Raw genomic sequence first — 72,089 nt, 5'->3', positions numbered from 1 at the left:
CTGAATTACTGAAATATTGTATTCGGATTACCATATTTTTACAGAATTTCTATAAATTAAAAAAGAATAGAAAAAATGGTAATTAGCTCTTTACACTATATGATTTAGGAAAGTTATACATAAATAAATTACTGATTTGACAAAATGGCAGCTTAAACAGAGTAAAGCTGAGAAGGAAAGGGATTCGGCATTATGTGGGCCGAGATGGAGTTAAAATTTTAAATTTATAAGTTTTGAATTCTAGAAAATATAATTTAATAAATTTTTATAAATTTTTTATATATATTAAATTAACTTTTAAATATAAATCTAAAATTAAAATCAAAATTACTTAATTTAGCAGAATTAAGTAATCATGCCATAAGAAGCTAGAGTTTGGCCTCAAAATTTTCAAATATTCTTGACAAGTTATTTTTGGATGAAGTTTTGGTGAAACTTCACCATGTGTTCGACCACAATTTTTTTCAAGAATATTTGACCGTTTCAAAAATATTATTTTATACACGTAAGTTCTAAAAATTATTAAAAATAAAACCCCATAAGTTTGTGTTATCATTTTATAATGAACATGTTCCCGTTAAAAAAAAACCTTATAGCATGATTGATAACAATCAACAACAACAAAATAAAAACATAGGTAAGAGCAATACAAATTAATCGAATTTAAAAAAAAAATTGTTTTTTTCCCAATCTTATCACTCAAACTATTCTTTTCCGGAGGAGATAATAATAAACTATTATTTTATAAAATCTTCTCACATTCTAAGAACAATCACTTCCCGACAACTGCAATGGCGGATCCAGGACTTTCATTTAGAGGGTTCAAAAAGAAAATATGGTGCTTAATGTTTGAATTTGGAACCTCAAGGTAAGTTTTAAATGTATTAACCACTAAACCAACCTCTGATCTTATCATGAGCGGATCTATTAATGCCCGTAGGGGTGCCACGCCATCCACAAACTTCAACGGAAATTCTATGTTATACAACATTCGTATAAAGAATAATTGGTGCACCTAGTGAACCAATTGAATCTCTGGTGCCAGCGGCAAAGAGATCAATTTTTCGCGAGGTTACTGGGTCGAATCCCGCTCATTTTTAAAAAACAAAAAAAAACAAAATTGACTGCAACACAGCACAATAGTCAACACTAGCAAGTAGCAAAGCCGTTCTTTTCTTCTTTTGGGGTTTGTTTCTATTGTTATTGATATTGACTTTTATTAATAAGCAATTATTTTTGACTACTTTTATTTATTATCTTTGACGTCTTTTTTAAAATTTCTTATTAGTTAATATTTATTTAAAGATAAAAGTTTTAAAAAAGTTTTGTTCTCATTGTACTAAAAATGATCTTTAGCGACATTTATTAATAGTAATAGCTTAATTGTCGCTAACTATATATATTTTTTAAAGGCAATTATTAATAACAATTATATTTTAGCATTTTGTAAATGCCCCTAAAGCCTATAGTGATATTGAATTCAATAACAATTAAATAATATCGGTAAAAGTTTTAGCACTCTTTGTGAATGTGCATATTTATTGCCGCTAAAAGTTGATTTTGTTGTAATGTCTCTTTGAAGAGAAAACTTTGTCTGCCTTCTTCTCCAACTTGCAAGGAATTTGTGATTCGGCAAAGACATTGGTTTACAAATCTTTGGAGACTTATTTCCTTGTGAAGTTGACTCTAATTTTAAATGTTGCTGCGACAACTATGGAGAGAGCATTCTCATTCACGAAGCACATAAAGAATGAAGTGCGGAATAACATTAGTGATCAATATTTAAATAATTGTTTAGTGTGTTACATAGAGCGTGATGTATTTGCAAATATAACTAATGATCTCATCATTAACCGTTTTCATAATAAGAAAACTCGAGGACAATTGTAAATGAATGATGGATATTTACGATATTAGTAATATAATTAAAAGTTTTAACTTTATTTACTTCATGATCTCAGTCAAATGTGAAGTGTGAATTTATAGTGTATATATATTGTAAACAATAAATTTTCGAGCCGAGAAAAATAAATAATCAAGACCAAAAAATTAGAGTAACAAAGAGTAATATTTGATTTCAAAATATAGTGCGTGTTACAATCTCTATGATAATCCTCTAATTCTTCAAATAATATGGAATATGTTGAACTTGAATTTGATTTAGAGTTAAGGCTTGAATAGCTTGATCTTGAATCTTCGTCTTCAAATTTGGATTTGAATTATTCATCGCAAACAATTGTATGGTTATGACGAATAATAATTATGAACAAGTAAATTAATCTTGAACTTCTTGATATTTTCCTTCATTCTTGATCTTGAACTTGAGCTTGAATTTGATTACTTAAACTTTGTAACTTTGTAAAAAATTTATGGCATTTGATCCACGAGCTCTCTTCTTGCTTCTTGTTCTTTTAAAAAAAAATGAGAATAATGAGGACCCCTATTTATAGTTGTAAGGAGTGGTATTAGGGTGTGATTTGATTGGTTGGTTTGATCTAACCAATCAAATTTCTTTGGTGAAGAGCTTTAATTTGATTGGTCAGAACATGTCACATATACACGTGACATTATTCTAGTGGCTTATTTAATTTGACTTAGATTGTCACATAACTTTGACATGTGGCATGATTTTAGTGGCTTATTTAATTTGACTTGGATTGTCACATAATTTTGGCACATGGCATGATTCTAATGGCTCATTTAATTTGACTTGGATTGCCACATCGTTTGAATTATTTTCTTGAATTTAATATAGTCTAAATTAATTTACGAATTTAAATCCAATATAATTTTAATGTTTACAAATGCCACCTACTTCAAGTCTTGTCAAAATATTTTATTTTTTTGAAGATTGGGCTTGAAGTATTAACTTAACATTTTAATTGAGATCAATATTAAATTATACATGTAAATCTCGCACGCTATAATCAGATAAAGACCAAAAATTGAAGGACCTTATATAAGCATGATGATCAGATTTATAATAATAATTATTATTATATTCTTTAAGCTTGAAATCATAATCCACTTAGAGGGATAGTTAATGTCGGTCAATGACTACAATTAGTAGTCTAATAATTCAAGTCATTTTAGGAGTATAATTATTTTAAGTGTTTCACATGGAAACAAATACTTCCACAGCAACCTTAGGGATCTCTATAAATAGAGATATGCTCTTTTTGTATTTTGCATCAATTGCAGTGTTGCAAGCCACAACGAGGGAGCACAATATAAGGTAATTTTTTCTTTTTTTTCTTTCTTTTTGGGTCGTAGGTCCTTTTTTAAAAAATAATAATAATAATAATAATAATAATAATAATAATAATAATAATAATAATAATCCAATTAGAATTCAGAAAGGACACACTCCTTTTAGAATACGGATAGCCCAAATTTTCACAATTTTACAACCAATTAGGATTTGGAGAGAATAAATTTGTACCATTCTACTAGAGTCATAACTCAAAAAGTAATTATAGTTACTTTGGGAGAAGGACTCCCTCACCATCACTATTTATCTATAAATAAACTTTCTCCTTTTATTTATTTTTTATCATTGGCATTGAAAATTTTGATGCTACTTTTTTCATACACTCTTGAGTTCATTAAGATACGAGTTATTTTGTTTAGGATATTTTTTTTTGTTTAGGCTATTTTTTTTAAATAATAATAATAATCACCCAATTAGAATTTAAAAAGGATACACTCCTTTTAGAATACAGATAACCCAAATTTTCACAATTTCACAATCAATTTGGATTTGGAGAGAATAAATTTGTATTATTCCACTAGAGTCTTAATCCAAAAAGTAATTATAGTTACTTTGGGAGAAGAAATCCCTCACCATCATTATTTATCTATAAATAGATTCTCTCCTTTTATTTATTTTTTATCATTGGCATTGACAATTTTGATGCTTCTTTTTGCATACACTCTTGAGTTCATCAAGATACGAGGTACTTTTTTTTAATTTTGCAAGTAAAAATATTACTTCATATACAATGAACTTTTATTCTATTGGAGTCAAAGGTGTTGCATTGTTTGAGCCAATAATTTTACATTATCTTTGACGAAGACTTTACACCGATTGAATCAAATGCATCACATAGTCTAAGCCAAAGAATTTACACCATCTGAGAAAAAGACTTTACATGATTTATGGCAAAGACTTCACACCGTCTGAGTCAAAGACATCACATAGTCCAAGCCAAAGACTTTACACCATTTGAGGCAAATACTTTACATGATTTATGGCAAAGACTTTACACCGTCTGGGTCAAAGGCATCACATAGTTCAAGTTAAATACTTTACACCATCTGAGGCAAAGACTTTATATGATTTATGGTAAAGACTTTATATGATTTGTGGCAAAGTCTTTATCACATAGTCCAAGCCAAAGACTTTACATCATCTGAGACAAAGACTTTATGTGATTTGTGTCAAAGACTTTACACCGTATGAGTCAAAGACATCACATAGTTCAAGCCAAAGACTTTACACCGTCTGAGGCAAAGACTTTATATGATTTGTGGCAAAGACTTTACACCGTCTGAGTCAAAGGCATCCCATAGTCCAAGCCAAAGATTTTACACCGTCTAAGGCAAATACTTTACATGCTTTAAGTTGAAGGTATCATATCGTCCAAGCTAAAGACTTTACACCGTCTAAAGCAAGACTTTATATGATCGATAAAGACTTTACACCATTTAGATTAGGCATAGTTCATGCTCAAAGAATATAATCGTTCATTATTGAGATTCATGACCTTGATTATTGAATTACTAATTTAAGTGCTAATAAAACATTTTTTTTACAGATTGAATCATGGTTTACTTTAGAGATTTGAGTTCCTCTTCTTCAGAGTTGCGATACCTTGTGATATCATATCATAAGGACAGTGAGGTGGAGACCAAATTGCTTGTAGGTACGCCATTAGCTGGCCAATATGCTGCTCCGTGGCCATCTTTGGGGGAACTTCTTAGTTTAGATGATTGAACTCTTCAATATAACAGTCGTCCTCCCAAGACGGGGGTATTTTGCACACCTAATCATCATACCAAAAATATTGCAACTTTTTTACCCTATTTGGGGTGACGAATCATAGATAGAGAGACTCGATAGGATGACACTTTCACACTTGATGGAGAGTTTCACTACATTTTAGGCTATTGAGAGTGGGCTGAAGATATACTTAGTAGGAATCGCCAAACTTTGAAGGATGCAAAAATATATGATGTTGTGTATGGTTCACTTTTTACTTATGATCGTAACACTAACATCTTGCAAGCCTTCTGCGAAGCTTGGTGTCCTGTTATAAATACTTCGCTTACCTCAGTTGGAGAACTATCTATATCACTTTGAGATTTACACGTGACTGGTGGTCTACCCATAATAGGAAGTCTTTACGAAAAAGTCGTGCCAAATATTGCAGAACTTTTAGGTACATTTGATAAGGGAAAAAGGTTTCTCCCTCACTCTTGTGAGCATTTATTTTATGCCTTTCATCGGATCCGAGTAGAGAATAATCATGACCTAGATGTTTCTTTGGAAAGATGGGTAGAGTTTTGGTGTAAGAAAGATACAAAATATGGACAACCCCCACCAAGAAGAGAAAAGAAGTTTGCCCGTCTCAAGTCATCGCATAACCCAACTGGCATATTTGGTGAGTCTGTTAATTGATCTTCTGCTGAAGAAGCTATGTTTCACAAGTTAGAAGTTAAGAGTCACAAGAAAAATGAAACATAATTGACAGCCTTTTTATCTTGCTGGTTGTGCGTATTTGTGCTTCCTACGAAGGAGGATGGCTTTATTCGTCCGGGTGTCTTCAGAATCGCCTGTCATTTAGCATGTGGACGAAGAGTTAGCCTTGCAATTCCAGTCTTAGCCAGCATTTACAGAGGTCTAAACACAATTTCAAGATGCTCACGACTTGATCTCATCCAAACTTGTTTTCAAATTCATTATGTGTATGGTTGGTTGACCTATTACTTTAAAATTCATTACCCATTAGCAGGTGGACCGGTTGATCCTCTTATGGCTTTTTTTCTGGAGAAGGTGCTGCCAAGAAAGAAGTCGAAGATGTCGAATTTAAAGTCTTAGCAGCTAAACAAGAGTACAACAAATGTGCTGATGTTTCCCTAGCTACTGTGAATGCCTTGAATGATGTGGAAGAGAAGAAAAGAGTTTTAAAGATTTCTCTTCAATACTTAGCTAATTATAAGCTACTTTTAGACTAGCTTATTATGAACTTTTTTTTACATTCTGATTGATTAGTTGTCACTCATTTAGAAATCCTTTTAAGTATTTCTTTTGCGTTTCAGCTTCAAGAGTCATTTACTCATATTGATGCATTGACGTAATCGCATTAAGTTTGGACTTTCTCCTAAACATCATTGTTTATCACCTTGTGTGTTTCGATAGTACAAGAGATATATCATTGTATAAGAGCATCAAAGCTAGGAGAGACATAATTTATCAGAAACTAAACTTCTTAATCTAAAACATATCCAAAATTTATAACTCAAGTCCCTCAGGATCGTTCTAAACAAACTTCAATAATGAACTTCACATGCAGGAAAGCTGACAGATTCATATTCGCATGATCTTATTTAAAATACTCATATCTCAGTGTAGAGAAGCCGAAAAGAAGATTCATAAAACTACATTGTGTACAATAATCACAGTTAATAGCTTTACGGATTTGTACGAATATTTCTTTGAAATCAATTCAAATTCTATCTTGATTGGCCTTCTCTAATTCACACATTATATATGAAAATCTATAAGAATATTGTGATGCTCAAATAATAGTGTGACCCATTTCTTTTGAACTTATGAGACTAAACCTAGGATGTAACTCTAAGCACCATGGACCTCGGCGAAGAGGGTCAAGAGAGATTATGTGTTTTTTGGATACTCATGCGACTAAACTCAGAATATAATTCCAAGCGCCTACGTACCTCAGCGAAGAGGATCAAGTCATAACGTAGTTCTGAAAGAGTGATTTTTTTGTGTACTAACTTTTGCCTGGGCAGCCTCTTTCGAGATTTTCAACCTAGCGGACATTTTTTTTGATGATATCGTGCACAGTTTATACTCTTGCGGGCTAGGAGTAACATGCAATTTATGCTCATACCTTAAGGAATATGTTTCTTTTCTTCAAGGATAGTATCTCTTTATGAACTTTCCATTAATGGGGATAATGTGCAATCCTTCTGAGTCAACCAGTTTGTAAGCGCCACTCGAGTATACTTCTTGTACAATATATGGTCCATCCCATTTAGCGGAGAATTTGTTTCCAGACCGACGATAAGTAATAATAGGCCTTCTTACAACAAGAACTTGATCACCTACTTGGAAGCATCTCAGACGAACCTTCTTATTGAAAGATCGAGCTAGATGAGCTTGATAACATTCTAGACTTTGTTGGGCCTCTAGTCTTTTTTCATCAAGAGCCTCCAATTATTCAAGGCGTAACCGAGCTTTTTATTCATTAGTGAGTCCTTCTTGAATGGCAAGGTGCAATGATGGGATTTGACGCTCAAGTGGAAGGACTGCTTTAACTCCATAAACAAGATAATAGGGAGTCGCTTGTGTTGGCGTGCGATACGTAGTCCTATATGCCCAAAGAGCATCTTCCATTCTTTCATGCCAATCTCTTTTAGACTTGGAAACAACTTTCTTCAACAAGTTGCAGAGTGTCTTATTAAATGCTTCAGCGAGACCATTAGCAGCCGCATAATACATAGAGGAATTCCATTGCTTGAAGCCAAAAAGATCACATATCTTCGTCATTAACTTGTTATCAAATGACTTGCCATTATATGTCAATATGTATCGAGGAATACCAAATCGATAGATAATATTGACTCGAATAAAGTTAGCGACATTCTCTTTCTTCACTTCTCTAAGAGAAACAGCTTCTGGCCATTTTGAGAAGTAGTCAGTTGTAGCCAGGATGTACAAATGTCCACCAGAGGACTTAGGCAATGGTCTAACAACATCCAAACCCCAAGCTTCAAATGGCCATGAGGCAATAGTTGGGTGCAATACTTCTAGGGGTTGATGTATAAAATTCGCATGGAATTAGCAAGATTTACATCTTCGGACGTAATCCAGACAATCTTTCACCATGGTTTTCCAGTAATATCCCATCCTTTTTATGTGAAAATGAAGTTTTGGCCCAGATTGATGCGCTCCATATACTCCAGAATGTGCTTTTTACATAGCTTGAGTAGATTCATCTGCCCCCAAACATCGTAAAAGGACTCCATCAAATGACCGCCTATAAAGTGTATTTTTATAGTAAAGAAAATGAGGGGCTCATCGTCGGATTTCTATCCTTCTTCGAAGATTTTCTGGCAATATTCCATAACACAAGTAATCTATTATTGATTGTCGCCAATCTTCAATTTCAGCCTTCGAAGTGACGATAACTTGACGAAATTCTTCTTCATGCTCATCTGGAGACGGAGTTATCCATATTTGGCAAACCACAACTTGCATTTCATCTGGCAATACTAATACAGAAGCTAAAGCTGCCAACGTATCAACCTTCTTATTTTCCTTTCTAGGGACATGTTGAATAGTCACCTCTCCAAGCCATCCTATTATCTTTTGAGCATAATTGTAGTATGGGAGTAACTCAGGCTTCTTTACTTCATAATTACCCAAGACTTGATTGATCACCAACTTGGAATCCCCAAAAACTTGTAGTTGCAATTATTTCATATCAACGGCCATTTCAAGCCCAAGTAAGAGTGCTTGATATTCAGCAACATTATTGGAACAGTGTTGTGTTAGAGTGAAGGAGTATGACAAAACTTCTCCATGGGAAGTGACAAATACTACTCCAGCACCGACTCCTTCACGATGTGTAGCACCGTCAAAATATATCTTCCTAGGTGGCTGAATTTCCACTAGCATTGCGTCTTCGTCTGGCAATTCATCAGATAACTCCCAATCATTCAGAATTATATTATAGGCTAAGAAATCTGCTAGCACTTGTCCTTTTATTGCCTTCTGAGATATATACACAATTTCAAATTGTTGAAATTGGAGGTACCACCTTGCTAGTCGATCACTTAAGACAGGCTTGGACATGACAAACTAGATAGGATTCGCTTTAGAGACAAGTTGTACAATATGAGCTTAGAAGTAATGCTTCATCTCCTGAATCAAGAATACGAGTGCCAGACATAACTTCTCAATAGGTGAATATTTGATCTCTTTTTGTTCATCATCCTACTCAAGTAATATAGGGCATTTTCTTTCCCTTCATTATTTTCTTGTGCGAGAAGTGCTCCTACTGACCTTTCTTGTGCTGCAAGGTATAAAATCAATGGTTTTCTAGGTATAGGAGCTACAAGTACTGGAGGCTTCATCAAATAAGATTTTATATTCTCGAAAGCATTGGTACAAGCTTGGTCCAATTCAAAAGAAAAATCTTTCTTCATAAGGCGACCGAACGGTTGACATCTCCCAGCCAGATTTGAGATAAACCTCCTAAGATATACTAATTTTCCCTGTAAGCTTTTTAACTCAGGAGTATTTTTTGGCTCAGGCATCTTCAAAATAGCATCTATCTTATCTTGTTCAATCTCGATTCCTCGATGTCGAATAATAAAATTGAGAAACTTTCCTGAAGTAACTCCAAAGGTACATTTTAAAGGGTTCATTTTGAGTTGGTATCTTCGAAGTCGTTTGAACACCATTCTCAAATCTTGCAAGTGGTCATCACTCTTTCTTGATTTCACCACTAATTCATCAACATAGCACTCAATGGTTTTATGAAGCATGTCATCAAAAATATTCTGCATGGCTCATTGATAAGTAGCCCCAACATTTTTTAAACCAAAAGGCATTACTTTGTAGCAATATATACCTTTAGGAGTGTGAAATGCAGTAAGTTTTTTATCCCTTGGTGCCATACGAATTTGATTATATCCAGATGAACCATCCATGAAAGACATTGTCTCTTATCCAGTTGTGGCATCAATCATAAGCTCAGGGATTGGAAGAGAAAATTCATCCTTAGGGCATGCATTATTAAGATCTCTAAAGTCAACACAAACTCGTATTTGGCCATTCTTCTTTCTTACAGGTACAATGCTTAAAATCCATGTAGGATATTTGACTTCACGAATGAAACCTGCTTCAATGAGCTTGTTAACTTCAGTTTCGATCAAAGGAATCAGTTCAGGTCTAAAGCGACGTTGAGCTTGTTTAACAGGATGGGTGCCTCGTTTCACAGCAAGATGATGAACTACAACTTTAGGGTCTAATCCTGGCATCTCTTTGTAACTCCAAGCAAATACATCCCTAAATTTCATAAGTAGCTTAATATATTTCTTCTCTTCATTATCATCCAGTGAAGCACTTACATATGTAGGCCTTATATCATCATCAACCCCAAGATTTACTTCCTTCAATGCATCAATAGTATTTTTTATCCCTTCCTCGAGTTCAGGTGGAGCATCTTCAGCATCCTCATCTTCTTGAGGATCACCATCATTAAAAGATATGTGATGGTATGCATGAATATCAACAAACCCATCCTCAATTTTTGCATATAGTGAAGTACTTTCCTCATCACAAATTGTGATGTGGTTTGATGATCCCACACTTTATTCATCTTTATCTCGCTCACTAGTGTGAACTATGGTATGAGTTTTTGCTCTCAGGACATCTCCATATGAAACTATAAGTTTTGTTTCTCACCTCATTCTAGAAGGAATCAAACTGGGGCAATTCTTGGGTGAATTATGCTCTCGAGCATGTACCCGTTCTTTTATTATTTTATAATTTCCTTGGCGTTTGTATTTCTTATTCATTGGTCCCAACTGATAAATTACTAAAATTTTTGGAGTTGATTCGATTAGACAATCAAATGCAGAAACGTTAGGAGTCATGACACTAAGTCGATCAAACACAGAAAACTTCTTGTTGAACATCATAGGTTCTTCCACAGGGGTAATGTAGTTGATGCTCATCCTTTTTATAGAGATTCGAACTGGCGACAGTTGTTTGTAACCCAAGCCTTCGCGCGATTGCTTGACAACATACCCTCTCTCTATCATCATCCTTTGAGTTGGATTTAGGCCATGATTTGCCTTTTCAATAACTTCATTTGGAAGCTTCCCTACTTTAAAAGCTTCATTGGGATTGTATCCTGCTTTCACCAACAACTTATATGAATTTGGGTCAAAACCCTCATTTGTACGCTTTTTAGGAAGTGATTCATATGAATCATGATTTGATGGTCTGATAAATTCTTCTATCATTTTTGAAGGTGATTTGATTGCATCAATTTGCTTGATAGGAAATGTCAACTTGCTACTCTGCAACTCAGAGGGTGGGATCTTGACCTTGTTTGTCTTTGGGACATAGTGAGAAATAGGAATCATTCTCTTACTTGAAGATGCCTCACTTGTCTTAGGTACTTTACTCATATCTGAAAGCATTTTATTCTTTTCAATCATGACCCTCGCATTATCAGGTGCTACATTAACCTTTTTTATGACATCAGCAGGTATCGCGTTATCAACTTTGACTTCTTTTGAAACATGATTCGTTAAGTAGAATTTTACATTAGCAAAGTACTCTTCTGTCTCGGTGAAAGGTTCATCATCAGCAACTACTTTCTTTTGAACCCCTTCTTTAAAGTATTTGAAACATTGATGGTAGGTGGACGGTACCACTTTGTTCTCATATATCCATGTTCTTCCTAACAAGATATTATACGAGGTCTTTGAGTCAATAACATGCATCCATGCACTCGAACACATATCTCCCATTATTATATCTAATTTGACAGCATCAATGGCTCTTTACCCCCTTGGTTAAATCCTTGAATCATTAGACAACTTTCAGACAGTTCATTTATTGGGATTCCAAGTTCCTTCATAGTATGAATAGGGAGAATATTGACCCCAGATCCATCATCCATCATGATCCTATTTACTTTATGTCCATGCACAAAACCTACCATATATAAAGGACGATTATGCAATACTTCACCCAATAAAAGATCATCATTAGTAAATGTAAACTTCGCATCATAAGTGTTCACTTCTTCAGAGTGAGACTTGATAGGGCCTTCATGTGATGGAAGTAATGATGGCGATGAGCCTTCTCTCATTGTCTCTTCTTTATCAATGTTACAATGAGGCCTTGGTGTCCCAATTAGAAATCTTTTCACTGAACCAACTTGCCAAGAATTTCTCTAATGTCACAGGAGAACGTTGCTTTTGATAGTAATTCCCCCCAACTCTTGACTTCTTCACATTCTTCTTTATCCTTTGAGTTTTAGGTAGCTTCTTCATCTTTGCTCTTGTCACTTACTTATTTGGCTCTCTTTGCAAGCTCGTTTTACAACGCCTTCATCATGAAACTAAAATCCATCCTTCATCATCAGTATAAGCATCGTAAGATTGTTTTTTTCCTCTAGAGGCTTATCTTCCCTTATTACTTCATTCATCCAAGGAACGAGCGATAATGCGTTAACATCTATCGATTTGAAGTCACCAAATTTAATCATTTAGGGTGGTGATGTGGCTAGGACATCACCACATTATGTAGTTCAACAAAGTTGCAAAGAACTATGGGGTCGAGTGAACCAAAAGTGACAGAGACATGATTTGAACTCTCCTTCTCGTCTTCAAGTAATATCTTTCCTTCACGGGCCAAGTCCATGTACTTTTTCTTAAAGATAAAACACTTTTCAATAGGATGGCCATCAAACGATGATATTTGCAGTAATTTAGATTATTAGTCCTTCTAGTCTCATCTGGATGCTTCATTTCAGGTAGCTCAAAGAGTTTTAATGCCAGAAGCTCTTCAAAAATTGCTAGGACATCTGAGTCCAAGAAAGGATACTCTTTTGCCAGCATTTCCTTCAAAGTTAGCTTTCTACCAGCGTTATTCTAAAAAGTCGTGGTCTTCACCCTTTGATTCTTGCTTAGATTTGTAGCCACTTTCAAAGGCACGGCATTAACATTCATCGACTCTTTTTTTCCAAACTTAGGTGCCGATTTTCCTCTTTTCTTTACCTCCATTTTGTCTTTTCCCTTGCGAGACTCATAAATAAGTGGTCCTTCAATTCCGCTTGTAGACATGCTCAACTCCATATCATGAGCACGTGTGGCTAGTTCCTCAAAATATTTGGGTTTAATACTCTGTAGTATATAATGAAGTCCCCAACACATTCCTTGAATACACATTTTTATTCTGGAAGTTTCACTAAGCCTATCCTTAAAATTAAGGCTTGCATTTCTCCATCGGTTGATAAACTCGATGACATGTTCATCTTCATATTGACGTGTCTTTGTGATTTCAACCATGCTCACAGTACACCTTGTGCTCTAGAAACGATTGAGAAATTCATGCTCAAGTTATTTTCAACTATCAATAGAGCTAGCCTTAAGATCCGTATATCAGTCAAAGGTATTTCCTTGTAAGGAGCGCACAAATTGTTTGACCAGACAATCTCCACATGTTCCAGCATTATTGCAAGTTTCAACAAAATGGACAATGTGTTGCTTTGGATTTCCATTTCCATCAAATTGTTAAAATTTTGGAGGTTGATAACATGCAGGCATCTTCAAAACATCGATTTTTGAAGTGTATGGCTTTGCATACGTAAATGATGACTTTGAAGACATGTCATACTTATCTCTGATAGTTCCCATAATAAAGTACTTCAGTTGATGAATGGGAATTCCTCCTTCAGCGGATACTTGCAGCTCATCACCCACATTTATTTGCTTTGTAACTGAATCTCCTTTTTCTTGTATCATGGGACATTTTCCAGGTGCATGACTTGAGTCCCCTTCCATAATATTTTTAACTCTGTATGTCAATTTGACAATTCAATTATCCTGATCTTGCACATATTTTGTTAGACCTTCAATTGCCTTTGTCAAACTCGCTAATTGGTCTTCAGTAGTTGAGGCATTAGTCATCATCGCTTGGATAGCCGTTATGGAAGATGGAATAAAGCACAGATTTTCCCTCAAATTGAAATTTATTTGAAACAAGTTACATGGAGTGATTGGGGCAGATCTAGTGATCAAGACATCATCTTCATCTTGAATAGTGTAATTCCTTGTGTTAAAAGGACTAAGTCGAGCCAACGCCTTTTCAACAATATCAGCTATATTCTCTCCTTCTTCCAATTCATTCGAAAAGAATCTTTCCCCCTTTGAAGATGGAAGATCAAAAATAGCAACTGATGCGGATGGCACTTGAAGTGCTTGTTGTCCTAGCAAGTTTTCTCTGTTCCTAGTGATGGATCCCAAACTTCCCATAGTAGCATCCAGTATGTTCTCCACCTCAGAGGAAAATTTGGAATCAGTAGCCTTAGCAACAATAATCCTGGAGTCAAACTTCTTAGATGCCATTTAAGAATTCTTGAGGTTTGATGATCGATGTAAAGAGATGAGAGGTAGAGATTGTCCCAATGGGCGTGCCAAAATTTGTAAACAACAAATTTTCGAGCCGAGAAAAATAAATAATCAAGACCGAAAAATTAGAGTAACAAAGAGTAATATTTGATTTCAAAATGTAGTGCGTGTTACAATCTCTATGATAATTCTCTGATTCTTCAAATAATATGGAATATGTTGAACTTGAATTTGATTTAGAGTCAAGAGCTTGAATAGCTTGATCTTGAATCTCCGTCTTCAAATTTGGATTTGAATTATTCGTCATGAACACTTGTATGGTTATGACGAATAATAAATATGAACAAGTAAATTAATCTTGAACTTCTTGATATTTTCCTTCATTCTTGATCTTGAACTTGAGCTTGAATTTGATTACTTAAACTTTGTAACTTTGTAAAAAATTTGTGACATTTGATCCACGAGCTCTCTTCTTGCTTCTTGTTCTTTTTTAAAAAAATCTGAGAATAATGAGAACCCCTATTTATAGTTGTAGGGAGTGGTATGAGGGTGTGATTTGATTTGTTGGTTTGAACTGACCAATCATATTTCTTTGGTGAAGAGCTTTAAATTGATTGGTCAGAATATGTCACATATACACAGTCATTATTCTAGTGGTTCATTTAATTTGACTTAGATTGTCACATAACTTTGACACGTGACATGATTTTAGTGGCTTATTTAATTTGACTTGGATTGCCACATAATTTTGGCACATGACATGATTCTAATGGCTCATTTAATTTGACTTGGATTGCCATATAACTTTGACATGTGGTATAATTTTAGTGGCTCATTTAATTTGACTTGGATTGCCACATCGTTTGGATTATTTTCTTGAATTTAATATAGTCTAAATTAATTTACAGATTTAAATTCAATATAATTTTAATGTTTACATAAATATATAATACATAAATTGTCATTTTATTACTTTTCATATTTTATTGATTGATTTGTCATATAGATCGAAAAGACGAATAATTCGATCCTAAGCTTAAAATTGATTTAATCGAGGAGTTTACTTGGCTCCCAGAGACTCCAAATCCTGAATCTTCCTCTGAATCTTATATTCCGAAGGTTCAAAAATAACATATACACATAAAAAAAAAATTAAAAATATCTTATATATACAATGTAATTTTTTGCCTCGATTACCTCTAAGTTCGCTCTTGCCAACAAGCTTTCATTTTTATTAATAGATAGAAATGTTATTTAATGATGTTAGTTGACCATGTTAATAGAGTAAGTTGGTAGATAAATATTAGTTGAAATTAATAAATGATGAGTGTTTTTATAAAATATAAAAGTTTGGAGTAATTTTTAAATATTTAAAACTTCCTAAATATTAGAACTTGAAAATTTGGGATGTAAGGAAGCGAGGTAGTGAGTTTAGCGTCGACAAGGAAAGTAGTGGCACATGAACTACCCATAGTCGTCTATTTACGGGCTTGCACTCAATAGTCAATCAATTCATGTAAATTAGCTTCATTTTGTTCTCCTAGAAAACTCCTTGAAGCAAGGAAGGGAAGGAGGAGGAGAAGCATAGATAATTAGGGAAGTGGAGTAATTGTGAAGACTTACCGGCCAAGCATCAACAGAGTAGCCTACGGATTGGTGCCCGGTGACACGTGTCTCTAGATAGGCCCCCCACTAGTCTGGCTAGCTAGTGAGCGATTCTTTCGGGCAGGAAGCAGGCCGGACCTGCCTGCAAAAAAAGTTATGAGATTGGTTTTGTGTGCGTTAGCGATCATCAGAAAAGTTTGGATTAAAGTTTGGATCGGTTAATAACATGGTAATTCCAGTACCGGAAAATGAAAAAACCCTTTATCGGATTGGAAGAGATGACTTAAGCCTTTTTCTTCTTCTTATAGGGCGTTTAAAGAGCATGACTCTTTAATTTAATTAAGTTCCAAATAAACTATATGGCCCAATACTAATTCTCAAGTTTTTGTTAATGTTTTCTAAAAACTGGCACCGAAATGTGTGTATAAATAACTTGTGGAGTTGGTATTGACTTTGAACAAGTTCTCTTTTTTTTTTCCTCTCTTTTCTAATATATAAAATATCTTACTTAATAATTTAGCATCGGATCCATTTTTAAATAGTATAAATCTTGGTATAAACTGTCTTTCATAGATAGTTTGAACCAGAAAAGTTAACACTACATTAATGTTTTGCTGCAATAGTCTTGACGCAATTTTAGTTTATGAGGGAATATTTCTAAAGATATATAAAACGTTATTTGTGTCGTTTTATTATTTGCGTTATGCGTTATTTGCTTTTCCATATCTTTTTGAACTTTTTAGCCTTATCTGACCTCTTTTTATACTTCTTTTGAGCCGAGGGTCTCCCGGAAACAACCGTCCTACCTTGGTAGGAGTAAGGTCTGCGTACACTTTACCCTCCCCACGTTGTGGGATTTCACTTGATTGTTGTTGTTGTTGTTGTATATATAAAACGTTTTAATATATTTTCTCTTATTTATTTTGACAAGGGAAAAAGTCTGAATATAGAATGGAACAACAAGAGGAAACTGACAGCCATTAATTAAGGTGAATTTCACCATGAATGTATACTTAATTAATTGAAAAATAAGTTGATTTTTTAATTTATTTTTAATATAATGACAAGTAAGTAAGAAAATATTATCTCAAAAATATTTATACGTGCTTTGACAAACCATAATAGGGTGGAGTGGGGAGTGGCAGGGGTGGAGGTTGGATTCGTGGAGCGGGTGGAAAGGAGACAATGAATTTGAAATGTCACTTGTAAAAAAAAATTCACTACTTCCATTAGTGAAGTTATTTTTCTCATTTTTGAAAGATTTATTTTTCTAGAAAATATATTTTGACCTAACAAATATGAAAAAAGTTAGAAAAATATTTTCCTACATACCAAATACACCCTTATTGGAAATCCTCTTTTGCATTCGGAATTGAAACTTACTCCAAGGTGTGTTTGATACAGAGGAACATATTTTCCAGAATTATTTTGCAACGTTTGATTGATAAAAAAAAAATTGAAGAATGTTTTTTTTTGAAAATAAGTTCTCTACTTTACCCTTATAGTGCTTGCCTAAGTTTTATATAAATATTTTGGAGATAATATTTTCTACTTTTCTATCCAAATGTAGAGGAAAAAAATCACTTATTTGAGGGGGAAAAAATTTCATATCAAGCAAACTCTAGATTTTTTTAGTTTTTTTTTCTTATTTGTTATTAGAGGCACATTCTTGTACTTGAGGGGTCTAAAAAAAAGGCAGCCCGGTGCACTAAAGCTCCCGCTATGCGCAGGGTTCGGAGAAGGGCCCGACCATAAGGGTCTATTGTACGCAGCCTTACCTTGCATTTCTGTCAGAGACTGTTTTCAAGACTTGCACCCGTGACCTCCTGGTCACATGGCAGCAACTTTACCAGTTACTCCAAGACTCCCCTTCAAAGGAGGGATGCAACACGAGGACTTCCCAGGGAGTCACCCATCCTAGTACTACTTTTGCCCAAGCACGCTAACTTCGAAGTTCTGATGAGATTCGGTGCGTTAGTGCTGGTATGAGCCTTTTTTAAAAAATAAAAAAAAATTGCATTTAATTTATTTATTGTAAAGGGTGAGTTTTAAGTTCAACGTTTAAGAGTTGTGATTTTGCACGACTGAGACCATATCTTAAAGTAACTCTTAATAAGAGTCCACATGACATGATTCTCACGAGAAGATTAAGGAGCAAAACAAGAAAATACAAAATTATTATTTGCCAATTATTTTAACATTTGTATTTATATATTGGTTTTGATTGCTTGATATGAAATTCAGCACATTGAATACGGTGTTGGATTATTATTTTACAATTTCAGATAATTAAAACACGTATAAATTCAGCACACTCTTGCCAATCTCTTGCTTAATCACATGATTAAATTATTTAGGCTTCTTGATATATGTATAGTGGTTAGGTTAGTTAAAGAGTCATATTCCTATAAGAACTACTATTTTTTTTCCTTTTTGGGGACAAATATTACCATTAATTAGTTGTTGTAGACTAGAGAACCCCTCTATAGAAGCTAATCTCACAGCCATCCTTGTGGACATTTTGATTCGTGGATAATAAACATAACTACTTTTGGACTACATTGCCTAGCAAAACAAAATTTGAACAAATACTAGCTACCCAACTCTCTCTTTTCACTAAACATAATTTCTAAGAATATTTTTTTGGTATAATTATTTGGAAATCGAAACCTAATATAATTATTCTATGTTTGAAATTTACTTATCAAAATTAATTTGAATTTTGCATCATTTAAGATTTATACGAAAAAAAAGTGTTTTCATGTAATTTTTTCATTTTCAAACTCGACTCAAGATTTTGTTGAATGGTGGAGTAATTTATCTTAATATCATATGTTAGAAAAAATAGAAAAATTGAATTGAAGAAGAAATTAATTTTGAGGTAATATCACTATCTTTAAAGAAATACTATTCGTATATTCTTTAGGAGATTACAAGTAATTTCCTAAGATTCAATATAACACATCCTTCAAATAATCGCTATTTTAAAAGAGTAAGCAATATTTTGATCGCTATTTTAAAAGAATCTTTATATTCATAGAACGTGTGTAATGACTTTGCATAGTATTGGTAGAGAGGGTTTTTTATTAATTTGTTCTAAGACTAAAAGTTATTTTTTCTCTATCTAAACATATTTATAGGCTTTTTGCTTCTAGAAATTTTGTTGAAATAAACTAAATTATTTTTTTCTCTATCTAAAAATATTTATAGGCTTTTTGCTTCTAGAAATTTTGTTGAAATAAACTTTGACTAACAGTCGAACATACGTCTTCGTAATTTCCATATATTAATAGACTTTTCAAATAGATATATTTCCCTAGCTCCCTGTTATCATTAATCATAATTTTTATATTTTTTTAAGACTTTAAACACTGCAACTAATATTACTTCCCTTTTCTATATTAGAAATTTTTGACATATAGTGCTTATTGTGTAATTTCCTAACATCTAAATTTTATTATAAAACACAAACTAATACAATCAAATTATTTTTAAAAAGTTTGTCGAAATGAGCTTCATAAATAAAAAATACCAAATAAATTAGAACAACGAAAAAAGTAGTTATTATTACATTTAATTTATATTATCTGTCTTTTAAAAAAAATCTCCTTAAAAATTATTTATACTTCTAATCTTAAGAGTACTTGTCTGCGATATCATTTATCTCTTTTTTTAAGTGTTTCACTTGATTAAACAATAATAGAGTTGTCAAAATAAATTTGGCCCGTGAGGTCGACCCAATCTAATCTTTGAATTAAGTAGAGTTGGCTAAAAAAAAATTAAGTACATTTAGGAACGAAACTTTTTAGCCCAACCTCATTTGGCCCGCCAGCCTCATAGCACCCGCGAACCTCAGAGGCTAGTCCGTGAATCTTGAATTTTAAAAATATTTATTATATATATTATAAGTAGTGTTTTATTTTATCAAATCTTCAAGCAACTAGACAAATTGAAGTTACTATAACTATTAATACATCTTTTACTTTTGTGTTTATACCTAATTCTTTGTTTCTCCTTTCTTGTCTAGTTTATGAAAAAAATGATCATGTAATGTATATTATTCTGGTGAATCCTATAAATATTGTTGTATCTTGTTTATTCTGTTGTTTTGTAAGTATTCCACTAAAGTGTGTGCAACTTATGAACATGTGAAGTTTTGACGTATTGGTGTTGTGTTCATCAATGTTTGATAGTCTTTCTAAGAGGCCAGTGTTGTCCATCTTTTTGATTGAAGGGCCAACTCATCCCAAATCCGTAACCCGCTTAGAAATATCAATGGTGTGTTTGATATTAAAGAAAATATTTTCACAAGAAATGTTTTCCTAGAAAATAAGTGATTTTCTTCTTTATTTTTCGGTGTTCCGTTAGGCTAGAAAAAACATTGTCCTAATAGCATTTAGGAATAATATAGACAAATACTTGACCCCGACCTGAAACACGACCCTAATTTCGTTCCCAACGTCGACCCAGACTTGAGACACGATACTCAATATCAAGATCGAGATCAAGATCCCAACTCCAACACCCAAGATCCAGCCCCAAAATCTAAACCCGACCCTAACCTCGAGATCAACCTTGACTGCCGACCTCGAGACTCGACCGTAACCTTGACCTTAAGACTATAAGACCTAACTCGAGACTCAACCCCGATACCGACCTATAACTTGATCGAGTCTGAGATTGGGGTAAGGGGTTTGGTCTTGCTTCGATTTGGGATCGAGTCTCAGGTCAGGTAGTGGGTTGGGTCACAATTCAAGGTCGGAGTTAGATTCTAGGTCGAAGAGAGTCTCGAGTTGGGTGTCAATCATTAGATCCCAAGCTAGGGTCGGGAAGGGTCTCTGATCGAGCTATCTTAGGTCGAGTCTCGAGTCAGTCGAGGGCAAGGTGGTTCAAGGTGATAAGTTGAAAAAAATACATGTATTTAAAAAATATTTAAATCAACCGACAATAAAATCATCGTATCTATTATTAATTGCTCATTATTTTGACTTGAAAGGCAACTCAGACATTTACGTCGTGGGTGGGTGGACGGCTAATGCACAGTGTGCTGAGCTCTTGAGCTAAAACAATTCAATGGTCAAACAAGAGGGCCCCAAATCTGAAACTCTTGCTTTAGATTCTCTTTCAATTCAATTGTGGAAACAGGCCCTATTTCTATCAGTCCCTATTCCTATCGGTTGAGTAGCCCAAGCTCCTTAAAGCTTATTGTCCCCTCTCCCGTGAAAGAAAGAGGTTGATGCACCCAGCTTTTTTTTTCTTTTTTTTTTCCTTGTGTGTGTTTGGCAGCTCAGTAGAAGCTTCAATAGAATCAATACTTTACTGACACTCTTAATTATTTTAATCAATATAATGATGGTTTTGTTCTTATAATAACAAAGTATTTCTCTATATATTCATTTTTCGGCATTTGTCATGTTCTTCACACCTCCAATATTGACCAATCTTTTCAAAATCAACTCTTAATTCTACCCCCACCTTTTTTCATGGAGTTATCCCATTTTCCCACCGGCATCTTCACCGGAAAACAGCCCCTTTATCTCATTCTTCTACTCAACTTCATACCCATTTTCGTAACTTCACAATCTCCGGCTACCAATGAACGTGACACTCTACTGAAGATAAAGCGTCAATGGGGAAACCCATTAGCACTCAGCTCATGGAACTCTACTTCTTCTCCTTGTAGCTGGCCGGAGATTGAGTGCGATGACGGAAAAGTCAACGGAATAACACTTCAAGAAAAAGACATTACTGTTGAAATTCCAACTTCTATTTGTGACCTCAAAAATCTTACTTTTCTCAATCTTCGGTTGAATTATCTTCCTGGGAAATTCCCAACTTTTCTGTACAAATGTTCCAATCTGCAGCACTTGGATCTTTCTCAGAATTATTTTGTGGGTCCCATCCCGAAGGATATTCACCGGCTTCGGAAACTCAAGTATCTTAATCTAAGTGGCAACAATTTCACCGGAGATATTCCGCCGTCGATCGGGAATTTGACGGAGCTGCAGACCTTGTGCATGCATATGAACTTGTTCGATGGGAGTTTTCCGGCAGAAATCGGGAACTTAGCCAATCTTGAAAATCTGGGTTTGGAATTTAATGAGTTTTCTCCGATGAGAATACCACCGGAGTTTGGGAAGCTGAAGAACATGAAGAATATTTGGATGAGAGATACGAAATTGATCGGTGAAATCCCTGAAAGTTTCGGGGATTTTCAAAATCTTGAGCTTATTGATTTTGCTTACAACAATCTGGAAGGAGAAATTCCCTCTGGGCTGTTTTTGTTGAAGAATTTGAGGATGATGTACTTGTACGGTAATCGGCTTTCGAGTCGAATCCCTGAAACTTTTGAATCATCAAACTTGATTGAACTTGATGTTTCCAACAACAATTTGACTGGAACAATCCCAGAAAGTTTTGGAGAATTTAAACACTTGGAAATTCTGAATCTGTTTGGTAACCAATTGTATGGAGCAATTCCACAAAGCATAGCTAAGATTCCAAGTTTGAAGGAATTCAAAGTGTTCAGGAATAAACTGAATGGGAGCTTACCATCTGAAATGGGACTTCATTCAAAGCTTGAAGTTTTTGAAGTTTCACAGAATTCCTTCACTGGAAACTTGCCAGAGCATTTGTGTGCTGGAGGAACTCTCTTTGGTGCTGTAGCTTATGTTAACAATTTATCTGGTGAAATACCAAAATCACTCGGAGCATGTTCTAGTTTACGTACGATCCAGCTCTACAAGAATCAGTTTTCAGGTGAGATTCCATATGGGGTTTGGACTTTGGTTAACATGACAAGTTTGATGTTGAGTGATAATTCATTTTCCGGGGAGTTACCGAGCAAAGTTGCATTCAATTTTATGCGGTTAGAGATCAGTAACAACAAGTTTTCTGGTGAAATTCCTGTGGGGATATCTTCTTGGGCTAGTTTAGCGGTACTGCTGGCAAGTAACAATTCATTTTCAGGTCAGATTCCAGTGGAATTGACTAGTCTTTCTAAGATAACTCAGCTAGAGCTCGATGGTAATTCGTTGTCTGGAGAACTTCCAGTCGATATAATATCGTGGAAGTCTCTGTCAATTTTGGATCTTTCCAGGAACAAACTCTCTGGCAAGATTCCAGCAGCTATAGGTTTAATCCCTGATCTTGTTGCTCTAGATTTGTCTCAGAACCAACTTTCAGGTCCAATTCCACCTCAATTAGGTGTAAGAAGGATCACGAGCCTTAACGTATCTTCCAATCAACTTACCGGGAAAATCCCTGTTGCATTTGCTAACCTAGCCTTTGATAACAGTTTCTTGAACAATCCCAGCCTTTGTGCCACCAACTCTCTTCCGTATCTTCCAAGTTGTAATAATGCCAAAGTCGGCAATTCCAAAAGATTGTCCCATAGAGTCCTAGCCCTGATTCTAGTCCTTGCATTTGCTGTTTTCCTATTCAGTGTTGTATCGACCTTGTTCATGGTTAGAGACTACAGGAGGAAGAAGCATAAGCGCGATGTTGCAAGCTGGAAGTTGACTTCATTCCAGAGGTTGGATTTCACAGAGGCAAACATTTTGTCTAGTTTGACAGAAAATAACATGATTGGAAGTGGTGGATCAGGTAAGGTGTACAAAATTTCCGTTGGCAGACCAAATGAGTATATTGCTGTGAAGAGGATTTGGAGTGATAGGAAAGTAGACAACATTCTGGAGAGAGAATTCTTGGCCGAGGTTCAGATATTGGGATCAATTAGACATTCCAATATAGTGAAGTTATTGTGTTGTATATCAAGCGAGGATTCAAAGTTGCTCGTTTACGAGTACATGGTAAATCACAGTCTTGATGGATGGCTTCATGGGAAGAAGAGAATTTCCTTAAGTAATAAAGTCATGGATTGGCCAAAAAGATTGGAGGTTGCCATTGGAGCTGCTCAAGGACTTTGTTATATGCACCATGACTGCACTCCACAAATCATTCATCGCGATGTAAAATCAAGCAATATCTTGTTGGATTCTGATTTCACAGCCAAAATAGCTGATTTTGGCTTAGCCAAGATTTTAGAGAAGAAAGGAGAGCTTAACACCATGTCTGCTGTTGCGGGTTCCTTCGGTTACATAGCTCCAGGTAAAAGCAAAATCCAAGCTTGAACTTCATATTACCTCAATTTCTTTCAAAAGTATGACTAACGAAGAATTTACTGTTTGATTTACAGAGTATGCTTATACAACGAAAGTGAACGAGAAGATTGATATCTATAGCTTTGGGGTGGTGCTATTGGAGCTAGTGACAGGAAGACTACCAAATTTTGGGGAAGAGCATACAAGCCTGGCAGAATGGGCATGGAAGCAGCACGGAGAAGGGAACAATGCCATCGATAATATGTTAGATACAGATATCAAGGAAGCATGTTACTTGGAAGAAATGAAGACTGTGTTCAGACTCGGGCTTATCTGCACGAGCAACTTACCTGCAAGCAGGCCGTCCATGAAAGAGATTCTGCAGATACTTCATCGATGCAAGTCCTTTAGGTGTACTGAAGGAAAATCACCAGATACAGAGTATGATGTTGCTCCCCTCCTTAGAGGCAACAACAGCGAAAAATACATTGCAAGTTACAAACGTATTAATTCCAATAAGGTAATAGATGATAGTAGTGATGATGGTCTAATAATTTCCAGTGTGTAATATTAAAGATGTCAGAGTAAACCGAGTTGTTGTAAAATGATCTTAGAATATAAGTCCATTAGAATAGTGCCACTAAGTAAAGTACAAGTTTGAGCATGTTGTAAGAATAGAAAACCCCTATAAGAATGTTGTTTTTCTAGTGTACTGTTCAATTTTAACAGCCGTATTTGTACACTGCTTGTAGGTTGAGTGAAATGCATCAATAAACTTTTGCTTGTTCTGTAGATTGTAAGGAAGTGGAAAATTAGAAAATGAAAATGCCAATTTAATCAAAGAGTAAAATGTCAGTAAAGCATGTCTACAGAATAGTCCATAAAGTAAACTACCCTAATAAGTTAGCATGTTGTAACTATTAACTCCTTTTGAAACCCCATCATCCTCTCCTTATGATCGGGATGGGCAGATGCCTCCCACCAGGGGGACGGATATCAGATCAAATCAACTCTACATAGACTGCTTCACAGTTTCATTTGTTGAGATAGTCATTTTTCATAACAAGACTTTTAGATAGTGTCTTTCTATAATCGAACACTTCCATCTTGTTGTAAGCAAACAATTCCAAAGAGATGATATGACGAGTATTAGTTCCCTTTAAAATTATACTACTACTCCTTATGGCTGATTGACCTATTGGAAAAGGAAAACAAATCCTATTTCACTAAACACAAGGAAAAATATTTGTGTTACGCGTAGTTATTCCAGGTTAAGACGTAGTTCATTGCAGAAAATAGCTTTAAATTCAATCAAAAAATGATTGAACTTCCAACTACTGAAGTTTAGCTTTGTCAAGCCTAACTTCATAGGCTGCACATGTGTAAAGTTGTTCGCGAGTGGATAGACTTATTTTTCCCACATTATGGGTATGACTTGAATAATGATCCAAAATGCACTTGGGGCGCAAGTTCTAGATAATCATCATTTGGAAATCGAGAGAAAAGCCTGGGGAGACATTTAGGTCTGGGAATATACCCTAGTGTCTCCATCTATCTGAATGGAGTAGAGACCTTAACCCCAGAAAATGTCTGAAGAGAAATTTCCCATCACCGACAGAGGAATATGACATGCATAGAGGATAGTAACTACAAATATATCAGATATTTACTACAGAAAGTGCAGACAAAATAGTACCATCTCAGAACAATAAAGTTTGCTACATCACAATACAAGGCAAGTCTTTTCTAGACATTCGAAAGAGAAAAGTAGACACTACCCTGTTTTACGCTTCTTTTTTAAACAAACATCCACATGCTATTTGTTTTCCACATCATCTACCAAGATTCTTAACAAATGAAGCAGATTAGACCCCACGAGTGTATTCAAAGTTTCATCTCGACGCTGGCTCTTGACTGCAACAATAAACAAGACATTGGTTTAACTTCCAACTTAAGGCACAACTCCTTTCTTCTTCATTTTTATCATTTTAATTTTTTATTTTTTATTTTGCTTTTTTTTGGTTTGGAGGGGGGGGGGGGGGGGGGAGGTAGAAAGGCACGGATTCTCATCTCTAAAACTCCATCCAACTCCAAATTGGGGTCTTGAAGACAAATCCACACACCATAATCTGCAACCTCATCTCACTTTAAAACGTGAGTTTGGAGACTAATCCAAACACCTCAACTATACCATCTTTGAACAGGCACAACCGCACATGCTTTGAAACACGCTAATCTTTGGAATGTCCACCCAAATTCAAGCTGTTGATTCCAGACTCAACCTGCTAGGGAGAAACCATGACAGGAACAAAGCAAGAAAGCATAAAGATAACATAACCTATCAAATCATAAAACACAGGTCCTCGGAAACACATGCCTTATTGCAGCCTCCTGCACAGCCTCTGAGCTTGTCCCATCCTGGGGTTCCATTGCCCTTACGAGAGAGAGGTTTGGCTAGAAAAAGGAAAATGATAATCAGTGAGTAAGTTCTCCATCCTGAAAATACCAAATATAAAGCCAGATGCAGAAGGTGGCTTAGCAAAACGTGTATAACACCCATGTTCATAGATAATTAAGAAAGTAGAAAGCTAGTTGTAACCACCACCATGTACTGGTCAGAGACTTGCTGTGTAAACCAATCAAATTTAAATAGAAATGATTTTAAAAAAGAAAAAGAAAAAGGGAATGAAAAACATGAGCCGAGTAATGTCCAATTATAATCCAAGATCATGACATACTGCCCGACTCTTGTTTTTCAAGATTGGCAGGAGTCTTGACACGCTTACAATCAAAGAAACCAGCTTCATGAATTTTCCAACACACAACTGATGATATGCCCAGCTCTTCAATGGTCACAATAAGCCAACAAAAAGAAATGAGACTGAACACCGGAAATTAGGCATGTGATCAGTAATAATGGGAACTCTTTTCTTTGAAAAAAGAATAATGGAAACTCATATATGATGTATAGCTTTGATGAGAAATTGGTAAAAATGAACAGAAACTTTTGCACTCCACCTGTGACATCTCGGCAAAGCCATTACCCAATATTCCATTCCCACTAAGACATCCATCCCCTAGTTTTGAAATCCGATCGGCCAAGCTTACATCACCCTGAAAGGACTCTTAGCTCTCACTATCTTCAACATTTCCATAAATCACTGTCATCAGCTACAATTCAAGAGCCGAAACACGCAAACAGAGAGACTCACCTCGCAAGTGAGGTTCTGAATGTTGGAATTTGATACAGGCAGTCTTTCGAGACTTTCTGCGCAACCAGTCCGAATGCATGGTTCATTGAGCTGCCCAACATTATCCTGATGAATTGATCCCAAAATCTCCCCCTTCTCATCATTCTGCAAGACTTGAAAAGTCTGGACGTCTCTAGTGCATATGTCTTCACATGGACTGAGCACCTCCTTGCTTGGGAAGGATTTTGTGTTAGAACTCTCTAAATCAACTTCTCTGGAAACTCCTAATAAAGTGGAACCCCTTGACATTGTATAGTTTAAACTATCAGGTGTACAAATGGAACTGTCACTCGGAGAGGCATCATTTCTGCTGCGCAATAGCCTATGTAATGATCTATCATCAGAACTGTCCATTAGGCAAGAACTCTCAAGCTCCCTGTGTGACTCATCAGAAATGATTATCTGTGATGATCCATCAGACCTACAAGAACTACCTAGAGGAGAAACAGATCCGATCCTCTGTGGACTGATAGAAGCACGTTTCCCTGCTTTGCCCATATTTACATGAGCTGTTTCAGTCTCCTGTTTCCTCTTTGGATGCCTTTCTTCAGGAGACATGCAGCCTTTAGCAACTTTCTCAGGAGTACTATGACTTGTATTCCTAGGTTGCCTTGGTCTCTTATACCCATCTGGAAAGACAAATGGAGGAATTTGCTTCCTCCGAACATGAGATACATAGATATCCATGCCTGGTCTCCAATAAGCGTACATGCTTACGTCTTGCTTAAACTCATCGACTGTGCCACGAATATCAAACTGTTGTCCTTCTTGCACTTTGACACCCTGTTTCCTCTGCAAGCCCATAAAAAAAGCACAATGTGGACATGGCTTAGATAAGTCTACAAATTCATTAGGATACGGATGGCACTGCAACATCCCGTTCGTGTCCCGCTCTATCTGAAATGCATCAAAGGATGAGCATGAGTTCCGGCAATAGAATTGACAACTGAATTAGATTTTTCTCTAGCAGAATTCTTTCTTTTCCCCTTAGTACTTACAATTCTCATCGACATATTAAAATAAAAAAAATAAAAAAAAATATCATTATCATGACAACTGAATCAAATTTTTCCCTCCCACAATTCTTTTCTTTTCCATAAGTGCTTTTTTTATATATAGATATATATATATAGGGGAGAGGGGGAAGGCGGAAATGGGGAAGGAATTATGCAAGACCCCGGAAATTTGAAAAAGTCCTCAAACGAGGAACAAAGAATGAAAGTACAGAGAAATGCAGAAAACTGACACCAGGTGTCAACCAGGGAAGGCCATCACGGGCAATGGTACGCACCACACCTCGTGGTGAGCCACCGTGGTGGTGATTCAGAGACTCAAATATGCAGGGAAGGGACCACGGGCCGTGAAGCCCTCCGTGGTGACTCCTCCCCTAAGGCCCTAGGAAACTTCCCAAGGCAAGGGCCACGGACGACCACCACGAACCGTGAAGGCCTTCACGGACCGTGGTGGTCACTCTGTAGGTCTCCTGCAGGACCTGCACCACGACCACGGTTCATGGACCGTGATACCCTCCATAGACCGTGAAGGTCTCCGTGGAGGAAGTTCAGAGACCTACCCTGCAGACTTCCAAAAATATTTCCCCAAGTCATTCATCACGGGACTCCACCACGGGCCGTGGTGAGCACCACGGACCGTGTAGGGTCTTCGAGAAGCCAGTCCGGCCAGATTTTCAAAGGGGACATTTTGGTCTTTTTCTGTGCTTTAACACAAAGTGAGGTCGTTTTGAGGGTAGAGTTCATCTATCTAAACGACCCAAAGCCTGTATAGACTCATTCACTCTCACTCAAAGTTCTAAGACTCAAACCCTAACCTCTCAAGTTCTCTCAAGTCTTCCTCTTCATCAAGAAAGCTAGGGTTCCTTCCAAGAAGATCAAGTCTCCATTTCTTTGAAGCTTGCATTAAGGAGTATTACCTCAAGCAATGTGGGTCTCATCCATGGGTTCTTCCACCCATGGAGCCCAAATGTTTTCTCAACTTAATAGTTAAATTTCAAATGGTGAAATCTTATGGGTTTCTATATTATGATTTCAAATGCATGGATTGTTGTTTATCTAAAGTTTATTTATCGATCTTAGTTTATATTGACTCTTGATTTCAATAAAGTGATGATTTTATTTAAGGTCCTTATATGAAGGCATGAAAGGATTTCAAGGTGTTTTGGTGGGTTGTTTAAGATGTTTTAATTGATGCATTTCCATTGCTCTCATGCATGCTAGCATTGTTTTATGTATTTGAAGGTTGAATGAAATGAACCCACCTAGTTTCATTATGTTGAAATGAAGTTGAATTGAAAATTTTGACTCCAAAATGGAAGTTTATGAAAAGCAAATGTTTATGATTAAAGGGAGTCTTATGAAATGAAAGAATGATTGAATGATGATGAAAGGGCTTTTTAGCCAAAGAATGGATTCCATTGGTTAAAGGCCAATTCTCACTTGTGTGAATCAAAGAAAAGGTTTTAATGAGCTAATCTACCGAATGATGTTTTGATGATCTAAAGCTATGTAAATATTTATATTCTTATTGTATGAACTATTCTGTGGGAATGACTTAGCACCGAATGGGGCATTAAGGTGGGATTCGGTAAGGGAATCCTAGTAGCAACCCCTTGTCTCATTAACTATGCGCCAACATAGGATCCCTTGTAGGCTTAGGCTAGTGGATCCACGAATAGCCCTTAAAGTTAAAGTTAAAGAAATGATTAAAGTTGACGGAGCTCTACCCGGCAAGTAGATTCCCTGTGCCAACGTAGGGAGTTATGTTGGATTACATGTAATAGCTCGCATGGTCTTAAAAATGTCGGTTATGGTCATCTCCCCACAAATGAAGGTTTCAAATGTTATGTACAAGATTGATTATGCATGCATTGCACTATGCTTCATACTATACAAATGTTCTAATGTTTCTTCAATGTTCATGCATGCCTACATACTTAGTACATTCAAAATACTAACACATACTCTTTTGCCTACATGATATCCCCATGTAGGGACCTGCGTTACCCCACTCTCCTACATGTGGCTATTTTGATCGTTGAAGGCTACATAGTTGGTGAGTTCCCATGTTTCAGGGACACCATCCCATTTCCTTTTCTTGCTATGACATGTATAGACTTATGGTCATCTTTTGGTACTTTGACACTTCATTTGAGGGTGAGCTAGGGACATATCTTAGCCCCCGCCAAGTCTTTTAGTAGAGGTATGATTGGACATAAATGTATGATGTTTAAGTTTGACTTTTGACTCCTATTCTATGTTGATTCCCTTAGTCCCATTATCCCCTTATTTCCGCTTATTGATATTGAATGTCATTACCTATGAAAAGCTACATGAATGCTAAGAGGTACCTCCAGGTGTCTCATTCGTCGTGTCACGTCTAGGCCCTAGGATTGGGTCGTGACAAATTACAAGATGGGGAATCGAACTTTCACCTAGTTCAAGTAACCAACCAACAAACTAGACTACTAAGATTCCCCTAATAAGCCAAGTTAGCATTCTTTCTTCCATTAGTTCTTACAATTCTCACCTTTAGTGTTAGTTGCCTAAGCCGGGATTCCACCCAGCCTTTCCAAGCAAGCAAATCATCATTATCTGCTGCTACAATATCAACCTGCAGATAGTTTTTGTAGACCTCAAAGAAAAGATAATGCTTAAAAAGCGCGGCCCACTGTGCTTTATTCAACTCTATCTCCTGGATGCAGAACCAAGTGAAAACAGCAAAACTACCAATCAAAATGTGTCAGTAGAGTGAAAAAGGAAGAAACAGCACTGAACTTTTATGTTATACCTCACAAATCTTGTTACCAAACTGAAATTGGTCCATCATTACTCGAAGAGTACTTGGCGAGACATTGTAGCTAGAGTTCATGCAAGGGTAAGCAGGAGTAATAATTGGCATATGATGGGTTCGGTCTTTTGGATTCTTGCGAGGATCCCAAACAAGAAAACCAAGTTCATCCTCTTCTATTGGACATAGCATCACTGGATTTGGCCAACGCCATTGTGTATAAACTCTGAAGAACCTAGAAACAAGCATACTGGGGAGTGCATTAGGATAAAATTGGCAAATGCGAGCAACCAAAAGAGCCCAATTCACGCCACCAAGGAATCCGGTAACCTGGATAAAAAAAGAGTGCAGAAGGGGAAAGTAGCAAATCATGCTCACAAACTGACCAGGTTATGAATAATATAGACAAAGCAGTGAGGACGTAGAGGGAATAAGAACTCACATTGGAATAAACGCCACGCCTTTTTGCCCAAAACTTTAGACATCTAAGAGTAGTGCGAAAGTGCTGCAAAATTTTGAGAAATTCAACATGGAAATTCAATTGTCATTTATAGACACACCATAACACAAGGGGAAAATACGTTTACCTCAGCATTAGGAACTAGTTTCAATATTTGATCAGCAACCCGGCACCCATTGAGACTTCGAACAGTTGGTTCATCCACATTGTAGAGTACAGATTGATCTGAGATATCTAAATCCTGTTAACATACGAATTACAAGACCGAATTAAATGCTATTCATCACACAACTCTCATTTAATAATAATTCAACTAATACATGAACAGCTCTTCAGTTTGGACGGACATGAAATAAGGCAGACAAAGTACACATTTAAACAAGACTGTAATGAAGAAGCTGTTATCTATCCACATTGATCAGATGAAACTAAAATGACTGATTCTTGATGAATTAGTTATAACAGTAGAGAATTTAAAATTCTACAGTTTTTCAAACATAGGGATAACCTGATAAGTTAAGGATATAATCTAAAAGAAGAATGTTCCAACTTACTTCAGGGACAACTAAGAGAGAAATACTTGCATAAAGGAGATCAACAGATATTCCTTGAAATTTGAATTTCATAACTGGGACATGAGCATCAGGAACTGGCTGGAGTTCACTAACTTCTTCCTTTTCAGCCAAAATATCATGCAGAATGATAAAAAAATCTTCCTGCAGAGAAAACAAGAGAACAAATTTCATAAAATGATTATGATTAATCATAAGACTGTGCAAAGTTTTGAACAGTAAATGGAAGGGACTCACATCACGATTGACATAAGAGGGACCAACACACAATGTATCTATGTCAGCTCCAGGTCCATGAACCTGCATAAGCATACGAGGTTGTGACCATCAACAACGAAATAGTGACCATAGGCCATTCAGATTTATAAAAACAATAAATATAGAACTTCGAAATACTTTTGGAATAAATCACAGAATCTGATTGTATTTCTTTAGATACGCGAATCTATCTGTAGCTTAATAACTTAACAAGATGCCAACCATGTGATTTCTACTGCTCATATTGAAAAACTTGGAATTGAAACCAAAGAAAGACATATTAGCTGCAACTTTAGCATCTAGTACCTAGATATGTTTAGCTTTATTTACAATCATCTAATCACCCAATTATCTCAACCTCAAGAATCATTGGCTTCTCAGGTTACGTTCATATAGTTTATGAATGATGCATAAATAAGCAAATATCTTATGTTACTTCACAAAGAACAACATACTGAAAAAATCAAGCGAAGTGCTGAAATGTTACTTACTCCTAACCGATAAGAACCAAAAGTGAATATCATAGCATTTGCATCCTCCACCATCTGATCAGTGTAGCCTCTCTGGCGAGTCAATTGTTTCACCCATGACTTTACAATCTACACCACAATTTACCAGTCATTACAACTTCTTCACAATCAAACTGCATCTGACCAATAGAACCATCGAGCACTTCAGTTGATTTCATCTAATGCCAAGACAGCTCACATTACTTTTTCTACATGATGCCAAAACAACTCGACCTTTTTTTTAGAAAGACAGCTCAAAATTAATATTTCCACATGATGTCAAGACAACTCAATATTAATTGGTCATTCAATCCAAATACAATAGCAAGTGGTGGCCCTAGAACAATTGTGCATATCCAATTTATGCCAAAGAAGGAAATCCACACTGTTCTCTAGCATACATCAATTAATCCCCAAATATTGAAGAGAAAATGACAAATCTGACTAGTGAATTTACATAGGGGAATCAGATGGTTCACATTTTCCCAATCCTCTTTACATAGAGCGCATCATCTGTAGCATAGAATTATGCCTCTATTGAAGATTATTCAGATGGCATTTTCTGTATGCGATGATCCATGAAAAACATTAGACTTTTCCCGACTGGATTCATGTAATTGGAGAGAGATTTCCTATTTTTTAGCAAGAAAGTTATGTGGCTATTAAAAGGAATAAAGTGGAAAAGAACTCACTAGGTAGTACTAACTACAAAAAATACTAGGTAATTTCCTCCCATCTACCTAGACCTTGGTGAGTAGTGTTACCCAATACCTATGCTAGACCTTTGATAGCGGAAGGTAGCAAGTACCTGGTGGAATAGTTGAGGTGCATGCAAGCTCAGCCAAAATACCAACTTTATCAAAAAAAAAAGGAAAAGAATTGGCTAGGTAGTGAAGTCATGGAAACAGCTCCTTCCATATTTGGAACTCAGGTCCACAGAAGAATATGTTACTACAAACGTGGAAGATCCAAAAACTTGATCAATTATTACTATCAACAAAAGAGTTCCCTATTATTTATGCATTTCATTCAATATTTGAGGTACTTCAAACATAATGACAAGAAAAAAGGTCTAGCCAATAGTAAAGCTCTTTTCAAAGGGGAGAGCCCTTCTCCTAATGTGGTACAGTCGGAAGGTTGCCCCAGCTTGGCAAATTGCATAGCAACACAACAAAATTCTTGGCTTGTGCTTCTTACTTTCTCTGCATACAAGCTCATAAATTAGTGAGAGAACCCCCATTATACTTCCGATACAACTTAATTCCATTTATCGGCTAGTATAAGCAATTTTTGCTTATCAATTCAACTAGTATAAGCAAGTGATACTAATTCAGTAGACAAAACAATAATGGTTTATGTGTATGATGCTTCAGAGTTATAAAGCCTTTTGGTACTCTTTTTTATCAGACTTACCAAAATATGAAGAGGGGTTGGGGAACGGGGGAGAAGATGCAAGCAAACTGATTAGAGCACAGAGTTCTCCACCTATATCTACATGCTGATGGAAGCTGGATCTCAATGAGTAGGACTTTTGAACTTAATTTAGTGGAAATATAAATGGAATACTTTCCAAAAAGAAGAGCAAGCAATGCAGCCAAACCAGAGATTCTTAAGATGTGATGTCGCTAAATTATGGAAGATCCATCCGACATGCTCTATACAAAAGTGGAAACAGAAAGGAGAACTTCTGCATGGCCATTGGAGACACAAACAGAACATACTTAAATGTTGAATGGAAAAATCAGAACGATAGCAGGCTTTAGTTTTACCCTCTTATACATTGGTCATGACAATGATTTGAAACAAATCCTTTTGGCAACTGATAACTGTGAGAAAGATGGTGGGGTTCTTTCGGAAATGCAAGGATTTCACTAGGTATGTTGTTGTTGTTGCAATCCAAAGCCATACAAATCCTTTGCCATTGACCTCAGGTCTCATCATCTTTTTCTTGTCCTTCTCAGGCTTTTTGGATTTGATCAAAATGATACCACACATGATAACGAGCTAGATATACGAGACAAACTAGCACCAACTAAAAACTTTGTACTAGCATGCACTTATTATATCAGTAAGCAAAAACTTTTTTAGTGCTGAATATGTACAACATAGTAGAATTTAAAGCAAAATAAAGCTTCTTACAATGTAAATTTTAGTTATGACCAAATATAAACTGGAAATACTCCAGTTTAATTATACGATTTTCATGTCAAATTTAGTCAATATTGAAAGTGAAACTCAGACCACTTGACTCATTCTTTACTTAAACTCAAAATCAGAAATTACATAAAAATATTAGACTATGCATACTTTTCTTTCTACAGATGCTTGAGAAACTTTCACCAAAGATAAATATTTCATGGGCCAACTTTTTCCAACACGTAGATAATACTCTGCCGATTCTCACCACGTATCATGCCAAAAACACAACCGAAAACAACTCCAACCCAGTGTCCTCTTGGAGATTAAGTTAATAATCACCCTCCACCCAGATGAGGTAAACATTTTTATCACATAAAGAAAGACATGGTAGAATGAGTATATGATTTAGCAAACTTAGAGGACTGTGATTGTACAACCCACATCTAGCTGGCGCAGAAAAATTTTGTGCTACAAAAGCTTCAACAACAACAAACCCAATGAAATCTCACAAATGGGGTCTGAGAAGGGAAGAATGTATGCAGAACTTACCCCTACCTACGGAAGGTAGGGAGGCTGTTTCCGAAGACCCTCAGATCAAGGACAAATGAAAAAGAAGTAATAACAACGAGAAGAAACAACAGCCAGATAAAAGGATAACCAAAGTGAAAGAACAACAGGTGGTAATAGAGATAAGAGTAAGAAAATACAAGAATAATACTAATACTCCTAGAATAGAAAAGAAAAATGATACCACACATGATAACGATCAACTTGTAGATCAAAAATACTAAACGCTGGGGGATATAGATCAAATTGTAAATTTAATAGGTAGTCCGTAAGTTTTGGTCTAGTCATGTCCACAATAAGCTGAAGTTGCACCATGTCCTGCCTAATCACCTCCCTAGATACTTTTCGGCTTACTTCTACCTCTCCTCAAGCCCATCATGGCCTATTTCCAACACCAGTGAGTATGAAGCACAAACAACGAATTACAGGCTACAGAATGTAGGTAGAGGTGTATCCAGGATTAAGAGGTGCATTTTAATATCGTTTGATTTGATTCCATAATTTTTTTCATGAGAACAACTTGATGAGCAAACTATAATTAATAATATTATCACAAAAAAAACATTATTTGATCTACAACTGTTCTTAACAAGTTTTACATATTTTAAAAGTGATCAATAATAGCATGATTATCTGAAGAAAGTTCACTTTAAAAATTCAAAATAACTAAAGAAAAAAAAGAGAAATTGATAAGAAACTAGTTAAAAGTTGCCATTATTCGTAAAAGTGTTGCTAAAAATTCATGCACAGAGAGATCCGGAGGAAATAGAAAATTTATTTTTTTAGGAATTTAGAAACTTGAAGAATGAAGCAAACAAGAAAAGAAACAAATGACAAAAAGAAAGAAATGGAAAATAAGAAACATAAAAGAAAGAAAAGACGAAAAAGAATATACTACAGGGACTGAAGAGGAAGAGAAAGGATTTTGAAACTTCAAGAATGAACTAAAAGAGCAAAGAAAGAAAAGACAAAAAAGAAACACAAAGAATATATAAAGACACAAAAACGAGAAACAACAAAGGAACCAACAAGGGAAAAGAAAGAAAAGGAAGAAAAAACGAAACAGAAAAGGGACTTCCAAAACGATAAGGGAAGGGGGGTCGATCCCAAGCCTTAGTGTACAAAAGATGCACACTGCTACCAATGCGCTAACGTGCTCTCTTGTACATGGGTTCCCATGTATATATTTAGGTATACTTTAGCCCAAAAAAAATGTGAATCCGGAGCCTATAGGGCTACTTTTTCTTTCAAAAATTCCAAAGGGGCAACTAAAAATACAGACAAACCAAAAGAGCAAAGGCATGTACTGCCCCACGCCTTGCTACAAACATTAACGGGGCCGTTGATTGTCATTGCTATGGAGTGAAGGCGGTACCAGCCCCACACCTTAGCTGTATAATTTATTCTCCTGCTTACATTTGTTTCCAAGGCAAGGGAATAAATTACCTTGCATTCACGAGACGTTGACTGTGACTGACAAGACGCACAGTTTGTCACACCTCGTGAGGCGCGGGCACACTCGCGCCTTGTGAGGCGGTGGTCAAAGCACGACTCATGAGGCGGTTACTCTATATAAACCCTCATCCTATTTTTTGAACTTACACAGTTCAAAATTACAGAAAACATTCACACCTTGAGCATTCTTTATCACTTTTAACTATTACACCGTGTCAACAAGGTAATTTTACACTTCATTTTTATTTCAAAATTATGTTATTGAACTGTGAATCTTTATCACTCTTGAAAATATGAAAATTAAGGACCAAATAAATTTAATTTATTATATTTAGGTCCTTGTAAAAGACATACTCATTTTTTATGGTTATGATGGTTGATGCTATTTTAATTTTGTTTGTGTATAGATATAGAATATTCACAATTTGTGCATCCCGGTCCAATAGAATAAGATGTGTTATGTCTATAGTCTAAACATCGGTCAGAGGCAATTTGGAATGGAGAGTTAGCGGGAGAGAATGCATGTTTACCTGTGTGTCGTGGGGATTGTGAATTTTGGCAACACATAAAGAATCATCCATTCCATCCCCATCTCCTAGGATATTTTAGTCATTGTGGATTTAGAGGGGTCATAGAGGTAGGGTGCGTGCCTTGCAATTATGGGCTAATTTTTGCATTAGTTGAAAGGTGGCAGCTAGAAACGCATACCTTTTACATGAGAACGGGTGAAACGACTATAACATTACAGGACATGGAAATTATGTTTGGCATGGTTGTAAATGGGACCCTCGTTTTTCAACAACGCGCTAGTGAGTTACGACTTGCTACAAGACAACAAATATTTTATAATTTGACAGGATGCTTACCTCCATAGAATTATTTTCAAGATAACAAAATGTATGCATCTAGATTAATTACATATATCAATAATTTAGATGATATTATTGATTATTCGACAGAACTAAACAAAGAGTTAGGTTGTACCTATTTTGGTTGTGCGGGAGAATAATATTTCCCAACAAATCTGGGAGTAAATTTAATTCAGACTATTTGATTGACATGCGTGACTTAGACACAATGTCAGCACAAGCTTGAGAAGCAGTTGCGCTATCGTACTTGTTCTATTGTCTATGTCATGCAGCGATAGTCTCTTCAAGTGATTTTCTATCTTTAGTTCAGGTATGTGAATTTATATTTTTTTGTACTAAAATTCTTGTAACTATTTTTTGTAGATATGAGCATGGGAGCGTATTATTCCATTATGGTTTCAAAAGTTCTAAATCAACCATTTCAATAGATGAGACTTATCTTTATGGCATGTATGATATGAAACTATTAATTGTCGTTGCAATTGATGTGAATGGCAATATATTTCCACTTGCACATGCTAATAGTTGTCCGGGAGAGCTTTGAATCTTGGTCATGGTTTTTGAAGTTATTATGGAGGCATGTTGTTGGTGAGCAAAGAGGAATTGACCTTAAATCTGACCGCCATCAAAGAATCTTGCAGTGTGTTCAATATTTCGATTAGTTGCAACCACGTTTGTTTGGCTTTATTAATGGCATGTAGGCTACGTTTGTTGTCATAGCCTCCCATCTACGAACACCATCCGTGTACATTGTCTATTTTTCCAAAGGATGACTAGTTAACCACATATACGCTTCAGGGGACAATCCTTCAATTGTGGCATCTATTGTAAGAACTTCTTCTAGTGCTCTAAGGGGTAACCACATTAGATTTTCGAGTTCGCTATTTAAATTTTATAATTAAAATTGGGTTTCAGGTGTCGAACACAAAACTTATGATATGCGATTTGTGGTTGCAACCACTCAAAAGATTGAACACACTGCAAGATCCCTTGATGGCGGTTAGAAATAAAGCCAATTCCTCTTTGCTCACCAACAATATGCTTCCATAATAACTTCAGAAACCATGACCAAAATTCAAAGCTCTCACGCGCAACTTTAGCGATGCAAGTGGAAAAATATTTTTGTTCGCATCAAATGCAATGGAAATTAATAGTTTCACATTATACATGTCATAAAGATGAGTCTCGACTATTGAAATGACAGGCCTACAACTTTTGAAACCATAATGAGATAATACGCTCCCATGCCCATACGTACAAAAAAACTCAATCAATAATTTTTATTATCATAATAAAACTTAGTACATAGTAGAAAAACACAAAAAATATAAAATTCACATATATGCACTAAAGAAAGAAAACCACAAATATCACTTGAAGAGGCAATCGATGCACAAAGTAAACAATAGTACAAGTATGATAGGGCAGTTGCTCCTCAAGCTTGTGTTGACATTGCGTCAAAGTCACGCATATCAATCAAATAGTCTGAACTAAATTTACACCTAGACTTGTCGGGAAATATTGTTTCCCCTCACAACCAAAATAGGTACAACCTAACTCTTTGTTGCACCTCTAGTTCCATCGAATTATCAGTAATATCATCTAAATTATTGATATATGTAATTAATCTAGATGCATATATTTTGTTATCTTGAAAATAATTTTATGGAGGTAAGCATCCTGTCAAATTATAAAACATTTGTTATTTTGTAGCAAGTCCCAACTCACTAGCGCCTTGTTGAAAAATGAGGATCCCACAAATTGGGACTTTTCGTCACTACCTAATGATGGATTTAACCAGTCCCATCGTCGTTACCTAATGATAGATTTAAACATACGATATAATAAAATGTAAGTAACAATCAAAACAAACATTTTATTTAAACTAACAATACAATACAATCCAATGGGTAACAACCATCCATACAAGGTGTTATTGCGTTGTATGAAATGTATCATCTAAAAGCTCTTCTTTTTTCAAGCTCATCTTTAAGCTCCTCAGCTTTATAAAGCCTCAATAACTTTGATAGTGAGTTGAGTAGCTTCTACCTCTTGGCAAACGGCCTATACGCCCCTTCAACTATATTTATCTTTATTTTAATAGTTTTGTATTGCCTTTTGCTTTACATGAAATTGCTTTATCTAGTAATTGCATAGCTTCAATGTTGTATTTCCATGCAAATAGGGGGCAAGAAAATGCTATGGAAAGAGGATGGTTTAATTTGATGTTGCTTAAGGAGTTCAAACGCAGGTATGGGCTAAGTAAATGAATAGACAGTCTTGGTCCTATTGGAAATACCAGTGGAAAAAAATGACCTTAAGAGAAGATTAAGAACCCAATTTCATATGAAAGATTTAGGAGAATCGAAGTTTCTTTTAATGATGAGCCCACAAAGAGTTTTGGATACACAATAAGCATTTTGGGGGGGTGATAATTAAACATATCACTAATTACCAAAGAGTATAAAGGGGATATGGCACACCTTCAACTTATTGAGGACACGACCCCAGATAAAGAGGTATGGAGGTCAAAGATTAGGATAGATGGGTATAGGTAGCTAGGTGTTGTAGTACTTTTGTGCAGGGGGGTGGGGGGGTCAAGGGGCTAATTTCCTCGTCTCATCTTCTCCTTAATTAGTAATCTTATCAAGTATTCCCACCATTCATCTAATATTCCAAAAATAGATTTCACTTTAACTTGTCACTTTTAACATATCAAGAAAAAACAATATTTTTTTTCATGTTTTACCCTCAACAGTAATTACATAATCTCAAAATTATGTTTCAAGACCTTATACTAAGCATCAATTAATATGGGCATTATGGTAAAATCTTATCAATCATTGTTTCTTAAGGAGCATGCAAAGTCCAAAGTGGACAAGCAAAATGAACGAAGGAAGTATATACAAGTATCTTATTCTTTGTTTTTACTACTACCTTGTTACTTTATTTGCTTTGCTTATCTTGCTATTTTTGCGGTCATTATTTCCTTTCTATTCTGCTTTGATTACACTTCTTTTAGACAAGGGTCTATAGGAAACAACATTACTACCCCACAAAGGTAGATGTAAGATATGAGTACATCTTACCCTTCCATGCCCCACTTGTGGGAATAATGTCGTCGCTATATATTTACAAATCATAGGATGGTCCTGTGGAATGAATAATACGACACTTCGTGTCTTTCCCATCAAATCTTCAGTTCCCAGCCAGAGCCGAGGAAGCGCTCTTCGGGCTGAGGTAGCAGGCCACAACTTAACTATTCACAAAACAAGAAAGTCACTATGTCCTATATCATGGATTCTTTTACACACTGTTTGGATGGTTGTTAAATATTGTTTCATAATGGATCGTATTGTAATGTGTTGAACTGTGTTGTATTGCATTGTATCGTATTGTATTGTTTTAATGAATACAATGTTTGGATATATTGTATCGTTCTCTGTCGTTACATAATGTCACACATTAACAATTTTAATGAGAAACTTATAAGAAAAGTAGGTACGAGGTAGAACTACTATAAAAAAGTAGGATAAAGGATAAAATATGACTATTAAATAATAAGTAAAGGTAAAATGAGAAGAAAATATTAAGGCAACAATGTGATCACACCAAATTGATCGTTACATAAAATGGGACTTTTCGTCATTAATTAACGGGTGGATTTAAATGATGCGATATAATACAATTTAAGTAACAATCAAAACAAACATTGTATTTAAACTAATGATGCAATACAATACAATGGACAACAACCATCAAAACAAAGTGTTAGTTATGTATTATGTATGCCTTCTAACAAAAAAAAGACTTGTATGCATCAGGTTCATCGGGGTAGACTCATTCAAAAGGGGAAAGAAATTAGCGGCTCATATTTCAAATAAAAATCACTGCATGGAAATCTCAATTTTTGGGGGGAGGTGGGGGCAGCACGAGACTTTCTCCCTCTTGTAACTAGCAGAACCACTTCTTATTTCCAATGTGGCACACAACTCTTTCCCACAATCATTCCAACAGCATGTTCCTCTATTCAGTGATCCTTCCAGTGATGCATCAGTTTTGTAATAACCATCTTTGCAACACCATGCCTCTTTTCCAATAAGAATACTGACAAAACCACCTTTTTCTTTTATAAATTAAATATGTTTCATTAATGTTTGGGCCAAAACACACCCACATACAAGAAGTATACCAGAAAAGAAACATACCCACAAAAAAACATGATTTTCTACAAAAGACACCCACCCAATCCTCTATACACCAAGGAACTCCACGAGTGTACTAAAAGAAAATAAGTGATAGGAGGCTATCGTCAAATTAACAAATTCTTCTCTACCCCTTCAAAAGTTCTCATGTTTCTTCCTCTCCAGATAACCCACATAAGTTCTAGTGGGAAAATATATAAAAGCTCCACACGAAATTCCGGATACAATAACTTTTTCAGCTACTGTGCCAAATTCTTCCACAACTATTTATTTATGTGATTTTTTTAAGTACACAAACTACTTATTGATTAATCCACTTTAAGTTTGATGGAACATATAAGAAAGTAAAGTATTACCGCTAAAATGGTAGAACAGAGCATTAACAGAGTTAGGTTCTCAAGTTAAATATTTTTTTGATCAGTGGTTCTCAAGTTAAATATTGTCACAATATCATAGGCCTATGTATTATCTATTACACTTTTAAAAAGGTGCATCTTTTATCAGAAAATCATTTGATAAGATCCTTTAAATTACTGATAAGATTTTCTTTTCTTTTCTTCTTTTTCCTTCTCACACAAATTCTATGGTACAACATCAAATAAATTTGAACGTAAAAGACTTTGTTCTTTGACTTCTTGACAAGAGCTATAGTCTTCCAGCATTCATGTTTTCCTTTTGTTGTATTCTGCCAGCACCATCTAAAGTACAAACAACATTATGAGTTGAATTCAATCCCAACCAATAAACCTCTAAATGTTATGCCAAGGGATCCTATTTTCTTTCCCGCACTTCCTTCGATACTTCTTCCTACAAGCCCTAAAACATTCAATACTTCTTCCTACTAACCAAAGTGCTAGCATATGAATAACCCAAAACACAATAAAACCTCAAGTGATCTAATTCTTACATACCCTTTAGGATGAAGACTGACCAACAAATATGGACATCATCAGGATTATCAGCAATGCCCTCAAGAAAAAGTTGTTAAATTGCAGTGCTCAACAAGAAAGCCTTCACTTATTCAATTCCACCTAAGGCAAAAGCTGTAATTGAAGGCTAATAATCAACAACCCAACCCAAAAGGAAAAGATATTTAAGTGTTTTCGTCTTCTCAATTCCCAATATATCACAGACACTGAACTTATAATACAATATAAAGCTGCAAACCAACACACATACTAACAACTCATGCAAAAGCTAAAGCTTGTACCCACAAAATTAATGTAAAAATAAAGCAAAATAACTACAGCTGATTAAGCTAATACTACTAAGCTTCAAAACTTACCTGATCAATCTGATGCAGCACCACTTCTCTCCTTGATGTCTCTTCCTCGCTCTCATACAACTCTGATTCCTTCAAAAACTACAACAAAAAAAACTCAAATTCAGTACAAATTCATAGGCAAAATTGAGTTCAAATCACACCTAGAAAAAAAAAAAGTTTCCACTTTTTCTAATGCTGCATTTCTTTGAAGATCTGCCTCGGTGGGCCCAGCAAGAGACAAAGGCTTCGTGACTCCATACTTGTTCGGCGGTGGCTCGGCCTCTGCCGGCGGCGGCGGCGGCGGCGGCGTTAAGCTCTCGGAACCCACCATCAATTACCAAGAAAATGAACGAATTACGAAATAAGGAAAAAACCCAAAATCAAAACTTTACAGATCAAGGCAAGACAGTGCGCAAACGAGAAATTAAGTGGAAAAAAGTGGTGAATTTCATATCTGATTCGACTGGGAAAAAAAAAACAAATCAAAATTTGAATCAAGTAAAGTGGGGACAGGAGGGGGGAGGGGGAGAGATCTGGGGAGAAAGAAAAGGGTAGAAGGAAGTGTGGAAAGATTAAAGGGGTCAATGAAAGTGGTTTCTGGAGTTTCCCGGGGGTGGTTGAGCCACAGGTAAAAAAGAGGGATTTTTGTATTGGTGGTCAAATTGGTCAATTGATTACATATTTGTTTTCTTATCTTCCTAAACCACTTGCTTTGGGGGAAAGATAATTAAGAATGACAAAAAAAAAAAAAAAGTTATAAAAGCCTTATTTGTTTTCATTAAAACTATGATATATAAATCTAAATGTACATCTAAATAATTAATGATTAAAATGTTATTTCTAGGTCTGAATACTGAATTATTAAGACTGTTTGTTTTTCAACATCTCAATATGCATAATTTATTTATATTTAAATCTCATAAATATATAATTTAAATAAGAAAGTAGTTAACCATCAATCTTTTCTCAAAGCATATTTAAAAAGAGGAGGCTACTAGCTTTTGTTAGCTACACGATTCAGAATGAAGAGTACCTGTCAATGGTAAAATATCTACTTTGAATGCTCTTCTATCTATTTATTTTCTTACCGAATTTTAGGTGCTTTATTTCCTTTTTGTTTGGCTTATGTGGTAGACATCTTGGTCTCCTTAAACACCACGATTGAAAACTAGCATTAAAAATAATAATAAAGATGGAAAATTGGATTTGAGAATACCCGGAAGGCATTTGATAATTTATTGGTTCAAGAGAAAAATATTAGGTTGATTGATTAATAGTTGAAAGAGATGAGGAAGAAGAAAGTTGTTTTGAGAAAGGAAAAAAATAGAGCGTGAGTTTGAGAGAAAGAAATAAAAACGTGAGTTTTAAAGTATGAATGGTATTAACACTGTGAGGTCTCGAAAGTTGAAAAATTGAAATTTTGAGTTAAAAGGAAAACTGTGAAAAATGGGAGTCTGATGCCCACCAAAAGGCCTTGGCGACTCGCCAACAGGTTGAGTGCTCGCCAAAAGTTTCTGGAAACTTGCTTAGACTCAAGGGATGATTAGAGAGTAAGGACGGGTGGTTGGCGACTCATCGTCATGCCTTGGCGAGAGGATTCACATCGTCTAAATATTCAGAGAACACTACTAAAAAAAAGTCAAAAAACGATGGACTGTGTCACTTTTTTTGTCAAAATCGACAGAAAAGTGACGCAGTCGCTTCCGTCACTTTTCATCTCGATGCTTTTCAAGAAGCGACGGACTGCGTCGCTTGGTCTTCAGCATGATGAACATAATGATACAATTCATCGCAATTTTGAAAATTTAATTTTACAGAATTGCAACGGACAGCGTCGCTATGTATGTCGCTTTGTTCTTCATTGTTCTTAATTACGAAGAACAAAGTGACAGACTAGGCGACGCAGTCTGTCGCAATTTCTGCATTTTTTTAACAGACAATAAGGCCCTGTCCGTCACTTTTTCTGCAATCTTTTTAACAGCAGAACCCTGCAATTTCTTCTTCTCAACCTGCTCAATCAATTCAAATCAATAATAGCCCAAACAACACAATCAACAATAAGCTCAAACAACACAATCAATTCTAAATATCTTCCACAATTTTAAAAAATATTCAAAGATGAAAAATTAATAGACTAAACACTTGCAAAAAGTCTTCCAAAATTAGTCAAATATCCAAACTTAACAAAAATATTCAAAAAACAATGGGAGTAGTGTAGCTAAGGAGGAGTGGAGGCTATGTATTCTTCATTCTCTGATGAATCATCGCCAGAAGTGGACGCTCTTGAAGAACGAAATGGCCTACGAGCGAGGTTGAGCACTTGTTATTTAATTTACTCGACGGTTAGATCCATTCTTTTTTGTTCAGCAAGCCTTCTTTCCTCAGACGCTGCCAATGCACATGTAAGGTTTGAGATTTCCTCGACATCTCAGCTATCTGAACACCGTCAAGTGCCTCGGCTTGTCGTGATGATCTAATACCTTGTAGACTTGATTGGAGTCGTCAAACGTCATTTTGAGATCCATCCCGTATTTCCTGCCCTTATGCGTCCTCTTACCACTTTTTCAGTCCAAATTCTAGTGGACTCTTCTAGCATGAGCTGCACCAAATCTGCTCCGGCGCAGATGAAACAAAGCCTGGTATATCCTCAGCCTCTATAGGTCTCCTAGACTTCTTTTTCCTACTCGAACTAGGCTGGGTCATCCCAAGATGATATTGAGATCTATCACCATCACCAGACATCTGTATGCAAATTATATTACAATATATAAAATGATTAAATAAAATTAATATTAGAGAAATAAATTAACTTACATACTTGCTACAAGCTATCATTTTACCACTCTTCCTCCTTGCTTGTTTCATTTTCATCAATATTCTCCCATTCTCCCTACTCAGTTATTTCATTTTCATCATCCTATTCTTCCTCCTCGAATGATTCATCGCATTCTTCATCTTATTTATTTCTTCCTCGACATTTATCATTATCTCATCATCAGAAACTTCTTCAAATATGTATTGAGGATGTTCTAGTGTGGTTTTTAATTCAACATCCAACTTGTTGTTGAACAAGTGCGACATCATTTTTGTATGCCACATCTAACACATTTTCAATTTCAATTCTTCCCACATGCTTTGTCTTTATTATAATCCACAATCAACCTTGTCTCTACGCAATGAATATGGAGCGTAATAAACTTACTTTGCATTTTGTGCAATGATAAAAGGATCATAACTTCTGTATTGTTTGGTGTGTTTAACTTCAATAATGTTATGTTGTTGATCCACCCTTGTGCCTCTATGTGATGGGTTAAATCACTTACACCAAAACTTACACCGAAACAATACAATTTTTTTTTTGCCAGCGTGAATACCTTACTTCAATAATCTCATGAATAACACCAAACTAGTCAATAGTTTGGCCAGAACCATCAGCATCACCTTGTATATAGACACTGCTATTATTAATTTTCTTAAGCCTAGAAACTTGTTCAATTTAAAACTTAAAATCATTCACACAATACTTATTCATTGTTTGAATTTGAGATTCAGGTCCAAGTGCAATTTCTCTTACTAATTGCAAATATTCGACATTTGAACATTCATCATAAATCTGCATAAATCATAAATCTTACATATTTTTTAGCCATTTGAAAAAGGCGGAACCCATCGGTGGCCCCTCAAAGTTGGCACCAACTTTCACTTAGACACTTCAACTAAGATTTGTTCTTTTTAGACACTTCAAGTAAGGTTTCAATGTGTCATTTTGACACTTTTTTTTACAATCACCCAAATATTTAAAGTGTGTGTAATACACTTGCCGCTGATGTGTCAAAGTACCAATTAAATGAAGTTAATGACCACTTTTTTCTAATCAAAAGTCATTATTTTAAAATTATTTTTGATATATGGGTGATTGTAAAAAAAGTGTCAAAATGACACATCGGAACCTTACTTGAGGTGTCTAAAATGAACAAATCTTAGTTGAAGTGTCTAAGTGAAAGTTGGTGCCAACTTTGAGGGGCCACCGATGGGTTAGGCCTTTGAAAAACCTCGTATATATGGCTTCATTACCCCATGTATTTATGAACAAGCTGATAATTATACATTCAGATTTTTCGTTAGTTAATAAACAATTAGTATGTAATTTGATAACATACTTTATCACTTACTCGAGATGTGGTTGAATCTCTGGACAATTAAATAAAATATGTGTCACAGCTGATTACATTTTCATACTAGTGAAGCCTTGTTTTTCACGCTTTTTCGATCCCCGACTATTTTGATTAAAAATTGATATCAAGGAAAACAAAGGATCGGTATCACCTTCATCATTGCGATTGGGCCTAGTTCTCCTACATGGCACTTTATTTTCAAAGTAGTAAGAATAAAAATCACCAGTTTCTCTCGCAATATGACCTTGAACAACTGATCATTCGATCTTTCCCCTTTGCTTAATTGTTTGTTTGCAACTGCCAATTTTTTTGTATGGATATAATTGCTATAGTTAGCTACTAATTATAGTATATATATGAAAAATAACTTAATGAATATAAATTAAGAATAATATTACCTCTCAAATTGATACATCCATCTTGTTTGAACTGCGCCTGCGAGGCAGGTCTCTTGTACAAGGTGAATTGAAAGATGTTCCATCACAATAAAGAAACCACAAAGAAAGATCTTCTCCAACTTAGCAGTAATAACAAAAATATTTTCTTCCATCCTGTCTAAACTACTATGCAATAGCTTTCCTGAACGCAAATCTTTAACGAAAAGACTGATCTCTCTGATTAGTTTTCATATCCGATCAGGTAGATGGATAAAAGCGATAGGAATTAAAGTTTTCATGAATACATGACAATTATGACTTTTCATACCTATCAACTTTCCTTCATTCATATCTGTCCGCTTTCCTAAATTGGAAGCATAGCCCTCCGACATCCTCAAATTTTTAACCCACTCACAAATTTGACGTTTCTCATCCAATGTGAATGAAAAATTGGCTTTAGGCTTAACTATTTTACCATTTTGTAATTCTTGCAGCCACAACTTCTTTCTCCTACAATATTCCTTTATGTCCATTCTAGCTTTTATAGTCTTTTGTTTTACCCTTAACATCCATCACTGTGTTAAATAAATTGTCAAAATAATTTTTTTCAATGTGCATCACATCAAGATTATGTCGTAGGAGATTATCTTTCCAATACGGTAACTCCCAAAATATGCTCTGTTTGGTCCAATTATGTTCAACACCATATCTAGAAATCCTAGAAGGTGAAGCTTCTGTAACTTTAGAAAGTTTTCCAACAGTTATCCAACTAGACAACATTCCGTATGGAGGAAAATCATTAATGGTCCACATTAAGGAAGCACGCATGACAAAATTTTTCTTAGTTGATATATCATAAGTCAGTAGCTTTCAAACCACAATTATTTTAGCTCATCTATCAATGGTTGCAGATAGACATCAATCACAATTTTAGGATTACGAGGATCCAGAATAACACAGCTTAGAAATATGTACGAACTTGTCATGCACATTTTGAGAAAAAGGTTGTACGGGGTAAGAAATACAGGCCAGCAAAAATAAGGTGATGCAGCATTAGAGAATGGTGTGAAGCTATCTGCACACAACCCCAATCTTACATTTCCTGGTTCACTAACAAAATCAGAATATATGTTATCAAAATATTTCTATGCTTCTCCATCAGATGGATGAGATAAGATACCCAACGACCTTCTATATTCACGATGCCATCTTATATGTGGGGCAGACCTCATCGATGCATGCAACCTCTTTAATCTAGGAATAAAAGGTAAATAATGCATCGCCTTAATTGAGACCATCTTTCTAGTAGGAGTTCTCTTATAACGAGTTTGTCCACAAAACTTACAATTTTCTAATTCACTATTTTTCTTGTAGAACAACATGTAACCATTAACACAACAATGAATTCTATCATATGATAATTCTAACTTGGAAACTAATCTCTTTGCCTGATAGAAGTTCTTAGGCATGTTAAACTCAAGATTAACCAACTCGCCCAAAAGATCAACTATTGAGTCCATAGCCGCCCGAGGAACACTCTAATCTGATTTAATATTCCTTAACCTAACTACAACCGACAAAGCAGAATGCGGACTCCCTTCACATAGTGGATGACTAGCCGCTTCTAATTGTTCATAGAAACGCGCTTCTTCATTAGGAGTTTCATCAAAATATTATTTGGGTTTCATCTCACCTTGAACCCCGAAAGCATCATTGACCATTTCATGTACTTTATCATGTTGAACTCTATCATGTAGAATCCTATCACGTTTAAGCCTAATTTGACCATGTGGTACAAGCATATTATATTCTTCCACGGGCAGCAAATTATAAAATATATTATTCAATCCATCTATTTCTCCATGATCAACCCATACAAAATATCTATGTTTAAATCCATTACCATACAAATGAACCATAACTATATCTGAATTAAAAAATTTGAAGCACCTACATTCACGACAAGAACACCTAATCAATCTATTTTTCTTAAAAATATCAAGTATCATTGCATGATCGATAAAACTTCTTACACCGTCAATAAATTTAGTATTCAAACTGTTATGTCGAAAAATAGATGAGAGTTTTAAAATTAATTTCATCTTTTTAGAAAAAATCAATTTTAATAAAAGAGGAGTCGCCACTTAATTTTTTAAAGAAATTAAGAAAACTTAATTTAAAAGACCCTAACAGATTTAAGTCTTAAAAAATTTAGAGAAAAGGGTACGAAATTCATATTACTATTTTAAGAAGGTTTTAGCATTTAAAATAGTCGCTAACATGCGATTGTCCGATGATTTGAAAATTATTTGACTAACTTTGAAAAAATGTATTTCAACAGTAATCAAAGTATTAAACAATTTGAGAAAAATATAAATTTTAAAATATTCAAGATGATTTATAAGAAAAATAGACTTAGTATACAAATGATTAAATAAAAGATGAATGATTTAGATAAATCGTTTAAATAAAACAATCGATCATAAAAAATGGCTTCACTTTGAGGGATTTAATTAGGTTAAACTAAACAATTAATATTAGAACTAATACATGATAAATAAATATTTAAATAAAAGTAAAGACGATAGAAATTAGTAATACCTAAAAGGAAACATTTTAGTTTTTAACATCAAACTACCCAAAATATATACCAAGCAAAAATATATAGGCAAAATAAAATATTTATATATTCACATTCTTCGGATTAGCGCCGGCTTATTAATTGAAAGACAAAAAATATAATATTTTGTTATTTTCTTTTCTGGTCGATTTTCATCATTTCCGAAGGGCTTATCTACCACTACCCCTCCTAAATTTGTTTGTTAGCATAATCCTAAAGCGATCTAAAAGAAATATTAAAAACTAACGTCTTAAAATGTGTCTGACGTCCCAACTTAGTATCCAAGAGGCATTGGATTCACTAGTTGAATGGGTTCTAGACTAAAAGGAATGTAGGCTTCTTAATTAGACACAACGTCAAACAAAACAAATAAGACAACATTTAACACGTAAAATCTCAAGTAAGCCTCTACATAAATTAATTAGCATGCTCAAAAACACAGATAAATTGTGAAAGTCAAAGTAAATATTAAGTGTGTGAATGCTAAGTCAAAATGATGTAGAAGCAAAGTTTAATTAATTAGGCATATAAGAGCAATCTTAATTGTTAGCCTACTTGTGATAAAAGAAAGACATTATTGACAAACTTTAATTTAAACTAAAAAACCTTCAAGAGATTGTATGAATAAGATTTATACTTTGTGACATGATGGAAATTCATAAAAAAAATAATACTATAGGCATGGTTCATAAATTAAATGATATGCTGAAAATTTATTTAAGATGTTACAAGCATGATTTCAGTAATATGAGAAATAATTATTAAAATCTTATAGAAATGATTTCTACTTGTAAGTTTAACATGCTGAAAATCATTATATAAATACTATATACATGGTTTCTATGTAACATAAATTGCAGAAAATTAATTAAAGTTACAGGCATGGTTTCAAACTAAATCAACATGATAAACATTTATTGAAATCCTATGGACATGATTTCTATATATAATATTATGCTAAAATATTTATAGCGGCATGGAGACATGATTTCTTTGTAAACTAGCATGATAATAACTATTTTTTTATCCTATAGACATGATTTCTATATGAATTTGTATGCTGAAAATCAACTAGTAAAGCCTATAGGCATGATATCTAAAAGACAAATTATAATGCAAAATTGATCCTTGAATCAGTATTTTATAACATTTGACAGTTTAACTTTACCAAAACAAAAGTGATTTGTTAAATCTATATTACATGGATGTTCAAAGAAGTCGAAATTAAATACTTACAAATATATTACAATGATTATTTTAAGCAAAATCCAGATTCAAATATTTTTGAACACATATTGATGGTTAGTTAATTAGTTTAACATACTTAAGGTGATATAGATAGACAACTATGTTAACAACAAATCTAACAAGTAAATATGAATAATAAGACATGTAACACACAAGTCCCTCCCCCCTCTTAAGTAGCTCCCTAGCTTATTTTATTATTATGGAGAGTTTACATAAATGATTTGTTACATAGCCAAAATGATTAAGAAGAAATAATAAATACATGAAAATAATAAAGCCAGAACTAAAACTATCTGAATCTTGTTCCAAACGAAATCTTCGTGTCTTGAACTTTGAAGTCCAAACCCTGCTAAATCATGAAAAAAAAACTACAAGCAGCATACAAATAATATAGAGATATGACATGTTTATATATTTTATTTCAAACAAGCGCAGTCAAACAAAAAGGAGAACACATTTAAACTAATAGACCCGCGTATATAAAAAAAATAAATTACTAACCTGAATGCTTCAGTTAGGAAGAATAGATAAATAATTCTAACTTATCATCTTGAGAACAAACAAGTTGATGTTAAAACATATAAGACAACTCTTCTTATTTTTTTTATTTTTTTTCAGAGATGTAAGAAATGTAGAATATTTTCCTTCTTTCTTAACTCTCTTAGCTTTTTTTTTTTCCTTTTTGTTTTTTCTATCCTCCTCTTTCTGTTTTTTTTTTCCTTCTCCTATTCTTTAGTGAATACTCAAGTATATATCCCAAAAAAATAAGAAATGGGGAGATGATTAGAATAATGTGGAGCGGACAAATTAATAAATTAATACGGAATGGGCAGGTGGTTAAAATAATGTGGAATGGGCATGCTGTTAACTAATTAGTATATATACGTATGGGAAAATGGGGAGGGAACAAGCATGCTATATATGTATATATATATTCTAAAAGGGGGACAAGCATGGGAGTTTTATTATATAATAGTATGGGGCGCTACTCTCTCTCTCTATATATTCTGAAAAAAGGTACAAGCATGGGAGTTTTATTATATAGTAGTATGGGTACTAACTTTATTTCAAATTCAAATTTCAGAGTGCAAGATTAAAAATAAAATAATAAAATAAAAAAAATGATTACAAAATATTAGCAATTTAAGAAAATATTAATCTATAAAGATTTCAATCAAAAGTCAAATAATATTCATGATTATGTTAGACAATTTCCTATGGTCATTTTTAGAGAAGTAAACAGGATATGAGTGTAGATCAGATCCTTTAGTCTCAACATGAGTCAAGGATTCACCACAAACACTCATTCTTACGCAATCAAAGGAGATATTATGAATCAAACTCAAACGGAAAAGAAACAGATTAACATGAATATGAAAGTACCAAAATTATCACTCTCAAGGATACTACATGAGTATTTTCATAGCTATATCTTATTCAAAGAGAAAGCAATTAACCCAACTCAATTAAAATTTCACAGTTGATCTAAACAAAACACAATCTCCATACGGTCTTTTTCCCAAAAATCAGAAATCAGTAAATGGGTTGAAATATATCCTAATTAATCAAACATGTAAAGTCGTTGCACAGAAAGCAATATAGCAAAATATCTCAACTTACAGGAAACAACAATGAGTTAAGCTAAATTATAATTGGATCATATTAGTACTCATTTCGAATCTAAAACTCGTTGCACAGAAAGCAACATGTTGAATAGCTTTTATAAAATAAGTGGGTGTTATAAGAACTCACCCGGGACGGATCTTGTAGATCCGTCTTTGAACCGTCGGCGGCTATGCGTGGCGGCATTACTGAGGAGCTGCCGTCGCTGCAGCTGCGCGTCGTCGACGTCGCTGGTTACTGCCGATGTGTTGTTCGTATGGTTGCTGCTCACTGGACAGCAACTCGGAGGAGAAAGAGCGATGGTGGTGGCTGCTATAGTTTGTCGTGGTGACGTGAGAGGAGAGGTGCTTGTCGGAGGCTGCCGCTGGAGGAGCTGCTGGTGGCGTCGATGGTGGATGTTGCTCGGAGCTGCGGGCTGCTGCAGTTGTCTTCGGCGAAGAGAAGACGACGACGTGGAGTGGTGGTGGAGGCGGTGAAGAGGGGGATAAGAGAAAGGAGAAGAGGGAGGTGGCGCTAGGGGTCTCCTTCTCTCTTCTTGGAGAAGATGACCCCCCAAAAAATGACCCCATTAGTTTAGGTTTTAGGGTATTTTGTAATTAGAAAATAGGAAATGCGATTTTAGCCGTTGATTAGTTTTGATGAACGGTTGGAATTTGATTTTGTCATTTAATAAAGATGAGATGGATGGGTGTGATTAAAAGATGAATTTAAGATTTGAATTTGGATCATATTGAATTTAAATTAGGCCAAAAATTAAAATGAATTGAATAAAAAAAGGACTATGCTTACAATAAAAATGGAGAAAAATTGAATAAATTGCTATCTAATTAATAACCATAATATATCATAAATTTTATTTAAGTAGTAGAATTTTTATAAATGAAGTAACTCCTTATGTATATGCTACATGCATATATGTGTGTGTATATATATATATCGTACGTATGTACATACCAAAATAGATGCGTAATTAATATAATTCACTAAATATATAATAAACTTTACTAAATAATAACTTTAATGCACGTGTATAAAACGTATTAAAATAGACATGCAATATGAATAAGTAAATTATAAAACAGACTTAATTAAGAAATATTTTTTATATATAGGAAATACACACGTATATAATATATGCTAAATAGACACGTAAAAAAATATTTGAACAATATGAGGCTCGTTATTTGAAAAATAAAAAATAGTAAAGATAATAGTTATACTACTAATAAATAGCAAAAATATTATGGCTTGCGAACGTAAAAATATACATTTTGTTGGGTAAAACTAAATATAAATTATTTATTCAATAAAAAAATAATTTTGAAAAATACATATTTATTAAGATAGCAATCCGAAAATAGTTAAGGGTTGGTCAAAATTGGGTGTCAACACAAACCACCACCAACTTAATAATGCATGTTATACATCCATAAACGATGATCCATCTACAAAATTATATATATTCAAGCTTAATTAATCAGTTCATAAAGACTACAATTCATCAAGACTACAAGTGTCATTAATTCAAGTTATAATTAATTAATTCATATAATAATTAAGTTTAAGTTATAATTAATTCAAGTTATAATTAATTAATTCATATAATAATTAAGTTTAAGTTATAATTAAGTTCAAGTTATAATTAATTCACGTTATAATTAAGTTTAAGTTATTATTAAGTTCAAGTCCTAATTAATTCAAGTTATAATTAATTTCATGTTCTAATTAATTCAAGTTATAATTAATTTCATGTTCTAATTAATTCAAGTTATAATTAATTTCATATTATAATTAATTCAAGTAAAAATTAAGTTCAAAGTTCATGACATTCAAGTTGAAATTCTAAATTCAAATATCCTAAAATTCAAGTATCTAAGTTATTCAAATTAGTTCTAAAGTCTAAAGAGTTCAAAATTTATATAAACCTAAAAAAAATTCTAAGTTTATTTTCAAAAGTTCTAAAGTTTAAATTAATGACTTTGAATATCTAACTCTACTTAGCTTAATTAGTCCTAAAGTCTAAAGATTTCAAAAATTATACAATCCTAAAGTTCAAAATTAGTATCTAAGTTATTATAATTATAAGTTCTAAATTAAAGTCCTATAATTCAAGTATCCAATTTCCAATATTTTTCGAAGTTCAAGTATCCAATTTCCAATATTTTTCTAAGTTCAAGTATCCAATTTCCAATATTTTTCTAAGTTTCAAGCTTTAAAACTTCTTATATTCAAGTATCTAAGTTATTCTAATTAGTTCTAAAGTCTAAAGAGTTCAAAAGTTATACAAACCTAAATTAAAGTTCAAAATTAGTATTTAAGTTTAACTTCAAAATTCCTAAAGTTCAACATTAGCTTAATTAGTTCAAAAGGAAGTTTAACTTCAACAAGATTTCTAAAGTTAACAAAAAATTCAACTTCAAAGTTCTAATTAAGTTCAAGTTCTAAATTTAAGTATCCTAAAATTCAAGTATCTAAATTATTCTAATTATAAGTTCTAAAGTCCTAAAACTCAAGCCTCTAAGTTCCAATATTTTTCTCTAAGTTTCAAACATCAAAACTTCCTAAGTTACAATCCAATATACAAACAAACTACAACAAACTAAATGGAATAAACTAATTAACTAACTAATAAATCACAAATTACTATCCAATTTACAATCTAATTCAAAAATCCCAAATCTAACTTAAAGCTTAAAATCAAAACTATAACTAGATTCACTAATTTTATAATCCAATATACAAATAAACTACAACAAACTAAATGACATAAACTAATTAACTAACTAACATTATAAATTACTAAAAAATTTACAATCTAATTCAACAACCAAATCTAACTTAAGCCCTAAAATCAAAACTATAACTGCATTCACTAATTTCACAATCCAATGTACAAATGAACTACAACAAACTAAATATAACCAACTAATTAACTAACTAACTAACAAATGACAAATTAAAAAATTAAATTTTTTTATAAAGTTTAAGCTCTAACCTCTTAAAGATGAATAAACAATCCTAAATCACCACTGGACGGCGGCGGCGCAGCGGCGAAAGTGGGGGACTAGTAGGGGAAGGCAACGGGAGTGGGGGGATGGCGGTGAGACGAGGGGTGGCAGATTTGTAGAGAGAAGGGAGAGAGAAGAGAGAGGCAAAAAAGAATAAAATTTGATCTGCCTCCCAAATATTTTAATAAAAGTGATGGACTGCGTCACTAAGTACGTCAATTTTTAAAAAATATTTGACCGCCATTTTCACCAAAAAGTGGTGTAGTCCATCGCTGTTTTAAATTGATTGACCAAATCTTTTGACCAATAGCGACGGATTTAGCAACTTTGTCCATCGCTCTTTTAAAAAAAATTAATAAATAAAAATTAAATACTTACGACGGATGGCGTTGTAATATTTATTTTATAAATAATTATTTTTTGTCAAAATATATAAAATAATTATAAATAAATAATATTTATTTTTGGCGCAAAAAACCTCCAAAATAAGCGACGGACTAAGCGTATCTGTCCGTCATTTTTAATTAAAAAAAATAAAAACGACGAATAATGTAGTTTTTTTTGTCAATTTTTGTAGTGACGCTGTCCATCGCTTTTGGTTCAGTCACTTTTTGGCCTCTTTTTAGTATTGAAAGTTGGCAGGAAAAAGGAAAATTGAGCGAGCGAAGTGACCTGATCGGCGACATGTCGAGTGTCCTAGGTGACTCGCCAAATAGTTCAAGAACTCACCTAATGTGTTGAAAAACTTAGCTAAAAAGGCGAAAGGTAGGTTGGTGAGGACAAGAAGGAAAGGCGATTCGCCGAATTGGTTGGCGAGCTAGTCTATCTCGCCAAAATGTTTTGAGGATTTCTGAGCAGTTATTTAGGGTGATTAGGCGAGAAAGCTAGAGGTCGGCGACTCGCCGACTATGAAGGCAAGCTCGACCGACCTCGCCAAAAAGGACCCCGACGGTTTTAAATGAGGATATTTTTGTCCTTTCCGACTTATTTAATCCCTAAGTTACGTCATTTTAAGAATATTCCCAAAGACTATAACTACCCAAACCCTTCAAATTTCCCCCATAATTAATAGTCTTAATATTTCTCTCACTAAATTCTTTTCCAATGACCAATTTCAAAGACAAGGCTAGGGATCCAAGGTTTAAAGCCTCTTTTTCCCAGATTTTTGAGCTTTGTTTAATCAAGGTATGTGAGAATTCATCCATGGATCCTTCCATCCATGGAGTCCCAAGATTTTCTTCAATTTTCCTTTATGAATTGTATTGGGTCAATTAAATTATAGTTTATTTCATTATTACTGATTTAATTATGCATGATTCACGTTAAATTGCATGATTTCAAGCTGATTTCCATAGACCCATGCATTACACTCTTTTTCAAGTATGAAATTATGAAGTTATGATTATGAATTGATGAAGTATTTATGAAAAGCAATGATGATGATGAATTATGATCTCAATGATTTTTTATGAAAGCTTTCATGGTTGTGAAAGGTAATTCTCACACATTCATGTTAAAGAGATGAAATATTTTCGCATCTAATGACGGATTTATAAGGATTGAAATATTTTCTCATTCTGGTATGAATCAATCATGTTAATGAGCTACTCTTATGACTATTTTATGATTATTGGGTTGGTATTTATTATAACATTTTCTAATGATGTTAATGACTATGTTTTAATAAATTCAGTTTGAATAATGACTAATCACTGAGATGACTTTAAGGTGGGGTTCGATCCAGAAGCTCAAGTTACGACCCAAGGGAATTCTAGTAGCAACCTTTAGTCCCTAACTACATTGCCCGCGTAGGTTTGCCAATATGGCCTAGACAGTGGATCCACAAATCGCTCAAGTTAAGATGTTCTCATAGAGTCTACCTTGACAAGTAGCCTCTCTCTTCTTGATGTGGAAGTTACATCAGATTCCATGTTATAGCTCGCATGGCTTTAAGTGTCGGTAATGTCCTATCCTATATATGGAATTGTATAAGAATTCTCATGATAATTATTATGCATTGACCACATGATTATGATTATGGTTTTCTAATGTTTTCAAGTTTTACTTATGTTTCAAGATGTTGGTCATGCATCTCATGTTCATACTGCTTATCACATACTTAGTGCATTCCATGTATTAACGCATATTTGTGCCAATATTATATCATAATATAGGGTCCGATGATCACATTCCTCCCACTCGTGGATAGAGTCATATATTGCTATCATCGCTTGCTTGGTGAGTCCTCATGTCTCTATAATGACCCTAAAGGTTACTTTTGATATTTTTGATAGAATTACCATTTTACCCCTCTTATTAGCTTTCCCGAGTCACTTTTAGTTGGGTCTAACACTTGGTTTTTGGGAATCTTGTGAAGAGTTGAGATTTTGCTAAAGAAATAAATTTTAAAGGCTTAAGTTGTCAAATTTTGAGCTTCGGAGTCAATTGGAATTTTGAGTCTCGAAATGGAATTTCTTCAATTCCATCAGTTCCAAAATGTGGACATTGGTCTAGGAGAATTGTCAGAATCATATTTGAAGTTGAAACGTGGATTTTAGATCCGAAGTTGGAAATTGAGTTAAAGTTTGATCCAAATTTGACTTTAGTCAACATTTGGGGTTTGGGTGCTTGAATTGGATTTCTGATGATTCAATGATTTCGGAGGGTGATTCTAACACTAGAAATGACTTTGTTGTAATTTTTAGAGGTCCCAAAGATATTTTGGGTATTTCAAGTACTGAAACTAGTTTAGTTGCGACTTATCGAATTTAGGGTCAAAGAAACCTCGAATTCGAATTATGATGATTCCATTGAATACAAAATATCAAATTTAGTAGTGTTGCATATATGGTTTGTTTGTACGGGATTCCGAACAAATCCCGAGGGCCCGATCAGAGGTTTGAGTTTTTACCTTATTTAGTTTTCTGGTGCTGGTGCAGGGTCCGCTTAAGAGAACCTTTGCTTTAGCGAGTCCTATCGCTTAAGTGAAGGGGCTTACTTAAGAGGGGTTTGCGAAAGTCAACCTCCACTTTAGCGACCCTATGTCGCTTTTTCGACACCTGAGAAGCCCAAAAACAGATTTTGGGTCATTTCTTCCATTTTTGAGTTCTTAAGCTCTGATTAGGCAATTTCTTCGAGGTTTCTTGCGACAAAACTCTTGGGTTAATATATTTCTAACACTTTTCTTCAATCCCCACTGAATATTTTCAAATTTTGGGTTTCAAATTGGAGATTTTGGAGTTTTCTTGAACATGGTTTTTATGAAAGAAAAATTGGTATTGTGAACTCATTTTAGCCCCATTTTCGAATTGGTTCACCATTATATTCCTAATTACTTGAGGAAAATTTTTATCCAAGAATTTTCAAATTTTAACCACAATTTTCGGTGTCCAACTTTTGGACCATTTTTCCCTTTTCACCCTGAATTAATTGATTTTAGTGTCATTGGCTTTGAAATATGATTGTAAGTGTATATTTGATTAGATTATAGTGATTTGGAGTATCACCAGAGAGGGAAAGCTTTGGATTTGAGTTGACCATGACCTTGACTAAGGCAAGCGAATTTCTAAACCCGTTCTTAAGCTTGTAGGATCATGTATTCGTTTGTGTCTTATGTGTTGAGGATTGATAGAAAATGGTTTTACAAACTACTGATATTCAAATGAACTTGATGATAAAGAGTGGGGTAATAAATAGAAAATTGAGATGAGATAACATGTTGTGTTCGATATAATAGAACTATGGGCTTGTTGTGGATATTTGGATATATTTATATGTTATTGTTATGATATTGACTAATTGGATGATTGTGGACTATATAACATTATATGTGAATATTCATTCTGTATTCACTTATTACTTGTGCATATATTTATCTGTGATGACTGAGAAAAGTGATATGAGCGAGATGTTGGATATTGGGGCCAAGATTTCTACCGATCGAGGTGATTTATCGAGGCCTTTTCTGACGGTCGAGGTATCTTCCAGCGGATATTATAGCCAAGGTCTTTTCCGGTGGCCGAATTTTTTTTCCGATGGATATTATAGCCGAGGTCTCTTTCGGCGGATACATGATTCATGTGAGGCCCCCATGAGTTCCTGTCTGAGGTGATCAAGAATCTGGACTGGAATCTCTTCATAACTCAAACTCTCTTTCACCCCAATTCTCTTAGTTAGGACAACAAGTGGAGGATCTCCCAAACACTTCTTAAGCATAGAGATGTGAAACACGGGAGGAATAGCTATTAATTCTGGGGGCAACTCCAATTCATAGGCTACGTTACCAACCCTCTTCACAATCTGATAAGGACCAATGTAGCGGGGACTAAGCTTCCCTTTCTTTCCAAATCTCATCACACCCTTCATGGGTGAAACTTTCAAGTATACCCAATCATACACTTCGAGCTCTAAATCTCTTCTCCTAACATTAGTGTAGGATTTCTGGCAACACTGAGAAGTCCTCAATCTCTCTTGGATGGTTTTTACCTTCTACATAACTTGGTGAACCAAGTCTGGTCCAATCAACTCAGCTTTACCACTTCGAACCAACCAATTGGTGATCTACATCTCCTCTCATACAGAGCTTCATAAGGAGCCATTTGAATACTCGAATGGAAGCTATTATTGTATACAAACTCAATAAGAGGTAAATGATCATCCCAATTACCTTTGAAGTAGATGACATAGGCTTTCAACATATCCTCTAAAGTCTATATCGTATGCTCTTCCTGGCCGTCTGTCTGTGGATAAAAAGCAGTATTAAGGTTCACTCTTGAACCCAAACCCTTCTGAAATAATTTTCAAAACTGAGCAGTGAATTGAGATCCCCTATCTGAGATGATAAACAAAGGAACTCCATGCAGTCTAATAATCTCTCTAAGATATAATTTGGCATAATTCTCTGCGGTGTCCATAGTCTTAACCGACAAGAAATGAGCTGATTTGGTCATATTGTCCACAATCACCCAAATAGAGTCATACTATTTGCAGGTTCGCGATAAACTGGTAATGAAGTCCATGTTGATCATCTCCCACTTCTATTCCAGGATCTCTATATTTTGAGCAACTCCACAAGGCCTTTAGTGCTCAACTTTAACTTGTTGGCAGTACGGGAACTTGGACACAAACTCTGCTATATCTCTCTTCATTCCACTCCATCAGTATACTTCTCTCAAGTCGTGGTACATCTTTGTCGAACCTGGATGGATGGAATACATGGAATTATGGGTTTCTGCCATGAGTCTCTCTCGAATGCCATCAACACTTGGAACACATAATCTCTCTTGATATCTAAACACTCCATCTACCCCTTTGGCAAAAGACATTACCTTCTGCTTGTGAACCTCATCTTTCAGTTGAAGGAGAATGGGGTCTTAATCTTGCTTTCCTTTTACCTCTGCAACTAGAGATGATTTAGCTCCAATTCGGACTATTGTACTACCCTCACTAGAGTCAATAAGTCGAACTCCCAAACGCAAAAGTCTATGCACTTCCTTTTCCAACTCCTTCTTTTTCGCTTCCACATGGGCCGTACTCCCCATGGATAACCTGGTAAGAGTATCAGCAACTATATTTGCTTTACCTGGGTGGTAGAGAATGCTCATGTCATAATACTTGAGCAACTCTAGCCATCTTCTCTGCCTCAAGTTCATCTCCTTTTGACTGAATACATACTGTAACCTCTTATGGTGCGTGAATACATCCACATGTACACCATAAAGATAGTGACGCCAGATCTTAAGAGAAAATATTATAGTTTCCAACTCAAGGTCATGAGTGGGGTAGTTTCTCTCATGGGTCTTAAGTTGTCTGGAGGAATAGGCAATGACCTCACCTTTCTGCATTAACACGCATCCCAACCCAACTCTAGAAGCATCATAATAGATTACAAAACCATTTGTTCCCTCGGGTAGGGACACCATCGGAGTAGTAGTCAATCTACCTTTTAACTCTTGAAAGCTTTTCTCACAAATATCAGACCATTGAAACTTAGCCTTTTTTTGAGTCAGCTTAGTCAATAGTGAGGATATGGATGAAAATCCCTCAACAAACCTCCTGTAGTAACCGGCTAAACCCAAGAAACTCCTTATATCGGTTGGAGAGGTGGATTTGGGCCAGTTCTTAACTGCCTCAATCTTTTGAGTATTAACTCGAATTCCATCAAGATATAATATAGCCTAGGAACGCTATAGATGCAAGCTAAAACTCACACTTTGAAAACTTAGCATACAACTCCGTCTCCTTGATAGTTTGAAGGACAATCCTAAGGTGGTTAACAAGCTTACTCTTACTTCTAGAGTAGACCAAAATATCATTGATGAAGACAATCATAAACGTATCAAGGTATGGCTTGAATATTCGGTTTATGAGGTCTATAAAAGTTATAGGTGCATTTGTCAATCCAAAGGACATAATAAGAAACTCAAAATGACCATAGCGGGTTCAGAAATCCATCTTCGGGATGTCACATTCTCTCACTTTCAACTGATGATAGCCTAATCTGAGGTCTATCTTAGAGAAACATATGACACCTTGAAGTTGGTCAAATAAATCATCTTTCTTGGGGAGAGGATACTTGTTCTTTATGGTGACCTTGTTAAGTTGCCGGTAATCAATGCTCATTCTAAGGGACCCATCTTTCTTTCGCACGAATAGGACGGGAGCGCCCCAAGGTGAGACACTTGGCCTAATAAATCCCTTATCTAGGAGATCTTTCAGCTGTTCTTTCAACTTTTTCAACTCAACGGGAGCCATCCTATAAGGAGGAATGGAAATAGGTTATATATCAAGAAGGACATCAATACCAAAGTCTATCTCTTTATCAGGAGGGATTCCGGGTAGATCCTTAAAAAAGACTTTAGGAAACTCACTCACAATGGGAACTGACTCAAGAGATAGAGCCTGATCATTAATATTTTAGACTTGGAATATATGATATATGCATCCCTTAGAGATTAACTTTCTGGCTTAAGGTAGGAAATAAATTTACCCCTAGGCACTACAGAATTCCCCTTCCACTCTAGGATAGGCTCATTTGGAATTGAAACTTAATAATTCGGATTCTACAATCAACTAAGGCATAACAAGCATAAAGCTAATCCATGCCAAGAATCACATCAAAATCAACCATGTCCAACCCAACTAAGTTAGCCATGGTATCCATGTGATAGATTGACACGGTATAATCTCTATAAACCCTCTCAACTAAGATAGACTCACCAATATGAGTAGACATGCTGAAGGCTCAAGAAGATACTCAGGAAGGATCTCGAATTTACTATCTAAGTAAGGAGTCACAAAAGATAATGTAGCACTAGGATCAAGTAAAGCATACACATCAAAAGAAAGGACTCAGAGCATACCAGTTATAACATCGGATGTATTCACTTGGTCTTGGCGACTACCTATAACATATAGACGGTTTATTCCCCCGCCTGCACCTGAAGCTTTACCTCTCTGATTACCTCTATTCTATGGTGCCGTAGAAGAAAAATGAGCTCTACTATCTCTATCTCCCTGTCTTTTTGAAGTACACTCATTTTGGAAGTGACCTATCTTACCACATCCGTAGCAAGCATTGGTTCCCATACGACACTCTCCCAAATAAAGCTTCCCACATCTAGTACATGGTGGCTATCCTTTAGAGCCTTGAGCCATACTGAATTGGGAATGAGAACCCTGAGCTCGAAAGTTCTGGTGACTCGACGACCTCTAATTAGGTGTAAAAGCACTTATTGAGGAAGGTGCATAATTAGAAGACCTCTTCTAAAAGAAGGACTTGTTACCCTTCCTTTGCTTCTTCTCATTCTCATACCCAGCAGACTTAGCCTTCTTGATTAAGTCTTCCTCTCGGTCCTTTTTCTTGTCATCCTCAACCTGCTGAGCATACACCATCAATCTAGAAAAATCCCTGTCAGAAATCATTAGCACTGCCTTATATTCTTTCTTTACATGTTTGCCTAGGCCAGAGACAAACTTCCTCATCTTGGACCTCATATGGGGAATTATTTCTAGGGCATATTTGGACAACTGAATAAACTTCAAACTATACTCCTTTACAGTCATGCTCTTTTGGCTGATGTTCAAAAACTCCTCAAATTTTGCTTCCCGTAACTCTTGGGGAAAGAAGTGGTCAAGGAAAATGCTTTCAAACTCATCCGAAATTGCAGGTCCAGCATCCTCACCGTGACTCTCCTCCCACGAGTCATACCACACGTTCGACATATCCTTGAGCTGGTAGGATACCAACTCATCACCCTCAACCTCGGTAGTGTGCATCACTTTCAAGATATTTCACATCTCATCAATGAAATTTTGAGGATCCTCCTCAACCTTAGACCCTGTGAATACTAGCGGGTTCATCTTTAGAAAATATCTAATCCTTGTGGTGGCGGACGACTTTTGAGACCTAGAGCTAGGAGTTTATGAACTATGGTTACCCATCTGGGCAGCTACCAGTTGAGTGAGCATAGCAATAGCTCCTCTGAATTCTACCTCCAAAGTAGGAATGGTTTGAATAGTAGGTATTTGGGGTACCTCATTAGACCTTGCAGGTCAACCACTAGTTCTCGGTGGAGGCATCTCTGACTGTGGTACCTCAGAGCTGGCAGTGTTCCTCTGACTGGTTGTACGTTTAGAAGGCATGGTCTACAATGTGTAAACACACAAATTAGAAATGAAGTTTTATAAAGTTAAACTCTATCGTACGAACTCAGATTAGGAAAGAAGTGAAACAAATCCTAATGTCCTATAGCCTCCTGATTATAAGTGTGGTGCACGACACACCTATAAGCAAGACTCTACTAGATACGACTTCATAGACACCCTAGGACTCTTGAACTCTATGCTCTGATACCAAGTTTGTCACGCTCCAAAAGGATACCTTAGGCGTGGCCAGCACTCAGAAACCATCTCTGGCCTCCGAGAGAACCACTTGGTCTCATTACTCATTCGTTCATCAGTGGAAGAGTTCCTCCAAATACAAGAAAAATTTCACCAAATAGCTGGAAAGTAATGATCTTCAATGATGCACCTATTGAGGATCTCTAACACCTGTATCTGCATCATAAAATGATGTAGGTCGAATGACGTCAGTATAGGGAATGTATGAGTATGTAAAATAACAAAAAAGTAAGGACAGAGATCAAGAAACTCCTCTCAGGAAGACTCAGCTCAGAACTCAACATCATCTCAACATTAATATGTAATGCAAGTTTAAAAATAATAATAATAAGCAATGCTTACTCAGTTGGAAGTTTTTCTAACCGAAAACCATCATTTATGAGCTAGTGATGATACAACAAAGAGATGTCATTGCCACATCCATCCAATACCTTGCTAGGGTAAAGCACAACACCATCTTGGATCTAATCATCAAAGTCCTCTTTTTGGGACTTAATAGGTATAGCCTCCATCCTACGTTGGCTATGTAGTTTTGGGGTTTGAGTCAATTAAACTCTTATCCAACTCGGTGCTCAATACTACTCTAAAAATATATGCTCATATTAACCTCATCATCTAGTCTTATTGGACTTTTATTTAAAACATCAAACTCACTCATTACCTCTTCAACAATTATTACATTTTAAAACATCATTTACATCTCATCAAAATATCTTGCTTAAAACATCATTTAATCCAAAAAATCAAATTCAGTTAAACTCAATTATTTTTTTCTTTCAAAACTCAATAATATATATATATATATATATAGTATTAATTCAAATCACCCTTTTTGTTAATGAATATTAAAAGCCAATATCTTTATTCAAAATATGCGTAAAACTATTCATGAACATCAAATCATTTAGGGTTCATGAGAAAGTAGCCACGAACAATAATTACAATAATATGAGAAATAAAAATAATAATAATCTCAATGCATAAATATATCTAACTCAATAGAAGAAGAGTTAACTCATTTAGAATTCAAGAATTAGGGTAAAACTCAAATATAACTCAATTACGATGAATTTAAATATTAGGCGCATGGATGAACTCAATCCAATGATATGAATAACCTTACATACCAGGAATCCAAAGTTTTACTCCGAATTGAAGAACTCAATGAACATTCTTGAACCCCTGGCCTTTTCTCCTTGCCGAAGCATTTTGGTGTACTACTCAGAGTATAAGAATCACCTGAATAGTATTTCTACACTACTAAAAACTAAAATTATATTTGAAAATGAGTAAAGAAGTGTATAGAGAGAAGAATTACTTGAAAAAACTTGATGAATAAAATGAGAAAATAAGGTGGGTATTTATAGGTGTGGAGGAGAGACCTAACAATAAATAAAAATAATTACAAAAGATGATTTTAAAAATTCAATGGAGGATTATGATGTCATGGGTGATGGTAAATGGAGGACAATTGATGCCATTGGTGATGTCAAATGCATCTAGATCTTTCAATGGTTGGTGAGATGAACCTTTTTTTAATAGAATACCCTTTTTCGGAACTGCGGTTGAACCAGATAACTTCCTAAATAGGATTGGGTGTCCTTATTTGAATTGTAGCTCTGGAAGTGTACTTTCAAGTCGTTCAAGAATCAACTGATATGGAGCATCCTACCGTGAGATATGATTTTTCTTCTATAAATACTCCATTTCGTTACAACACCATATCTTGTAAAAAATAATTTATTTGACCTACTTATTCTCTGAATCTTAAGATATAGTCTCCACAAAAGTTGTAGATAATGATGTTGGATTTATTTAAAAAATTGAATAACCTCATTTGGACTATCCTATGAAAAGTTATGCCCAATATACAGAAATAATATTAGTTTCATCAAAAATTAAAACACCACATACAATATTTTAGGGGGTGTTACATAAGTGATTGCTCGTCACCCAAGCAACGGTCCGTTACTCAGACGATGGTAGGACATGAAATTTACCGATTTTGCATTCGAGGAGGATAATTTGTCCTAAAACCTTTAAGGAAACTATCTAAGTGACATTAAAACATCTTATGAGGATTATATAACTAGTTTTCATTATTTTAACCCTCTCATTCTCTTCCCAAAATTTTTCACACTCAAGAACTTCAAGCGACACCAAATTAGAGTTCATCTTCCAAGGTTCTTTATCAAGTTTAATCACTAAGTTAGGTAAGTGTAACACCCCCCAAAAATTTTCCCTAAGATTTGGACTTTTCTTGTATTCGTATAGGGTCGAACTCAATTATTGTGAAGCCTGTACATGAGTTAAGATGAGTTCCTAAGTAATTAAAGAGTGTTAGAGGTGATTTGGGGCCATAAGGGATCCTTAAAACCAAGCTAAGTCCAAAAGAATTCGTCTTGGGTAAGTTGTCAAAGGAGTTTGTATAAGGGTTGACTTCTAACGACCATATCGTTTGAAATATGTCGATCTGGGTAGCCCACGACCTATTAAATTAAAGGTCGTCTAGTCATCTTTTCGACGCCACCAAGAGTGTAATTTTTAGAGTTTGGAGTCAAAAGATATGACGATCGTAAGACGGATGGGTACTGCAGGAATTTCAGGCCTTGGTTATAACTGCAGGAAACTGGGTTTGGCACCGTAGTGGCGCGACGCGCCACTATTGCACCAGGAACAAACCTCAGTAGTTTGGTCCCTGGCGCGGCGCGCCACTATGAGATGTGTAGGGTTTTCAAGCCTATTTTCTAGAACCCAGAAAACTTGGGCTTGGCGCTGTAAGGGCGCGATGCGCCACTATCGCGCCATAAAACAACCTCAGTAGTTTGGTCCTTGGCGCGACGCGCCACTATCAGGTGTGCAGGTTTTAAGCCTGAATTCAACTTGGCGCCGCAGTGGACATTTTTGGACATTTTTGGGACCATTTTTCAAATTATATATACACTATCCTTGGACATTTTTGGGACCATTTTTCAGTCCCTCTCTCTCTCTCTAAAAGCCCTAATATTTTCCCTCTCTTCTTCTTCTCCAAATCCATCTCCAACAAAGGGTGCCTTCAAGAGTTTCAAGGATTCAAGCCTTCCATTGAAGGCCTAACATCGAGGTCTCTTCAAAGTATTCACAAGGTATGTAAGGCTAACCTAAAATATAGATTGAGTTTTTCCATATGCCCATAGATGTGTTGGATAGGAGTTGTGAAAGAGTTGAACCTTCTTGGAAGGTTTTCTTGAAAGTTTTCCTAAACTATAGAATATTTTTAGATACTATTGGTTGATTGATGATTTTAATGACTTGAGTTACTAAATAGTAATCTTTTATATTATTGACTACAAATGGATCTTTGGATATAGATTTATAGGTATTGACGGTATTCTTGAGTTGAGTTTTGTTGGGAGTATGGATTCATGTCTCATTCACATGAACCCAAGATAAAATTTCTTTGTCATAATTGCCTTGAGGTTGAGATGGATGGTTTTGTGTATATGTGTATTGATTGGAATGAAAAGAATGAATTGGATAGTTAAGAATGTCCTTTTGCTTCTATAAATTGAACATAGGACTAAAATAAGGATTTTTGGAGTAGATGTTTGACGATTGATGTGATGATGATATTTGAAAATGATGTGATGATAATGTTTGATGATGATGATGATGATGATGATGATGATGTGATGATGATGATGATGTGATGATGATGTTTGATGATGATGTGAATAATGATATTTGACGATGATGTGAATGAAGAGGTCTGTTGATGAGGATGTTGTGTGATAAAGTGGATTGGAGTCTAATGTGATTATGTGGTATGTGATTTGTATAATTTGAGTTGATTGGAGTCTTATGAATATTTTGAAAATAAATGATCTTTTGAGGAGGAGCTTTAAATAAAGAATGTGTGAACCTTTTTGCATAAACTATTTATACACTATTTTGAGTCTAAAGAATGATTATTTTCATCTATGATTTAAAAAGAGTTTAAGCATGAGTTGAATTTGAGAAGTCTTTTAATTATTTTTGAACACGAGAATTTTGAGTAAAAAGGAGTTGAGCATTTCTACTTTAAAAATGTCGATTTTTGAGATTGAGTCGTGATTGTATAAATTTTAAAGAGAAGGGTTTGATGATTTGAGATGAGTCAATTTGAAAGAAGGTTCAATGAGGCCAGATTTGAGTTGAGTTTTGAAAAGAGTCCAATGATACTAAATGAGTATTTTTAGTATCTTACTCACTTGATAGATATGAGCATATTGAGTCTTGGGAGGAGTATCGAGCACCGAATTGGATAAGAGTATAGTCCATACTCGAACCAATAAACTACGTCGCCAAACATAGGAGGGAATAGAACCGTTAAAGTCGGATGCTTCCCATGGGATCGAACCATTAAAGTCAGATGTTTCTCATTTTATTGTCCTGACATTATAGAACTTGGTTGGATTGGATCCATGATTGGTTGAGCGTTCATACCCTGGCAAAGTATGGACGGACGTGGCAACAACGTCAGATTGTTGTACTATCACTCACTCATATGGTGATAGTTGTCGGTTAGAGAAACTCCCAATTCAATAGATTGTGTTGATATGATTGGCTTGATTATGATTCTAGATGATTGAGTTGAATTATAAAACATTGCATAGTTTAATTTGCATATTTATTGAGTTGAGTCATTTGAGTTGATTGTTGAGTCGATGGCATATGATTGGATTGGGTTAGACGAATTGTGATTGGATTGTACATGATTTGGTTGGATATGTGATAGGATTGGATTAGATGATATGTGATTGACTTTGAGTTAACGGTATATGATTGGAGTGGATTGGATGATATATGATTGAATTGGACTGAATGATTTAATTGAATTGTATCGTACATGATTAGACTGGATTATATGGTTTATGATTGGTCTCTGCCTAACTGTGTTCTTACTTTAGACTTATGATACTTTGATTGAGTCTCTCTTATCTTTCTGATTTGAAATAGTTGAACCAACGTTATTCTTCTTTGAGGTATGTTTCATTCTGCCATATTACATACTCTTACATTCCATGTACTGACGTCCATTTAGACCTGCATCGTTTCATGATGCAGAGACAAGTTTAAGAGATCGGCAATAGGAGCACCATTGAAGATCTATTCACACTCAGCGTATTGGTGAGTCCTCCCCTACATTCGAAGGACACCGCTTATGTTATTCTCGCATCGAGTTGGCCCTTTTCATTTTTATTTGAGGTAGCCATGAACATGTCATTGGCACCAATTAGATAATAGTGATAGAGGCTTCATAGAATGAATAGTGATGGGTTGATTGAGTATTTTCTTTCCTTGAATTATTCTTGTCAAACTATTTTAATGACGAAGATCAGAGCTTAATTTATTGGCTCATGGCTTTTCTTTCTTGAGTTAGATCGTTGATTTGGATTGCCCGCCAAATTATTTCTTTATTTTTAGTCTTCCACTGATTAAATGAATGAACGGATATGTGATTCGGCTATGTGGTTCGCTTGGGAGCCAGAAATGGTTTCTGAGTGCCGATCACGTCTAGGGTACCCTCTCGGGGCGTGACAGTAAGGTTATCTCTATGTGTGAGAACACTTTATTCTTCCCCACAAACTACATTTTTATATTTTCAAACTATCATCTATGAATAAATTAGGTTTAGAACGAAGCTCCATGATCTTGAATTATTCTTGATTTTTTATGAAACTCTAAGAACCCACTACGAAAGCATTTCATTTCTTCAATAATCCTTAACTCATGAGTTTTTATAAGATTTCCTCCAGGAAATTATAAATGATCATGAAAGTATTGATTTCTATCATGAAAGTATCAGTCTCTACATGGTGAATGATATGTATGTTATGTTTCATTCCACCATTTTACATACTATACTTTTCCACATGTACATAATTCCTGTTTGCCGGAAGCGCTGTATCTTCTTATTAATGCAGACTCAGGTATGCAGACACGTAAGCAGGCCGCTCACTATCTGTTTCTTGGGGCTTAGTCTATATATTTCCAATACTTTATGTTTATGTGTTTAAGGTATACTGGGGCCTCTTCCTAGTAAACACTTCTTAGCTATATTTAGAGGCATTATAGATAGACATATGGTTATGTTTCAGTTTGGACCTTCGCGTCCCTTATTAGAGATTTCAATTCCACGACCTATGTTTTATGCAAAGTATTTCTTTTACAAGACTTGTATCTTTGAATTCTTCTAAACTATACTTCCACTCATGTATACATATATGCTCATGTCCAATGATACGTTATGAATATGCTCGGGCCATCAATTGCATCGAGTGCCATCCATGTTCAAGATGTAGGCTCGAGGTGTAAAATAATTGAGGCCTGAATAAAGGTGATAATTTTAAAAATTGCAAGTTTTATTATTCACACAAAGACTCTACCTTTCCCTTCTCACCTCTCCCCTTCCCCCATTTACACCTTTTTTGTTATCGTCATCATTGTCGCTACTGTTTTCACCCCTTCTGTTCTCACCTCATCATCACCACCTCATCCTCTTACTTCTCCACTTCTTCCTTTTCCTTCTCCATCACCACCACTTCCTCCTCCTCCTCCGCCATAACCATCACTATCGCACCATGTTCTCCTTCACAGTCATTATCAATACCATCTCCTTATCCTCTGCCACAATCACCATATCCTTCATCGGC

At 35.1% G+C, this 72,089-nt stretch overlaps 2 protein-coding genes and 1 pseudogene across 6 annotated transcripts; 1 reads left to right on the top strand and 2 right to left on the bottom strand.

The window, feature by feature from the left end:
• Positions 1-17,887: 17,887 nt before the first annotated feature.
• On the bottom strand, positions 17,888-18,005 carry LOC129891008 (5S ribosomal RNA; annotated as a pseudogene).
• A 3,192-nt stretch (positions 18,006-21,197) lies between these two features.
• Positions 21,198-24,841, top strand: LOC129889287 (receptor-like protein kinase HSL1). Its single transcript, XM_055964530.1, has 2 exons — positions 21,198-24,117; positions 24,206-24,841. Exons 1-2 carry the CDS (start codon positions 21,492-21,494, stop codon positions 24,676-24,678), a joined length of 3,099 nt encoding a protein of 1,032 aa, XP_055820505.1. The 5' UTR covers positions 21,198-21,491; the 3' UTR covers positions 24,679-24,841.
• Positions 24,842-25,746: 905 nt separating this feature from the next.
• On the bottom strand, positions 25,747-44,110 carry LOC129889286 (nuclear poly(A) polymerase 4-like). 5 transcript variants are annotated; one of them, XM_055964526.1, is made up of 13 exons: positions 43,648-44,109; positions 43,485-43,562; positions 32,947-33,054; positions 32,435-32,497; positions 32,180-32,341; positions 31,753-31,866; positions 31,608-31,670; positions 31,166-31,495; positions 30,905-31,069; positions 27,323-28,258; positions 27,129-27,224; positions 26,488-26,564; positions 25,747-26,392 (listed from the first exon to the last, which is right to left on the bottom strand). In XM_055964526.1, exons 1-13 carry the CDS (start codon positions 43,792-43,794, stop codon positions 26,368-26,370), a joined length of 2,364 nt encoding a protein of 787 aa, XP_055820501.1. In that variant the 5' UTR covers positions 43,795-44,109; the 3' UTR covers positions 25,747-26,367. The 5 variants fall into 5 exon arrangements, with proteins under 5 accessions (XP_055820501.1, XP_055820503.1, XP_055820500.1 ...); XM_055964528.1 differs by lacking the exon at positions 27,129-27,224 and having other exon boundaries at positions 43,648-44,110; XM_055964525.1 differs by having other exon boundaries at positions 25,747-26,564.
• Positions 44,111-72,089: the final 27,979 nt, after the last annotated feature.

The sequence above is a fragment of the Solanum dulcamara genome, chromosome 5 (assembly GCF_947179165.1).
Source record: "Solanum dulcamara chromosome 5, daSolDulc1.2, whole genome shotgun sequence".
Taxonomy (NCBI): domain Eukaryota; kingdom Viridiplantae; phylum Streptophyta; class Magnoliopsida; order Solanales; family Solanaceae; genus Solanum; species Solanum dulcamara.
The sequence above is the reverse complement of the archived record's forward strand: the minus strand, read 5'-3'. Positions and strand labels throughout refer to the sequence as shown.

What these genes read in the sequence shown, in the direction of transcription:
- LOC129889287 (XM_055964530.1), top strand. Translation starts at nt 21,492, where the DNA reads ATGGAGTTATCCCATTTTCCCACCGGCATCTTCACCGGAAAACAGCCC. An exon ending in CTTCGGTTACATAGCTCCAG is followed by an intron (nt 24,118 to 24,205) that starts GTAAAAGCAAAA and finishes TTTGATTTACAG; the next exon opens with AGTATGCTTATACAACGAAA.
- LOC129889286 (XM_055964525.1), bottom strand. Translation starts at nt 43,794, where the DNA reads ATGGTGGGTTCCGAGAGCTTAACGCCGCCGCCGCCGCCGCCGCCGGCA. An exon ending in CCTCTTATGTCAATCGTGAT is followed by an intron (nt 32,342 to 32,434) that starts GTGAGTCCCTTC and finishes TTTTCTCTGCAG; the next exon opens with GAAGATTTTTTTATCATTCT. An exon ending in TTCAGAACCTCACTTGCGAG is followed by an intron (nt 27,225 to 27,322) that starts GTGAGTCTCTCT and finishes GAGTCCTTTCAG; the next exon opens with GGTGATGTAAGCTTGGCCGA.